This window comes from Nicotiana sylvestris, chromosome 7 (genome assembly GCF_000393655.2).
Source record: "Nicotiana sylvestris chromosome 7, ASM39365v2, whole genome shotgun sequence".
Classification (NCBI taxonomy): Eukaryota; Viridiplantae; Streptophyta; class Magnoliopsida; order Solanales; family Solanaceae; genus Nicotiana; species Nicotiana sylvestris.
In genome coordinates, this window is record NC_091063.1 from 151610190 (window position 1) to 151682278 (window position 72089).

Here is a 72089-nt window from a genome sequence, read left to right on the forward strand (position 1 = left end):
ATTCTTTGTCGACTTTTGGTTCCATAAAAAAAGCCGCACCGCAATACAGTTAGCTTCTTCTCTCTTTCTCTGAATTGAAATCTTTTCTTTTGCTTGCAGTCCCCAAATATCAGAATGTAGGGTTAACTCCTCGTTAGGAAATAGTTATGAACTTAAGTCCATTAATCCGACACCTACTCAAATTGAGTATCTACTCGTATTTTACTTTTCGCACCCAACGTGATGCTCATAGAAATTATGCTTACGGTCGCCGAAAAGGTATCCCTTATCAGTGTTCCAACTTCGAGGGTCAAACGTTTTCATTAACCTTTTAAATATTTTAATTAATCACTCCCTAGCTCCGTTATGTTCTAGTTTATGTGCAGTTAGCTTCTTCTCTCTTTCTCTCCATTGAAAATTTCTCTTGTTTACCGTCGCCGAAAACAAGAAAGCAAAGTTAACAATTAATATACTTATATAGCTTAAAGTCGACGTTTTCGGTATAGTAGCGTACTTTTTTTCTTTTCACGCCCGAGGTGTAGGGAAAAAATCAGAAATAGCTAGATTTACAACAGGTAATTGAAAAATAGCCACAGTTTCAAAAGTAATTGAAATTTAGCCATTTTTTTATGTAAAGATATTAGTTTGCTTGTCATTGGCCCTTTCCTTTATCTTTCCTCAGCTGAGGGTCTACCGGAAAAAGCCTCTCTGACTTTTCAGAAGGTAGGGATAAGCTCTGCGTATACACTACATTCCCCAGACCCCACTTGTGGGAATACACTGAGTTTGTTATTGTTGTTGTCATGTAAAGATATAATATGACAGGAAAAATTCCAGCATAATATGTTGTAATTAGAATTTTTTATATATGATATTCCAGTTTAATATGCTAGAATTTCATAATGTATTTGAGTTCCAACATAATATGCAGGAAGTTGAAATGGGGGAGCTCCATAATTCAGCATATTATGCATTTTTCGTGTTTCAGCAGAACAATGGCTATTTTTCAATAACTATGCAAATGTTGTCTATAATTTGATTACCAATCCAAAAATTGACTAGGCAGTGCTATTTTCATGAGGTCGAGGTGATTCCAATTCTGTGGTGTAAGTGCATTAATAGCCTCTTTTGTTGTTGTTTAAAATATAATCAACATAAAATATTTCAAATATAGCGACAGACTATAAAGTCCCAAATTTTGGCGGACTTCGTGGCCGACTTTACGCCTGCCCTCGTGCCCGAGGTAGAGAAAGAACTCTTGCTAAAAACAGGCACATCATCAGGGGTATGGACCTTATTCACCGACGGTGCCTCAAACATGAAAGGGCCCGGGCTCGACATCTTTCTGAAACCGCCTACGGCGCGGCATGATTAGGCAATCTATAAAAACTTTGAAATTTACTAACAACGAGGCCGAGTATGAGGCTATGATTGCAGGTCTCGAGCTGGCCAAGAGCCTAGGAGCAGAATTCATCGAAGCAAAATGCAACTCCCTTCTGGTAGTCAACCAAGTAAATAGGAGCTTCGAGGTTCGAGAAGACAGGATGAAAAGATACTTAGACAAACTTCAGGTCATATTGCATTGCTTCAAAGAATGGACTCTGGTCTACATTCCTCGAGATCAGAACAGTGAGGCTGATGTACTTGCGAACCTGGGGTCGTCCGTCGAAGAAGATGACATAGGGGGCTGTTGCACAGTTATCCAAGCAGGTGATTAAAGAAGGCCACGCTGAGATCAACTCAACAAGTCTAACATGGGATTGGAGGAATAAATACATCGACTATTTTGAGAAACGGGAAGCTGCCCACAGACCCAAAAGAATCGAGGGACCTTCGAGCCAAAACAGCTCGATTTTCACTCGACGAGAATGGAACACTATATAGAAGGACCTTCGACGGACCTCTAGTAGTATGCTTGGGACCGGGGGACACCGATTATGTACTTTGAGAAATCCACGAGGGCACTTGTGGAAATCATTCTGGCGCCGATTCTTTGGTTCGAAAGGTGATTAGAGCAGGCTACTATTAGGACAGCATGGAGAAGGACACCAAAGAATTCGTTCGAAAGTGTGACAAATGCCAAAGGTTTGTGCCAATGATTCACTAACCCGGTGAACATCTACATTCAGTCTTATCACCATGGACGTTCATGAAATGGGGGATGGACATCTTCGTCCCCCTACCAACGGCGCCAGATAAAGCTAGATTTATTCTGTTTATGACTGACTATTTCTCGAAATGGGTGAAAGCATAGGCCTTCGAGAAGATAAGAGAAAAAGAAGTCATTGACTTCATCTGGAACCACATCATATGCCGATTCGGGATCCCCTCCAAGATTACATGTGATAATGGGAAGCAGTTCATAAACTTGAAAAAGAGGTTAGAAAATGCGAAGAGAAAATGGAGAGAGGTATTGCTCGAAGTACTATGGGCATACCGAACAACTTCGAAGTCAAGCACAGGAGAGACATTGTTCTCTTTGGTATACGGGTTCGAGGCTTTGATACTGGTCGTGGTCGGAGAGCCAAGCGCCAGATTTCAACATGCCACCGAGGACTTGAACAGCGAGGCCATGACTACAACCCTCAAGCTACTAGATGAAAAGCGAGAGGTTGCACTAGTCCGAATGGCCGCCCAAAAACAGAGGATTGAGAGATATTATAACAGGAGAACAAACCTCCGATACTTTGGAGTCGGGGACTTAGTCCTAAGGAAAGTCACCCTCAACATTCGAAACCCAAATGAAGAGAAGTTAGGCCCGAGCTGGGAAGGACCGTACCGCATCCTCGGAGTAGTAGGCAAAGGGTCCTACAAACTTGGCACCATGGAAGGCGAGCAACTTCCAAGCAATTGGAACATATCGATGCTCAAACGTTATTATTGCTAAGGTATAACCTTTTCCCTTTTCGCTTTATGTCTCATACTAATTTCTTACAGGTGTTCGATGGGAGATGTTGAAGCACCCTTCAACTCGGAGACCTTGGGTATTAAAGCATGTGTTGCACTTTTTTCCCTTCGATCGGGTTTTATCCCAAATGGGTTTTACTGGCAAGGTTTTTAACGAAGCAACATCTATATGCTACCTAAGGAGAACTCAACAAGTATTCAAGGCTTCTTCTCAATTAGCCACGAATACTGGGGGGACATCCCCCTCGGAGGTTATCTTTTTGAAAAAATCGAGTTACGCCTAAGGGGACCTCGATAGGAAAATATTGTATTGGTCCAAACGGTCGAATGAACCATGTCCATGTAGAACAATCGAGCCTATGAAGGCAAGAACATGTACACATATATCAAGTAATCAAAGAAGCCTTTCTGCTTGTCAAAACGTTGTGTGCCTCAAATAAGTTTACTACTTTCACGCAAAATAGCTCAAGGGCCAAAAATCCTCGAACACTCGGGGACTGTCATCGACAGTCAGCTTATCGAAGCCATCAAAAACTCAATTTCGTAAGACCTCAATAAGGCAACTTCGAGCTCGTAAGACCTCAGTGAGGCAACATCAAATCTGTAAGACCTCAACGAGGCATGCCTAAACTTATAAGACCTCAATAAGGCAATACCGAGCTTATAAGACCTCAACGAGGCGTACTCAAATTTATATGACCTTAAAAAGGCATAACCCTAATATTAAGGCCAATTCTATATATTCGAACTTGTAAGACCCCTAAAAAGGCATACCCTCGATATAGACGCCAAGGTCACCGCACCCGGGGACTAAAGGCTACAACCAAACATAAAGACTACGGTCGAACTAAAAGGCTACGGCCGAATTAACGCGGCTCGAAGACGTCCGACTGCCGCCATAAAACTAAAGGCCTTCAAATACTTTGCAAATACTTCAAAAAGAACTGGTTAATCAGACTACCCTCGGCATAAGCAAAGGAGTTTCGATAATATCAACTCCTAACAATAAAAGGCTTCAAAAACAATCAGCCTTCGAGCGAACCTCCCGAGGTACTCAACTATCGTCACATATCGACTCATAATCGAGGTTCTCGTTTGAGCCGTCAAAGATTCGGACAAGCATAAAACATGTCAAGGCATAATCAAAACTTCAAAAGTCTTTAGCCAAAATGAGGGAAACTATAGCCATATTAGAGGTCGCATCGACCCAATCTAAAAAAAGCCTAAGGGCTGTCGCGCCCCCTTTTTACCCTCCGCGAAAAGAAGGTTCGGGTTTCGACATTATATGGGGGTGATAACTCATTTCCTTTTGGGAATTGGGTATTTGAAGAGTCGCCACCTAACGGATTATGGTATATTAGGGCACCCAGAGCGGTTAACTCTTGGATTGGTTTGTATTACCAGAGATTTAGGGTAAGGGCTCGAAATAACCTTGAGAGAAAGGTGTTAGGCACCCCTCTCAGTCCACAATGGTGGGTCCCAACAGAACTCATACTTATGAATTAGTCCTTTAATAAATAAGTAGTTGAAATAAATAATTGCAAATAAAGCATGTTGGACATTGTATGACTCAGATAATAAGACAAGGGATTTGAACAAGTTGTATATACAAAAAGAAAGTTTTAAGCAAAAGGAGTTTGGGAAATGAGGGGTCCTAGGTTGGTTAGCCTACAAGATCATCCCACATGATGCCCGGTAAACACTCCTCAATGAGGGGCTACACGTGACATTAGCGCGTAGTCATCATATCCCGTTCTACCCAAGTCCCTTCCCTTGGTCATAGCCTAAAGCATTCTAGTGACTTTGACAATGTCCTATGCATGCACTACCCGTCCCTTCCTTGTGGCCCTGGAGGTATTTTAGGACCTCTAAATCTGGGCAGTTCTAGACAACCCCTAAGGTGTTTTAAAAGGAGAAAATTCTAGGCGACGTGCAAGAACACATAGGACTTAAAAAATAAATGCAGGAAGAAGCACTTAAGAGGCCCAAGTTTATCTCTACAAGTAATGCACATAAGCAACATGTCTCAACACGAACAAGATCAGTTTTATTAGAGAAAAGTCTTAAACAGGATATCTAAGTGGATGTCAATGCACAGAAATATGCAACTTTGTTTTTTATAAACTTGACAGTAAGGTCCTAATCAGTTTGCTTACTGATTTTAAACCTCTTAAATCTGAACAGCTTTAAGTAGCAAAAATACAGTTTCAGAGTTACAGAATTAAAAATCGCCATATAGGCTCGCCTAAACGCAGAACAGTGATGTCCTAAAAACATGATAACTACGTTGATATAGTAAAACAATGAGCAATTTTCAAAACAGACTCTTGAGGTCCTATAGGCATGCTTTCTAGCAATGGTGAATGAAGGCAATGTTTAAAAGATCGATTAAAGAAGTGGACAATTGATTAAGCAAATTTCAAATGAAATAACACGAATTAGACTGACTTGTGTAACTAAATTAATTTTAATCGATAGGCAGAATTACTAATTTTATTCCCTATAAGCATGATATCTAGTTGTTAAGAGTTGATGTGATAAACTTATAGGCATGATTTCTAGTGGAAACAAATGTAAATGCTCGTTGTAACAGAAACTGAACCGAATCACATTCTAAGGCATGATATCTAATTATAAAGTCATTTAGGTCTTATAGACATGATTTCTATTATTGGAACCATTTAAACCCTATAGACATGGTCACTAGTATGGTAAAGCAGACATAGCAAGTATATTAACAAAATCCTATAGGCATGGTTTCTACCCATATTACCCCATAGGTGTATAACTACTCATCCCTTTTCATTAATCACCCCAATATTCATTTACAAATAGTTATTACAGACCAGCTGAATAAATTACATAAATAGATTTAAAAAAAGTTACACTATAGGGAGCCTGAAGCAGGCCCAAATGACTTTCTCAAGCCTCCAATAGCCTCGAATGCCAAATTCCATAGACAATATCATTGTCTAGGTGCGTCAGAGTTTCCTAAGGATCTCAAGGATCCCGAGCAGTGTTCACACCTAGACTTTATAACCAAAACTGAGTAAGTGCAGTGAGAAAGAGCCAGCTCCAGTGCATCAGAGTACAGAGGGATCTCATAGGAATCCCAAGGCAGTCATAAACTGGAGGGGCAGAACTTAAGGACGTAAGAGTGGAGTGAGAGTCCTTGACATGATTTTGAAAAGGTTTTAATAGGAAAGTAGTATTTGAAAAGACTCATTAGTTTTATAAATAGGAAAGTTTTTCAGTAAAACAGTTTTAACAAGAGTTGTGTAATCAAACAAACAGTAGATCAAACATATAGTCAAGACAGATTCAGCAACACTCAAACAACAGTCCTTCACACAGGGGTGATGGGAATTGGGGACACATAGAGCACATAGTATATAGGAGCATAGCAGTTTTGTGGGGGTTTATAGGATTAGGGGATAGCTAGTGGTACCTGTAAGCACGTGATTTTTGCTTCACGAACAATCACTCCAAAAGAAATCAAAATAATTGCAAATGGCCTCGCCGTACAAATTTTCAATTTTTACGTGACATGTGCTGGTAGTCCTTTGTGTTTCTATCCATTTTTCATTGAATCTTATCAAACAAAAATACAAAATAAGTATGTCGTGTATAATCGGGCCGTAATTCGGTTTTTAAAAAAAGAAAATTCACAAAAATATGCAGCTTTTATTCTAGGCTGTGATTTAACCATTTTTAAAATTTTAGTATGTGTGTGATAATTGTTTAGGTGTTGATTAATGGGTGTTTTAAATTCATTTTAATTTAGTTGTATTTTAAAATCAGAAAAAAAAGAGAAAAGAAAAAAAAAAAAGTCGGATTGGGACCCAAAATGAGGCCCAAAGCCAATGCAAGACCCAGTCCAAGCCAGGCCTGCCCAGGCACATCCCGAAACGACGCCGCATAAGGCGTCTGATCTGAGCCGTTCAATCACACTCATCCAATGGTCCACATCCGCACCCGTAACCCGACCTGTTTAGCCGGTTCAACCCAACCCCTCACTTAAACCCAAACGACCCCGTTTCTATACCAAACGACCCCGTCTCACCCCCCACCATCGGATCCAAGCCGTTGAGATCATCTGATCTAACGACCCAGATCCAATCCCCTATTCCGTATATAAGCCCTCTATCATACCCCACGCCCCCTATCCAAACCCCCCTTCACTCGTCTTCTTCACCAAACCCTGAACCCCGAAACCCTAGCAGCCGCCATGGCTTCCCTTTCACCAGAACCCGGTGGCAAGGATGTCGGTGACCACCCCCTTAACACCCCTGATGCACCTCACCACCCCAAACCCGAATCTGCTACCCCCTAGCCTCGAATCACCTTCCTTCATCTCGAATCTCGATTTGAAGATTCGAGACAAAACTCTGACCTACACCAAACCTCACCATATTCGTACCAGACACTCCCCTGACCTCCCTTGTGACCAAACCAAGCTTGGTTTGGTCCGAATCTACCCACAACTTCTAGAACCTCAAATCTGAAGATCCAAACCCTAGAACACCAGAACCTGGGGAATCTGACTTGTTTCATAGAGGGTTTGGGGTCTAATAGACTTCAATCAGGGTGTTCTCGGTTGAGAACACCCCGATTAAAGTCTGTCCGGCTTCAAAAGGCCAAATCTGATTCGGACCTGGGTCGACTTTTCTTAAAAAATTTTAGTAAGTTTTTCTTTTCTTTTTTATGTTTCATTTTGCGTGCTGATTAAGTTTGTTAGCAGGTTTCTGTTGTGATTGTTTGGTAATGCCTGATATTTTTTCTGTCAAAGTTCTTCCATCTCTGTCAAAGACCTTTTATTTGGTCGTTTGTTCTTCTGTGTATGTGAATACATCTGGTGATATACATGCTCGTCAATTAGATTAATCGTCCAATAGTTAATTCATATAGGTTCCCAGTAATTGAACAAAAGTTGTCTGAAGCCATTCAGGACCCTGTACGTATTGTTTATATGAACGACTGATTATTACCTGTTACGATTAATATAGTTCGAGTCGATGTATGTCGTCAATTAGTTTCAGCCATTAAAATGGTAACAACTTGATTCATGCTGTTTGTTTCTGCTGTGATCGTATTTGAATTCCATTAGGAACTGAGTGTGTTGCCTGAGATTTGTTCAAATTGAATCAAAAAAAACATTTGAGGGTGTGTTATAGTTGCAGTTCAGGCTGTGGTTTTTAAATGGATAACATGTTCTCTTGGTTTAGATTGTGGGCAGCATGTGTATGGTTAGCTGTTAAGGAATTAAAATAATTGGACAGCATGTGCTGTCAGATTATATTCTTGTTGCCCATGCTTTGGCTAAATAAATAAGAGATTAGGACACTTTAACAACAAAATAGAGAGGGGCTGTCAGGGATCTCATGGGAGGTCTGGTTATTTAAAATAGCTGAGTGGAAAAACAGCAGGGAGGGGGAATTCTGAGTTGTCCAGCAGACTGTAAAGTGCTGAGGGTAGGCTATAAAAGGCAGACCTTCCATTAGAAGAAAAAAAGAATTTTTGGAGCCTGGAGAGAAGGTTTTCTAAAAAAAAACTGAAAGAAAGAAACAAAAATAAATCTCAGAACATTGTAAAAAGATTGTCTGAAAACAGCATAAGAATTTAAGCTGGCCAAGCTGTCTTGGCCAATTGCTGTTGGTTATTTGCCGAACTGTGTGTGATTGTTAAAACTGTTGGTGCTGTTACATTCAATATTCTGGGCTTCCCGCTGTTGTTTTCTACTCTGTTTCTGGGATTTGACTGTTTGATGCTCGATCATCTGTGGGCTGCATTGTTGTTGCTGTGTTATGACTAAGTTGTTGTTGCTATTAGTTGCCTGCTGCTGATACTCTTTCTCTTCCTCTTCTTATTGTCCTAATATCCAGGTACACATTCTAAATTCACTAATGTAATGATGAGTTTGGAGCTGAATAAGGGCATATAGAGTTTTGTTAGTCTAAACATCAATACAGTTACTTGTATTCTGCTGTTGGTAGTTTAGAATATTTGTGTGTTCAACAGGTAGATACTGGCTTTTAAACCATGTAATAAAACAGTGTTCATTTCATAAGGAATTTAGTCTGGTAATCTATGGTTGTATATAAATCAGGAAGGAGCTAGTCGGATAGTAACGATTATCGGCCAACAGTGGTTTCCCATAGGGTCTGTTGAATTGGAAATGCATTAAGCACATTAGCTTCATCTTAACTCATCAGTTGGTAATGCAAAATTCGAATGCACTAAGCAATTTGGGTTAAAGCAAAAAGAAAAAAAAATCGTGTAGTCAAACATGTAGTAATATCACATTAAGTTAGATAGGTTCGTTTCAAATGCCTCGTTTTTTTTTCAAGCATCAAGCATGAAACGAGTAAGTAACTGAACCCCGTCCGTATGATGAACAAGGCCGAATATATCTAACCTCCTCACATAAAATAATCTGCTTCGATATCATTGTACGTTAATCTCGTGTTTCAATTTTCCTTGAATAATAGAATATAGAACAAAAACAACATTTCTTTGTACAAACTCCGTTGCAATTCTCCATTTGTATCAACCGTAAATTAATAATTAATAAGCTACGTTTTTTAGCATGTAAATAATTAAGAAAGTTTTCTTTTATTTTTAGAGACAAACCTAATAGAAGAAATGTAGTCACTGTAGGTTTATCCTTTTAAATAAAATGAGACGAGCCTCGCCAAATAAAATGCACAGATTGCGGGGCCCTCACAAAAAAATGTGTGCTTTAATTACTTAGAATTCGGGACGTGCCGTTTAGCGAATTTTACGGCCTTCCCCAAAATAACAAGACGCTAGTTGTTTTAGGCACGCCTTTAATAATCTATCTTCTTAAACTTGGGTGTGCATTTCATGCGATCCAAATCCAAATCCCAAAACGTCGAATAAAATATGTTCCGGATTGTGGGTGCATTTCATGTGACGCAGTCCAAAGACATGTTTTAAGCGATGTTCACATTCTTAATAATAATAATTATGAAAGCGGTAAAAAGTTAAAATTTGCACATAAGTTCATATTTGTATAAAATCAGATAATCAAGCCGAATATAACAGTTGAGCGACCGTGCTAGAACCACGGAACTCGGGAATGCCTAACACCTTCTCCCGGGTTAACAGAATTCCTTATCCGGATTTCTGGTACGCAAACTGTAATATGGAGTCATTCTTTTCCTCGATTCGGGATTAAAATTGGTGACTTGGGACACCCTAAATCTCCCAAGTGGCGACTCTGAAATAAACAAATAAATCCCGTTTCGATTGTCCTTTAATTGGAAAAAACTCCCTTGTACCCTATCGGGTACGGAAAAAGGAGGTGTGACAGTACCAACACAGTATGAATTTCAGAACCAATCATAGAATCAGACATTTAAAGTAACAGATCAGTTTGCAAAGTAAACGCATATCAAAACTGGATAACAAGTAGACAAACATTCAAAACAGGGTTGAGACAGACTACCAGGGGAGTAGAACATGTTCTGAAATTCCCTAAGAGGGTTAGACTAGCATGCTAGATGAAGAAGTAATGTAAACATGACAATTACACGTTAAACAACAGAACCATAGATAGAAACAAATTATAAAAAATTATAAACTGAAGCAGTAGAAGAAACATATTGGTTTTGGGACTTGAATTGAAATCAGAACATACCAGTGAAGAGATAGTAAACACAAAGTGAAGAATAGGATAGCACAATAACTAGCCTTGGCTTGCAGCCGGCTAGCAAGTAACCAAAGAGAGAGAGAGCAGAAAAGTTTTGAGTGTGAGAGAGTTTGAACTAATGTGTTCATGTGTCTTGACTGTTAATGATAGAGTATATATATAGTAGTTCAAAACTAGGTAAAATAAGGTAAGAATCAGAATTGTATAGTAATTATGGAACTCAGAACCAATTAGAGCAAAATCAGTACAAGTACTCCCTTAATTAAGGGAATTAGTTCAAACGGTAAGAACATGTGGCAAATAAGGAAAGAAATCAATGTGTAACTATAGCATAACAGACAAGGAAATAATTCAAATATAGTAGGCACAGAGCAAACAATTAGGGCTAGGTTCAGAAAATTCTAATTAAGGAGATAGTCGGTAAGAATCAAGTAACAATGCAGACAAGGTAAGGGAAAGTTAGTTTAGGCAAGCAAATCAATCATATTGAGTAGGAAGGTAAGAATTGAAGGTTTAATCAAAGAGAAAGTCATGAAAAGAGTTAGCGTTTAGCATATAAATAAAGTAAGACATGGATAGTCAAGAGTCGACATACGACTCTAGCAAGCATGAAAGTTAAACAATACTGATTCAATGAGAAAGAGGCTAGTCTTGAACAGTCAAGATGAACACAAGCACATAGAATCAGTGTAAGTTTAGGCTAAGAAACTCAGTAGAAACATATCAAGGCAAGATAGTCACGAGAAATCACAGAAACTCATAACAAGAACCGGTCAGTCATGCTAATACACAAAACCAAATGAAGAACCCTAAAAAATTAGGGCTTTCAGCATAGACAAGTTAATATGTAGTAAACTCATAGCATCAGTCAAAATATGTAAGAAATAGAAGTTTAAACACAAAGAATCAGTTAGACAAGGTTTTAGAAAGAAGTTCTGAAAACCCTTGTTTTAGAAGAAGACGAAAAACACTTGAAATCACATGAATCTTGTAAAGAACCTCAAGGATGGTATAAAACATTCAAGAAACAACTCAAATCGTCGTGTAGAGAGAAAAAATTAGGGTTTCGGAAGAAACCCATATAGAGATGAAGAAACCTGTCTGAAAACCCAAGGATCATAGCAAATATAAAATGATTTCGCTTGGAATCACACTGGAATAGCCAGGAACAGGCAGGAGATGAACCCTAGATGCAAGTCGGCATGGCCCTGGGCCCTTAAGGACCTTAGAGAAGACAAGAATGGTATGAGATAAGCCATGGGAGGCTTAAGAAACGATGAGAGGTCACCGGAGATGACCGGAGATAGGAGGTCGGCGTTTGAAAACTAGGGTTAGGTTGAGAGTGTTTTGAGAGCAGAGAGGATTTTAGGGCGGCAGGTGCATAGAAATGATTAGGGTTGGGGGTCATTTGGAATTAAAAAGGTAAGTTTTAACGAGGGCCGCTGATCTTTTAGATCAACGGCCATGATCTGATGGGGTTTTGGATCGGGTATGTGTATTTAAGGCCCAGGTCGGGTAATTTGATCAAAAATTGGGATGGGGTATTGGGTTGAGTTGAGGTTGAAATTGAAATACAATTTGGCTAAGTTTTAAATAGCCAATTCGACCCTATATAATTTATAATAAATAATAAATGATTTCTAAAAAATAATTTCATGTACTAAAATGATTTAAAATAATTTTTTACTACTTTAAAAATATAAAGACCATTTTATGCATTAATAACATAATTGTACATTAATAGGGCTAATATTGCAATTATATGCAAATTGGCTTTTTTAAAAATATAAATACAATTATAAAAATGTACTAAAAATACTTAAGCAATATTTTGGCACAAATATATAATTTAGATGGCTAAATCACCACAGAAATAATTTGAAGGATAATTATTGGAGATTTTATGATAAAAAGGGAGGAAATAAATCAATTTGAAGCCTTTAAAATTATAGAAAATTTATAAAAATGCTTATGCATGCTTATATATGAATATATGCTATTTTGAAAGTATATTTATGTATTAAAAATATATATAAAAAAATTGAGTATCAACAAGGGCCAATGCGTAACAACCTAAGGGCCAACCTAAAGAGCCTAAGGGCCAATGCGTAAGAGCCTAAGGGCCAGCCTAAAGAGCCTAAGGGCCGATCTAAAAAGCCTAGGGGCGAATGTGTTAAAAACTTGAGGGTCGATAGCCCCGAGTCGAAATTTGACTCGAGGATCAAACCCCGAACGGTCAATTGTTATTGATCATTCATCGAGCATGAAAACCTAAGGGGTTTATATTATAAGTCTGACATATCGGACAGGTTATCGACAAGCATCAAAGTTTATTCCAAAAAGGCGAAGGGAAGACAAGAAATGACGAGAGCAACGATCCTTATATATATAATAAAGGTTCACAAAGACATATTTGCAAGGATCACGCCTGGAGCCCTTACACAAAAAAGGAACAAATAAAAACCTAATCTACCGCCGGGGTCACTTGACCAAACGGAGCTCCCTCAGAATTTGTGCCTTCAACAACTTGGACCTCGACCCCCCGAACATTAACAGCCTCCTCCCCCTCGGGGACTTCACCTTCATCTTCATCATCCTCCGAGCCGCTGGTCGAACCATTGGCTGAAACATCATCGGAAGAAAGCAGAGTTGTCGATTCTTCCTTTGTGGCCTTCACCATCTCGATCTCAACAGACAAATTGATGCCCCCTGCATATACATCCTCGAGAGCCTGCCTCCGAGATCTTAATCGGGCATGCTCCAGGGCTCGGTTCAGTTCAAGCTTGGCCTCTTTAGATACCTTCTTGGCTAGAGCATTTGCAGCAGTAGCATCTTCTCGGTACGAGGATATGAGTGCATCATCTTCGGACTTGGCTACAGATAGTACGGTGACCGATTCATCATGGAGATCCTTATACTTACTACTATCTGCCCTTGCATCCTGAAGATGATGCTCAACCGAGGTCAACTTCCCCTGGAGGGTATCTCTCTCGGAGGCTATCTCGTCCACACGCTGCTTGAGTCTGAGAATCTCAATATCCCTGGCTCGGAGTCCCTCCCTCATCAGGACATCTTTCTTCTCAAGCTGCAAAAATCAACCCAAAGGTGATAAATGCTAAAGTCGGAGAAGCACGAAAATAAAAACATACGAAGACTGTATTACCTGCTCAGCAAGATCAGTCCGCTCTCGAGACACCGTCTCCAAACGAGCCTGAAGGTCATGAAGTTCTTCCTTATTTTTGGTAAAAAGAGCTCTAAGCTCGTTAGCCTCTGATGAGAGCCTCCTACACTCTTCCTCATAGTGGGTCAACTCAGCTTAGGACTTAACAAAGGCCTGATTGTAAAACACTATAGCCTGAAAGCGTAAAAGAACAAAATCATGAAGATGAGGATCGGAGCTTAGAGCATAGTCGACGAAAGATTACCTATTTGCAGAGCTTCTCGGCTTCCTCGAAAATGAGCGAGGCGTTAAGCTCGGGGTTTTCTTCGTCCCTAGTGAAGAATCCTTCAAACACGTCATTCTCCCTGAGGGACGCCACCGCATCGGAAGTCTCTCTATTATGGGCATCCCGTATCTCCCTCGGAGAGAATGTCGGACCCGGCGGAGAATCACTCACATCAATTACTCTGGCTGGATCGATCGGGGCCTTCTCTTGCCTCCGGGGTGCCTCAGAACTGGGTTCCCCTAACTCATCTACCGAATGCATGTCGGCTCGGGAAATGTTTTGGCTGTCGACTGGCTTACGGACATCATCTGACCCACCCTCGAGATCCTCTTCGGCCCAAGGTGGGACAACATCAGCAACTTCTGGTTTAGAAGCCTTCGGCTCAACAGCCATCGGCTCAGCAAGGTCTGAAGCAGTCACGCTTCCTCTTCCCCCGGGTGCTAGCGGGGAGTCATCTTTCTCTTCGCCCCCAACTCGAGGGCTCTCTGCTACTTCCGACGTTAAGGCCGCTGAATCAACCTTAGGCTTTTGAGCTTTAGCCTTCTTCAGTTTCGGGGACTTAGTCGGTAATTTTCTCTTTCGCTTCTTCTCCTTGGTAGGTTTTGGGTTATCTGCCTCCCCGGAGGGGGTTTCCCTCATCAAAGAGGTCTCTCCCATGCCTGCACAAACACAAAATGTAGGTACAGAAAATGAGAATATAGTCAAGGATTATCTCATTTAAAGAGCTCAAGTACAATAGGAGAAAAACCTCACCATGATTTTTAGCTCCCCATCGGGCCTTGGCCAGATCGTACCACACGCGCTTAACATATGGGCAAGTCGAATAGAGCTGACGAACCCAGCCCGAGAGATCCTTAACCGCGCCAGGTTACCACATAACAGCTGCATCATCGAAGGGAGTTAGTTCAAGGGGAAGATGGTCCAAAGGAAAGAGAAAATATTTAATTAACATATTCGCATACGATTGATATTTCATTCCTCGGGGAATGGCATCCTTTCAACAGGAATTAGATCTGAGGTCCTAACTCGGACAAAGTGGCACATCCACCCTCTGTACTTGTCTTCGTCGGTGCAAGCAAAGAGAACCTTCGAGGCCCGACGTTGACGCTTAATTAGACTGCCTCGATAAAGTCGGGGGCTGTACATCCTAATCAGATGGTCAAAGGTAAAAGGCATCTCCTCGACCATGTTTGCAAAGTGCCTAATCATGTAAACAATGCGCTAGAATGATGGATGGATTTGGCCGAGTGTCACCCAATATTGTCTGTAGAAATCGAGAATCACGGGGTCTATCGACGGCGAGGATGGTTCTACCGGACCTAGGGTAAAAGGATATGTGTATACACTAAGAAACCGACTTTATGTGTCGTTATATCTGCCTCCCGAGAAGGAATCTCAACTTGCATCACCTCTCCCCAGCGGCAATCAGCTTTCACCTTCCCAATGTCGATTATCAGGCTAATATATCGGGACATGGGTTTGTACTACCCCAATTTCGAAGAAGGCTTGTCAACCTTGAAATCGGAGGATGTTTCACAGGGTCCGAGGATGAACTCCTCAAAACGAGGAGGTACTATGGCCTTGCCCTTAGACAAGCATGAAGATGAAGAAACTTTATCATCTTGGGGAATGGTTCTAGAGGTCTTCGCCATTGTTGCTGAAAGATTTTAGAGGAAAAGAGAAAAACTGGATGAGAGACGAACACGAGAAAGAAGTAAGAAGAGTTGTTGAAAGTTTGGAGATATGATGAAGAGTAAGGAGTGAAAGATTGGAGTATTTATAGGGGCCAGTAGTGCGCGTTAGGGAAAGCCAAAGGACGGCCAACCATCGTAATCAATTTGAGGCTTTTCAAGAGCCGTGCGAATGTGACTTTTGAATATCCCTTTTTGTCACATCAATCGCTTACATGACACAACTGACGTAATGATAGAGGCATTGAAGAGTTGAAGAATTCAAATCGTTCCTCGTTATTTCATTCCAAGAAATGCGGGGACTATATGTATACGGTCAAAATCAGGAAAGGCCGATTTTAAGGCTTTTATGGCATTTCAAGCCTGGCCTCGATGGGCTCGAAGCAAAGTCTAAGGCTCGTCCCCGAAGCACTCGCCTCGAGAGTGTATATCGAAGACTCATCACAGTGTACCTCGAAGCAGCATGAAAATCGACGACCGTCATGGAAAGGCGGAAAATTCCCGAGGGCACGTGATTATACTGACAGAGTTTGCGAGAAATAGTACAAATCCGTACTAGGCAATTATACAGCTGTACCAATAGCATTTCCTCGTCATTATTAGACATGTACTATGTTGGTATTCCCCCCTCCTATATAACGGGGACCCTTGTCATTTTGTAACATATGAATATTCAATACAATAGAACATTCTCTGCTTTTCTTGCCTAAACGTGCTCAACAATCATTCTACATATCTATTGCTTGTTCATTTATTGTTCACTTATTGTTCTTCATTTATTTCCCATTATTAACCGCAAAAGGCTATCTTCGAGGCCTTCGATATCATTATTTCTTCATCAGTTGTTCATTGCTAACTGCCCTAACTAGACTTCAAGGCCCCCTGTTCCAGCCAGCTCGAGGCCCAGTCTTGCGACAGTATTGGTTTGCATATTTTATTCTCTCTACTTACACTTAACATTTATTGCCTAACAATTAGTATTGAAATAAATCACATATTTTTAGAGCCACAAAATCAAATATAATAGTTAATACCATTTTCAAGGCAAACACAACTAAAACCCACTCTTCTTCCTCCTCTTCTCTTCTCGACATACTTCTTCACCAAAGAGCAAAGAAAACACTGAAAAAAGATTGCTGGACAATACTTGTATAAAGTTCTCAATAGTACCATAAATTTGAAAAGAATGAAAACTGCAATGAAATTATGTTTATGAACTCAGAGAAACATTAAGGCTACAAAGGCAAATTTTACATTCAGAAAACAGAAAATTCACTGCTCGAAATTGAAAAAATGAGCAAAAGCCTACAACAATTGTACTTTAGGATAAAGTTTGAATATTATAGTTCAAATGTCACGAAAACTCCAAGAAAACATCCTTGATTTTTTTTTTTTTAATTATATAGTTATCCAAATAAAGAAGTTGTCCCTTTGAAAGTCTACCCACAAAAAAGGAAAATCAACTCAAGGCGACTTGTGGTGATTGTATCTACTGAAATTGTGAGAAATATTATCTTCTTCCCAATGAAAAAAACAAATTAAAAAAATGATTCTGAGGAAAAAGTTGATGACTAGCTTCTCACAACAGTTTTTTGAAAATAAATGTGTTTGGATAACGATAATTAGAAAACAAAAAAATAAGATGCAACATAAAACTCTGCAAAACTACCGCCACATGACTAAATCCTCCTCTATTGTGTAAGTATTCTAACAACATTTCAGAAACGTCATACATAGACTAACACGGTTTATGCTTTAGCAATATAAGGAAAATTAAACTAAATTAAAGAAACTAATTATAGTGGTCATTTTTAATAGATTTGTTTTGTTTGGGCTTGTGTCGTAATAAGAAATAAATTTCAAGAGGTGGTGTAGTTTCTATTCAATGACGCCAATACGGAGCTTAATTATTTTTTTCAAGTTGATTGACAACAATCTCAAGTCAAAAGATAATAAAAATACTTTTTTTTTAGAGGAAATCATTGTTACAGTTTTATCATAATTACAACTCCATATATCTTTACTTATGATGCTCTCTAACACCTTTCTTTGAGTTGTACGTAAAATAATTTTATTACTTTCAAATCCAATAATCATGTTACCTTTTTGTTTTCATTATGTGAAAACACTTTTATTGACTTTGTATTTACTTGTGATTTACTGCATCGAATAGAAAGAAAGGCAATTGAGGGCAAAGAGATGTTAAAATTTCGCTTTTACTAATATCTCCCCTAGTTTAGATCTAATATTTTTTTAATGTTAAGTTCTGATAATGAAATTTTCTCCTATCAAGTGGAAGTTATTCCTATTCCTTTTCGGAAATTTAGGAAAATCATACTAATAAACTTTATTAAACATGTAGATAATTCATTTTCATTTCTAGACCTTTCCGTTCAATTATTTCAAAAAAGAAAAAAAAAAAAAAGGAGGTTAAACTTCGTGGCACAAACTATGACAGCTATATTAAGCTAATACAATTATTGCCTACATAACTACCAACATATTTTTGTAGCCAGAATTATTGTACTAAAAATAAAGCTATTTCAAAAGCGTTAAAAACATTTTTGTAATGCACGATCCTTCCAAATTCTCCATATCCTAGGCACATCACACAAAACAAAAGTTATTAATCCAATAAATGATTGATGATTGGCAAGAAATATGAGAAATTTAAATTAATAAAAATACAGGGGACACCCAAAAAGTCCACAAATGCAAAGACATTGGAACCTTCATGCCAAAGTGAGGGGCATAGACGTGAGGAGATGTAATAATAAGTATTAACATTTCATTAACCGTTTCTTTTCCCTCTTTACAATCCAGCCAATTTCCAAAAAGACAATCACAAAAGTTTTTCTTACCTTATTTTTCTCTCTTCCACTTCTCTGTCTCTGTCTCTCCTTCCTCTGCCATTCCCCTAGGGAACAAACAAGAACAGAACATTAGGGAAAAGAAAAAATGAAGAAAAAAGACAACCCAAGTTTCTCTAATCATGCAGTAATTCATTTGATATTCCATTGATTTTCTTCTTGGCAATGTGCTATAATGGACCGGAGGACCCTAACGATGAACTGGGATGGTCTTGGAGAAGATGATGATGATGACAACTTCTTTGAGTCCCGTGACCGGCTTTCAACAGCCATTCCCTTTGACTTGGCATCCTCAGGATCAGACGACGATGATGAATTTGAGGACAGTCGCCTCTCCTTTGTCTCGACCCTTTCCTCGGCCTCCATCAAGAAATTCAAAGGGATTGAGATTGAGGCAGTTTCTGATTCTTTCACCAGCATGGAGGACTATGGCATGTGGATGGCTGAACCTGGTGATATCAAGGAACGTCGAAGGCGTCTCCTGCAAGGCATGGGGTTATCAAGCAATAAGGACCTACTCAAGCTCAAAAGCGCCAAGATTGTACGAGCCATTTCAAGAAAAGTTGAGACCAGCCAAGATTCCAAACCACCAAAGGCTGAATATTCTCCTGCAAAAGAATTAAATCAAGAACAACAGCCATCAGCTTCACAGCCAATTGTGCTGGTCAGGTCGAGATCAGACGGAGACATACAATATTTTTCCGTAAATACCAAGAAAAGGAAAGAGGAGCTAATTGGTGACATCTCTAAACAGCGTCTCACTAGGACATTTTCAGGTGTTTTGGCACCGAGCTTAGGAATATGCCAATTAGCTGGTTCTGTTAGAATGTCACGCAAAAAAAACACAAGTGGAATGTCAATGCAAAATGGCAGTGATACGACATCCACATTCTCGAATAGGAATCCTGACGTGGGCTTTGCTTCATTCTTCTTGATAAAGAATTTGGACACTGGAAAGGAGTTCATTGTCAAAGAGTCCAACGAACATGGAATGTGGAATAAGCTCAGTGATCTTCAGACAGGAAAGCAGCTTACCATGGATGAATTTGAGAAATATGTGGGATATTCTCCTGTTGTAAAGGAACTGATGCGCCGGGTAAATGGTTCAAGAAATCATGATGATGAGAGGAAATTAAACGCAAATTCATATTTGAGTAAGAGCTTCAGAAATAGCAAGAGAAGAGGAGTTGCTCTTTTGAAGAACATAAAAGGAGTAGCACATAGCATGAGCGGAAAAATTATTGATAAAGAACGTGAGCAAACTGCACTTGAGGAACAGCAGAAACCAAACAAGGACTCCTCCAAATGGATTAAAGTCCGCCAGCATGGAAAGTCCTACAAGGAACTCACAGCTATGCACTTGTGTCAGGAAATCCATGCTCATGAGGGCTCAATATGGACCATAAGGTTCAGCTCGGACGCACGCTACCTAGCAACTGCAGGAGAAGATACATTAATTCATATATGGGAAGTGCAAGAATGTGAAGTTATGAATGACTTACACTCTGTTGTTGGTGCTGCAAGTATCTCACCTACTCATCCAATGGCTGGCTCTCTCAGTACCTCCCCTGTTCATCCCATTGCAAGGACCAATTCAGACCGGCCTCCTCTGCCGGAGATGGGACATATGGCATCAGAAAGAAGGAAGAAGGGGAAGGTCTCCCATAAGAAAAAGGGAAACTCGATTCCGGAGTACGTCAATGTACCAGAAACTGTTTTTGCTCTTTCAGAGAAACCAGTATGCACTCTTAAAGGTCACCAGGATGATGTCTTGGACCTGTCTTGGTCAAGATCTCAGGTCAGTTTCCTGCACTTTCATTTCAGTTAACTAAATATGACACAAATTTGTAGCAGGGAGAAAATGAAACAACAGAAATATCAAACTTGATACTCCATTTGAACCCCCACCCCCCACCCCCAAATAAGTTATAGTTACTGCAAACAAATCAAGTACTCCCTCTATCCCAATTTATGTGACACTCTTTCCTTTTTGGTTAGTCCCATTTAGTAACAATTTAACCATAAAATGCTCACTTTACCCTCAATGAGATGATTTAAAGCCACACAAACTTTTATGGCTCATTTTAGACCACAAATTTCAAAAGACTACCTGTTTTTCTTAAACTCCGTGCCCAATCAAACACCATTACATAAATTGGGACAGTGGGAGTACTATCTACTACTCCATGCATCCCAATTTATGTGACAGTCTTTCCTTTTTAGTCGGTCTCAAAAAGAATAACATCTTTCTATATTTAGTAATAATTTAACTTTATAATGCCTACTCTGCCCTTAATGAGATGATTTATAGCCATATAAATATCTATGACTTATTTTAGACCACAAATTTCAAAAGTCTTTTTTTCTTTCTTAAACTCCGTGCCCAGTTAAACACCATCATATAAATTGGGATGGAGGTAGTATCACTTTTAAAACATACATACTAACATGCAATATCAAACTTGGATGCAGCTACTTCTTTCATCTTCGATAGACAAGACTGTTCGGCTATGGGATGTTGAAACTCAGAGTTGCTTAAAAATGTTCGCGCATAACGACTATGGTGAGATGCCAAATTACATTGTAGCTAGTTAATAGAAGACTTTAAATAATGATTTCTTCCCATCACTTGCATCTATTGAGTTTATGGTTTGGCAGTTACTTGCATACAGGTCAATCCAATGGATGATGACTACTTCATCAGCGGTTCTCTGGACGCAAAGGTTCGGCTTTGGAATATACCTGATCGGAAAGTTGTAGATTGGACTGATCTTCATGAAATGGTCACTGCTACTTGCTTCACCCCAGATGGCCAGGTAGTACTTGTAATTGTATTGGAGCATTCACATTTAACTTCTCGCTAATAGTTCTTCAATATGACATGAATTTCTGCTGTTGCGTGTTTCTCCTTCTTGGGTAGTTGTTTGTATCAGTAAAGAACATCATCAAGCCAAATCAGCTAACAACATACAGACACCCCCCCCCCCCACACACACACACAAGCACTATGGCCGTAGGGAATTAAGAGGAAAAAAAACCCACCAACCCCCCCCCCCCACACACACACACACACACACAAAAAAAAAAAAAAAAAAAAAAAGCAAGAGCACAAAGTATGATCTCGAGTATTTTTATGATTCTCAAGGGAGAATGTGAAGAAGTATCACTGATATTCCATTTTTGCTTTCATGAAGGGTGCTTTAATAGGCTCACATAAAGGCAGCTGTCGCGTGTACACTACCACCGGTAAGTAATGCATCACTTTCCATCTTCTATTGATGTGATAATTACCAGAGGAATACAGCTGCTGATTTCCAATATGCGTTTATTCCTCAGAATGCAAACTGGAACAAAAAGACAACATCGACATTCAACCCAAGAAAAATTCTCAGCTGAAGAAGGTCACTGGTTTACAGGTATTTCTCTTTTCTAGAGTTACTACTGTTTATGTATACAGTCTTCTTTTCCTCAACACCTATGAAAGTTGAACTTGTTTACTTCCAGTTTGCCCCATGGAACCCAGCAGAAGTGCTTATAACTTCAGCTGATTCTCGTATCAGAATTTTTGATGGGTCAGAGATGATCTATAAGTTTAGAGGTATTTTTCTCTGATATACTCTTTTGGAGAGTTCAAACAACATTCATGTGTTCTCTAAACCTAAATTCTATTGTGTGGTAGCATCAGGTTTCCGAAATACAAGCAGCCAAATTGCAGCTTCCTTCAGTTCAGATGGGAAGTATGTTATAAGTGCAAGTGAAGACTCTCATGTCTACATCTGGAAGAGAGAAGAACCTAAGACCCCCACTGGTAAACGTAGAACTTCAATCTCTGTTCAAGCTCACGAGCGCTTTCCATGTAAAGATGTTTCAGTAGCCATCCCATGGCCAGGTAGGGTAAAGAATGAACCACCACTTGTAGAGATGCACTCAAAAAGGCATTCAAAACGTTTCCTCCCGCCCCCATATCCCACTGTTGGCTCTCCTACAAAAGAAAACCCCGATGTGGCAAATAGTAAAAGGCATTTGCCACCTCTACCCATAAAAGTTAATGCATCGGAGAGAGTGCAAAGTAGTCAGGAAGAGGAAGACTTAGCTCAACTTTCTCGGACAGATTCTGGTATTGGTCCCAGTGAGTCATTTGTATCAGGTTCTTCATCAACTAGGTTTGGTGATTCACCTTCTATATCTGCATCCAGCAGTTCACGATCACACTCTTGGTCCTCCTCCTGGTCTCAAGATGGTAGTAACAGCAACGGCAGCAATGTTGTCCAAGCAACAGCATGGGGCATGGTAATTGTGACAGCAAGTTTGGGAGGTGAGATCAGAGTCTATCAAAATTTTGGTCTACCTCTGAAAGCTGGTCGTCAAACCAATCTCTTTAGAGACCTGACATAAATTGTTGTCGAGGGAACAAAGTGATACCTATATTCTGCTCTTGAGCTTTAAATTTTTCTATAAGTTGTTTACGACCTAGTCGAGCTCAAGTTACACAGAACAAGGCAGAAGCCATCGGCTTCACATTGTTGATAAGTTTCATTTTAGTACCTTTTACAGTAGAAAGACCAAGCAGAGATCACAGTGTTCAATGTTCCAACCAGTTGAGCATTTTAACTTGCAATGTGCAATAGCATGCATTTTACCTAGCATTATGCAAAACTTGTTTTTTTAACAAGTGTCTCACTGGTTAGCCGTTTCAAGTTTACTTAGTTTGGGAACAGATCAATAAACAATCAACCAACTATATCTCAATCCCGTATTAGTTGGGGTCAACAATATGAATCAGTAGACTATTTTTAGCTGGTCCTCGATCTACTACACCAGCATCCATTATCAGCTTGGGACCAAATATACTTTGCGAAACTCACATAGCACAGTTAAAAAGAATCTTATAGCATCGCCTGGAAAGGACGATACTAAGCTATCCTTCGGTTTTTTATCAAAACACAAGACAATGCCCTCATGAAATCCAAGGTTAAACTGTTTGAAGAATGCAGAAAAGAATTCTTTTGGTATGTGCATTTAGGTTATTTGCGAAAGCATACTTTTATTTATTTAATTATATCTCAACACGCCCTTCACGTGCTGGCCCGGTTCTTTTTAATTGGACAAACACATGGAAATTCTAATTGATAACGGGTGTTGATAAGACTTAAACCATGAATCTCTGCCTACTCTGATACCATGTTTGAAGTCTATGACCATTTTATCTAAAAGCTTAAGAAAAATGGAGACCATTTACCTAAAGCAACATAACTAGAGATGTTTAGTGATAACTGAATCAAGGATAATTTTATAACGATGATTGAAGCCAAGTTTATCCATAAACAAGCAGACGTGAAGAAATGTAAGTGAAAATACTCATCAAAATATGTAGAAGCTAATGCGATAACCCAGAAATTAGCTGCGCAAAGAAAAGGGCTTTACCCATTTTACAGACTGATTGGCTCTGTTAGGTTTCTGCTAATTTTGCTTCTGTTGTCGCTCCCAAAATTAAAATGAATGGTGCAATGGCTTCACTCTGCTCGTTTACTACTTTTGCCCTCTATGGAAGAGTAGCGATGGACAGTGAATACAGATTCTTCAGTTATTAAGAGGAGAAATTTCAACAACTATCTCTTAATTTCAAATAGGTTTTTCTTCTTCTTTATGTTAATCTCAAATAGTTTTAGGCAGTATATCATCTTATATCTATTCAGACATATTTAATTGAAGTTAACAAAAAATATTTGATGTTGATGTTGAGAAAGAATATTTAAGTATTTGGACATGAATTTCAATTTGTTGAAGATTTGTGAGAGAAAATTATTATTTTGCCTAAAATACTCCTCGAAAAATAGCCTTTTGCTCTATTGCAAGTATCTTTATGCTACTTATTTGTTATTTGTAAGTACTTATGGCAAATATAAAACTTTAGTACTCACTATTTCAATTTAAATGTTACACTTCCTTTATTAGTTCATTTCAAAAATAATAATATATTTAAATATTTAAAAATATTTTAATTTTAAACTTTTTATTTTATTCATTTTACTGTAATGAGAAATTTTTATAGTAACACAAAACTTTTGTCCCGTAAACTTTTTGGAGCGTAATAACTAATTAAAACGAAGGGAGTATTATTTAAAACTAAACGGACTATAAATTTTTTAATTGTGATCAGATTTTCTTTTTTATTATCAACTTATTAAACCTCCTAATTCAGAGGTCTAAGATCCACTAGGCATGTAAAAGTGCTCGTCTAAAAAAGTTCAGGAATAATTAGTCAATTAAAAAGCTTTTTACAGTTGAAAAACATGAAAATTTTGTTTTTCTCGAAACAAGTCTATAAGCTTTTGAAAAATGTAATATTAAAGGCCTAATAAAGGGGGGAAAGCCACGCATTCTTTTTCCACGGCCTATGGGACAATCTTACGACGTCGTATGACCGATTTCAAATTTGAATTCTTACACAGCGCGGCATGGTTCCAGAACTCACCTCTCAATCTGCCAGAAGAAATAGCAGCTTAGAACAAACGAAGCTCCATACCTATAAATTTCCGAAAATCGATTATATTTTTCTCTTTTCTCAACTTTTAAAAATACAGAAATGAACTCTCCTATGAATTACGCTATTGACGATAAGGACCTAGACGACGCCGCATTATGGGCAGTGATCGACTCTGCCGCCGCCGCCGCCGCCTCACTTTCCTCCTCCACCACCACCACTATCTCCAAATACCGCAAAACTCTACCTTACAACCACTCTCCAATTCGGCCCCTTCACATTCCAAATCCTTCTCCACAGTCTAATCCTAGAAACTTCCAGAATCATCACCGTGACGGTGAGGTACTAAATCACCGGCCGCAAAAAATCTCCAGGTCAAACACTAACTGTGTTTCGGAACTGAACGAGATGAGTCCGAAACCGATGGCGGTAGTAAAGCACGTGCAGCGCACGCCGAACGTGACTAATTATTCGTCGCCGCCAGTGACGAGGAAGTCCCCGGTTCTGGTTCCGGTATCGCAGTATGATCAAAACTATAACAGTCCGATTGGATCGGAAAGTTCTCCGGATAGAGATGGCATCATGAGGCATAGCTTGGCCGGTCAGTTTCCATCTGTTTCTCTGTTCAAGGAGTATCAAAATGCGGCTATGGCGGTAAAATTCATCTATTTTCATTTTATTTTTATCATATTTGTTCAATTTCGTGTAAATTTCATGGAATCGATACTGCGTATATCAGTAGTTCAGCAAATTGTCTAGATATGTTAATTTAGCTAGAGAGTTATGGCATGATAAATGATGTCATTGATCTGAAATTTAACAAGAATTTGCTATATTATCTGTTGTTATGGTGAGTATAATTTATTAATTCATATGTAAAATTTTATAGTGCACAATAGCCACTTTCCGAATGTAGATGTAATAGTAACTTTGCTTTCTGTTCATTGAGCTATTTCAATGTACTTGAAGAGAAAGCTTTGTAAGTTTTTCTATTCTCTTGTATGATCATTGTCTTCACCTATTTTGCATTTATGATAGTAGTAAGGTGTATGCTATTCTTAGATTTACAAGGTTTTGTTTGCCTTTTCCCATAATTTCATTTTCTTGGTGAGAGACTTGTCTCATCTCCTCACTGAACATTATGCTTCTTTTGGCATCAGAAGAAATGTCATTCTTGTTCTCTATAGTCTTGTGATTTCAAATTATCTCTAATGGTTAATCGAAGTACGTCAGCCACTTAAACAACATTGATATTTGATTATAAATGAAAGAAATCTGAATCAAGAGAAACTTTGGAGCAAAAGATAGTAGAGTATTAACAGGAATTGGTAGTGCATAATGGCTTCTTTCTCAATGTAGTTGTATGTAGTAACTTTACTTAGCTTTCTGTTCATTGATCTATTCCAATGCGCTCTAAGAGAAAGCTCTTATGTGTTTCTGTCTTCTTGTCATGATATTTGCCTTCCAAAATTTCTTTAGCATATTAACAAGATATATGCATTTGCAGATAATTAGGTTTCTTCCCCATTTTTCCATAATTTGATTTTCTTGGCAATAGACTTGTCTCATCTCCTCATTGAACATTATGCTTCTTTTGGCATCAGAAGAAATGTTATCTTTTGTTTAATGGAAGTATTTCAGCTTCTTAAAGAGGATTGGAATTGGATAGCAATTGAAGAAAAACTGAATCAAGAGAAACAATACGGTAGTAGAGAAGTACAAGGAATTGATGAGCACAACATTTTGTACTAAATTGGATCAGCAGATCATTGTGCGAAAAATCTTCGAATTCCAAGGAAAACACTTCCTAAAGTCTGTGCAACGTCTGCACCTTTACTAAAATAGACTGATACAAGCCACCTTCAAGATAAATAAAACTACACTGCCTGTTAGTTTCTGTTAACATCTATAGTCAGCAATAACTACTGATGTTTTGTCATGAAGTTTTGTATATGCATGAATATGATTTCAACAGGGCTTAAGCAATTAAACGTTTCACAGATTCTGGAGAAAGGTGATTACACTATGATTTCTGGAAATCCCTTCATAAAAAAAGCTGGTAAGTTATCAAGCTTGGGTCATTGGTTTCTTCTACTCTCAGCTAAATTTAACTGCATAAACAGCATCATACTTGTGCAGGTTGGAGGAAGATATCCTTTTACTTCAATCTGTCATATGAAATTAAAGACAAGAGCATCGAATTTGATGAGAACCGTAATGTCCTACGTGCTGAATTTATAGTTCGGGCGTACATGCAGTATGTTCTTTTGACTTTCTCACTATTCCTATTGAAACATGTTGCTTTGCTAGATTCTTTTCAGCTTGTTTTATTTTTCCCTTTCTTTGGTTTGTTCGTAGGGGTGGTAGGTTCTCAGATGGATGGGGTTCATGTGAGAGGCGGGAGAAGAAGTTTCTAAAACCAAATCATGACATTCCCAGCACAGCAGAAACCAGAGCCAAAAATAAAGCATGCCAGGTACATAAATCTCCTATCCTAGGTACCCTATAATGATAAGTTGTTTGTCCTCGTTTAATTCATTTTATTAGTTCTTGGTCTTGCTTACTGCTTATTGTGTTGGTGGAGCATTTATATAATGATTATAGGCTTTACTGTTATCAATTGCCTGCAACTCCATCTTGCAATTTTTTCGGATGAATTCGTTGTTCTTTGTGAGTAGGATCTCTGGTGTTGTTTCATCCGTATAAAGGTTCATAGATAAGCTGGCAAAATAAAACTGCTTTGAGGCTTATTTCAGTTTTTTGGGCTCTCGTGAGGCTATCAAGCCTAGCAGTGTCACTTTGAGTCGTGATCTAGCCTGAACTTTGTAGTAGACTAGATATGCGCAGAGCCTAAACCTATTGCTGTTTGTGTCTTTCCCAGCTTCCCCTGGCCTTTGTCACAAATAGAGTTCTACAATGTTATACTGCTTTAAGTCACTTGATTTTAATTTGCTAACTGAGCACTAATTCTAGAGTCAGATGGTCTCCACTGTCCGGCTCTATTTCTCTCTAGTTCATCCAAACTATGAAATTCTTGCAACACCTTAATTCTATTTCAATACCAAGTTTCTATAGAACTAAGCATGCCTCGTGAGTTTGACAAAAGATAGTGTGAAATCCCTATAGGATCACCCTTTCCGTTCCGGTAAGAAAGTAGAACATGAAGAAGAATATAGAAGCTTTTATCAGTGTTCTTTCCCCAATCATACAGACATTGTGCATATTTAAAAGTTCATGGTCGGTGGCATACTTTCTCCATCCTTGTTCTTGTTTTTACCAGTCATCTCTATTTGTATCATTCACTTTCTGCTGTTTGGACAATTTATTCCTTTTACTAATAATCATCCGTTCTCTACTATTGTAAATTAGTCTGTTAAGCAACTCAATGGGTTTAAAAATTTACAGGACTTGCTTGGAATTGGAGAATATCGTCCTGGTGTGAACCAGAGTACTAATCGCTAGAACAATCAAACAGTAACGTCCTCCATACCTGAGTCATTTGTAGTTCCATTAACCTAAGACAGAATACTCATTATATCAAGTCTCCTCCTAACAGAAGTTTCACTCAACCCCAAACCTGATATTAGGTAATATGAAAAGCCATGGAAACAAGTATAGAAAGAAGTCGTATCATGTATGCACTGTAGTACACGCCTAGTGTGCTTGTAACATCTAAAGCCAATCCTGTACTTTGGCTTGTTATATTTTTTTCCACTTTTTCTCTCCTTTGTGTACTCGGTGTGGGATAATACTGGTTATGTTGTTGTTTATCTCCTTAGTGTGACACCAACTTTCAATCTTGGTGACCCCGTGTGTGATAATACACCAGGCAGCGGCATGGGCTGATAATATGAAATGACTTTTCTGTTTGATAATATCAAGCTAAGTTTGATAATATGAAATGACATTTCTGTTTGGCATTTTATACCATAAATTGACAGTTAGCTTGTCTTCATCATGTACTAGCAGATGAGCTTGCCATACCTTTTGACCCAAAATGTCACTTTTTGTTTCTTTCGTGGCAATGTGAAAATGGGCAAAAGGCCTAATAGCACTGCAAGTAGAATATTTTTTAAATCTGACACACCGACACTAGCTCAGTAGCTCTGGTTAAATTAGATGTATATTTCGAGTATTGTGTATATTATTGAGATAGTGATACTTCTATTAATGATCTCCGTTGACATCGCCGTTCTTGAAGAGTGTGATCTATGATCCACAATAGCTTCGTAAAAAATGAAAAGTCTGTCAAGGAATTTTAGATACACGTGTATGTGTATATACTTCTTTTGTATTTTCTTCTAATTAAATTACTTAACCATGTAAATTGATATGATTTAAGTATGAACATCGAGTGTGGTAAATTTTTACTGTTTCAGTCTGGGCTAGTTAGTCCCATTTTTATCGGCATTCTGTTATATTCATACGATTGAGTATATTAGTTCATTAAATTCTCAATTTGGATGTGGATGTCTTGACTTTCTTAGAGTTAATTCATTACTTATTATTTACCTTTGTACTTTCTAAACTATTGTCTTCTGATATACAGACTAAGGTCTTAAGGTAGTGCTAATGGCAAGTGTAAATGTAGGTTAGAACGTTCTAATCATTTGCCATTCTAAGTATTAGTACAGTCATTTCAATCACAAATAGGAATGGCAATGGGGCGGCGCGGGTTTGGCAAAACCCACAAATATTTTAACCCGCCCTGCCCCGCATAACCATTTTTTTCTGTTTTCAACCAGTCCCGCCCCGCCCCACTTAGACCCGCCCCGCCCTGCCCCATTTTTTTTCTTTCTAAACAAACTAGTTTGAAATTTTATACTACTAAAAGTTTAGATTGATAGTTCAGTAGAAATGTTTGAACAATAAAATATGATAAATAGCTATTTGTATATTGGTGGATAGAGTGATTAAACGTTGAACTAAAGACATAAAAGTAGTTTTTGCAGTTTATTATTTAAATTTAATGGCATATTAATTTATAGATCTAATCACTCTTATCCCAAGATTATTCATAATTCTGCCCCTAATTGATACTAGATAATTATCTCTACTGGAATATAAGGAAATTTCAGTTGAATTAGCAGTAAAAAGGAATACTTGTAGAAGAATAATAGTTTTGTTATGAAACAATAAAAGAAGAAAGAAGAGTATTGCAGAGAAAAGTAGGGAGAGAGAACTCTTATTAATTTTGGGATGAATTACAATGGAATAGAACCCCTTTATTTATAGGGGAAGAGTGACTTAGCCATCAAGTAACAAACCCTAAGATCTCTCTAAATATAGACATTCACCATAAATAAAATCTTATTTTATAACATTCCCCCTTGAATGTCTATTCAACGGATAATGTGTCTCGTTAAAACCTTAATTAAAATAAAACCCAATGAGAAAAAAATTCTCGAGAAGGAAAAAAGATACACATATCTAACTATACGCTTTTTGGTTGCCTCGTTAAAAACATTGCAAGGAAAACCCAGTGGGACAAAACTTTGTAAGGGAAAAAGAGTACAACGCGTATTAACTCCCCCCTGATGAGAGCATTAATTCACATCTTTAAGCATGTGCATTCCAATCTTGTGCACCATCTTCAAACGATCTTTGGTAGAGACTTGATAAACAAATTAGCCATATTAACTTGAATGAATATATTGCATCTTGAAATCATCATTCTTGATAGAGATGTAATGTCTTCATAAACTGTTGTAGAATGTCCTTTTCAATATATCCATAGAGGTATTCTCGCTATCACATTATCATGCTTACATTTGTACACAAATTGCACTGAGGAAGTGGTACTTCAAGATCAAAAATTGTATATGCTTTAAGCAGTTTAAATCCTTTGGGGATTGTCATATAAGTATAGTCAAATAAGCCATTTAAAGAGACTTTAGATGCATATCAAGTTTTCATGTCATGCTAGACATATAAGATATCGAAAACTGATTGCACATACCATTGACTATATACTTTCAAGTGTTTGAACTGCAGGTCCAAATACTTGTCTTTCATATGAAACCAATTCTCTTCGAATTGCGTCTCTTCTATTTGGCCAAAAATTTTGTGTTTATATTCGTTAAACTTAAGATCCTCATCTATACTTAGCGCTATGATAGATGTCATCGACGAACATTTTATATCGATTCCAACATTTTTTCATAAAGACATAACATAAAGATCTCTTCATTCATATATTCAGGTACCTGAATCTCTCATGAGATTTTATGAAGTGTTATGTCATGTGATCTTCTAGATCACTTGCCTCCTTATTATGATCACTTTGATCATTTGCTCATCCTCTTTATCAAGAAGTTCTATTTGAAACCGATTTGTCTATACGCTTTAAACGTACCATAGACTTTGTCCTTCTAGGACTTAATATGAGCATTTGTAATGAGAATATAGTTACTTTCTTTGGGTCAGCAAATGCGTCTAGCATACTTTGCAATATATTGCAGATGGATTATCTTTTTATGAACTTCAAGTTCATATTATTATTCGAGGATCTAGATATACAAATGATAATTCATTTCACGTAACTTTTTCTCAATTGTTTATCATGTCTCCCCCTCATGTTAGAAAAACTAACTTGCTTCCTCAATTTTGAAAGTCCATCTTTGTGTGTCATGGTGTTAATCAAAATATACACCGCACATCAATAATAATAAGATGAAATTATTTGGTTCCTGACCCTGAACCACTTGTGAGGAGAGAAAATAATATACTTTCGTATATAACGTTGTTCTTATAAGCAATTGTTTAGCTATTAAGTGGAGGCACTCAATAAATTATTTTGCTAAACCAACTTTGATGTAAACCAACTTATCAAGATGAATTATCTTGAATGAAAAATCTAAAAATTATGCTCTAAATCAAATTATTGAGCAAGTTACCTCGCAAATATCATGTTGCGGGTTAATAATAATCGTACATGTAACCATCTCATGGATGCATCTTATGTGGTATACATGGCAGGTGAATGGGCCAATATTCACCTTTTATATTTCCAGCATTCATGGGATTCAATCCCAGTTTTAGTTGGTCTATTAATTAATGAGAACAAACCATATAAGAGAATTCGTAAAGAACCTTCTAGTTCTTTAATATTTACCCATGTGGATTCTCTTTTATTTTTGCACATCATACTTAAATTAATATGGCTAAACCAATTATGCCAACTGAATAAATTATCAATATTGATAAACTTCAGATTTACACATGACATGTGCATTATCAATAAACATCCACTTTATTGTGGCATTCTTTCATTTATGTAGTACAAATTGAAGAATAAAGCGGGTAGCTTTTCACATACATATTATCCCGCTACAAGTTGTAGTAATAGAAGATATTTAATCTTTCCTTTATTTATAGTCTCAATATAATCAACCACTTTCGCGTATACTTTAGAAACTGAATAAGTTTATTTGAGACTTACTACAACACAATACCTTATTGGTAATCAATTGTGTTTCTCCAAAATAGTATAGTTGGCTCTTGCAAAGTTCTCAATTAATTTTGTAGTACCACATATTCATAAACATTCATATGGTAAATATTTCTTTGAAGAAGGAAGTTATACCATTATGGTAATTGTCAATATTATATGCAAGATCTGTTCCTTGCATCACTGTTGTCCTTTAATAATCACATTACCAGATTATTTTGCCGTACAATAAGTACATGACCAGTGATCCTTCATGCCATAATGATGACATTATTTTCTTATTTCATCTCAAATCTTCCTCTAGAGGTAAGTGTGGTATATTCACTATCACTAGCACGTTCATATTCTTCCAATAATAAATATGTATTCATAAATCACATGTTGTCACATTCACATCATGAATGGACCATAATCATCTATATGTGCTTTACAAAATCTCATGTCAAATCGATGACAAATATTATTTTCATAAAGTGAAGGATTATTTTGAGAATCCTTATTATTCTCATTACCACAATGATGACGATTATAATTTCGTCTATTGCCACGTCCACATCCACTGATACATTCATAGTAATAATTTTGTCTTCTTTCAGACTTATCACATACTGCTATCACATTCTCTAAAGGGAATGAGAATGGAGCAAATTCAATGGGACGGGTTTTCAATTCTTTGCCCACAATCATACATAAATTTGATCATGGCAAGACATAGAAATTTTACCACTTTGGGTGGTTATAATTTCTTTCAAACTCCATTAGAGTTGCAATTAAAATTTATCGTCTTTGCTTGTTTTTAAAATCAAATTATAGAATGTCAAGAATTTGAAAGAGAAAAGTAAAATACTTACCTTAAATTCAGAATTTAATCATGAAGGAAGTTCATGGAACAATTGACAATCATTATGCTCAATCTCAAAGCTTCTACTCAATTGGTTAGAGTCTCGTGCTGATAACGTGTTATGGAACAATAAAAGAAGAAGAGTATTACAGAGAAAAGTAGGGAGAGAGAACTCTTATTGATTTTGGGATGAATTACAATAGAATACAACCCCTTTATTTATAGGGGAAGAGTGACTTAGCCATCAAGTAACAAACCCTAAGATCTCTCTAAATATATAGACATTCACCATAAATAAAATCTTATTTATAACAAGTTTTTCATTTTAAGAAAACTAAGTTACTTATGGTGACAGTGCTTAACTGATCATATATATATCCCTTATTACTATTTTCTGAAAGTTAAGTATTCGTGCTTTCCAAAGTTAATCATTATCATTGTTAAAAATAAATTAATGAAAATAAAATAAGTACAGGATACAAAAACAAGAATGTTTTTCTTGGAGAACAACAGGGAGAAATTCAAAAATAGCTAAATTTATAAGTGGTCATTCAAAAATAGCTATAGTTTCAAAAGTAATCGAAATTTAGCCATTTTTCATGAAAGATAAATCTGAACGAAATCACTATTTAAAATCCGGAAAAATACTCCAGCATAATATACTGGAGTTTGGAGCACCGGTGCTCTAGTCTCCAGTATATTATACTGGAGCTAGCGAAGTATACCGGTCTAGCTTAATATGCTGGAAGTTCATACACAGGTGCACCGAACTCCAGTATATTATGCTGGACCGGTCTCTGTTGCAGCAAAATAGTGGCTATTTTTTATTGACTTGGAAAATGCTAGCTATTTTTGAATGACCAGTCCGAAAATTGGCTAGACCGTGCTATTTTAACAGAACAACAACGATCCAGTAAAATCTCACGAGTGAGGTCTGGTATACCGAAATTAAACTGCTAGTGAGTATGAATGTAAAATTTAGTGGAAATGATCACTTTGTTTTAGAAAATAACAAAATTCAAAGCCAACCCGCATTAAAGCCGCTACCCGCCCCGCATTAATTTTTTTTAAAATGTTTTAACTCGCCCCGCCCTTGCCCTGCACTCACATAAGAGTAAACCCGTCCCGCCCCGCATCAAACAAAACTCGTCATGTACCCGTCCCGCCCTATTGCCATCCCTATCCACAAAGTATGATCTCGCTAAAAAGAGGCAATTCATTCTGTTTAAAGCTAAATGTTTTTAGTAAAAAAAATTAATAATGGTACTGATGTTCCCCAATACTTCCCATTCCCGTTTTTTTTTTTTTCCTTACTCTTTTCATATGATTGACAAATATTTTCTTGGATGCTTTACTTTGACCTCATATTATGCAAAAATCTTGTTCAAACCACAAGCTCTTATTTCTTTCCGTTTATCTGTGGCCCTTAAACTCACTTTTAATATAATGAATACAAATTTTAATTCTCACTTTAAAAACTGTGTCAACTTTGACCATGTGCGTTTAGCAAAGCATAGTTAGTCTTAAATTGGGATAAAAAAAGGGACTTATACTATCTTCGATCCACAATAAGTGACCAATTTGCCTTTTTATTTTGGTTCAAAATAAGTGTCCATTTATATAACCAAGAAAAAATTCAATTTATTTTTATAAAATTACCCTTATGTACGTATCCCTAAAAAATCTTTTACTCCTTACATTAACTATACTGCAATATTTAATTAAGGGTAGTTTAGTCACAGTAACTATTTTTGTTTAGAATTTAATATTTTCTTAATGGGTGTGGCCAAGACAAATTGATCACTTATTGTGGATCGGAGGGAGTACCTTGACAGCAAATATAATTTTGTAATTATGATGACACTATATGGTTTAATAATGATTGTTGGATTCAACCAAAGAAGTTTCTCAACAATGGAAAGGGAATGCAACTATGTGGGATTTATAATATTAAACCGTAGCTACATTGCAGCCATCAAACAGTGTGATAAGATGGGTAAATTAAAGCTCTCATTCCTAAGCCCTAGAAGTGAAGAAACTTTTGGTAGAGAGTTTCCCCTGTAATAAGCCTTATGCTATGCCAATTAAACTTAGTCGGGTCAGCGTGTTTTTAGATACCGAGTGGTTAAAACCTATATTGCACTAACCATCACTATTAGAAAAATAGAAATTAGCGACTCACAAATTTTGTAGCTAAAGAAAAATTAGCGACATATTAGCGATAGATTATCAAAAAATTCCGTTAGCTAGGAGCAATTTAACGGCAAATTAAAGACGAAATTCGTAGCTGATTCTTTTTTTTTTTTTTGGTAGTGCGTGGCCCTCAGACCCATAAGACATGGTGTAAAGGTTGAAGACCAAGGTGCTTTTCTTTCGAAGATATATACTGTACTGTACTACACTACTACCATTAGTTCAGTTCCAGCATATTCTAATAATTCTTGTCCTTTTACTTTTCTTTTCTTGTCCAGAGAAAGAGAGGATGTAAACCGGTGGAGATGACAGTTTAGTTTTCCCTCAAATGACCTCACTCTCACTGTCCCCTTCTCACCAATTTTAGTCTTTAAAGCCATCAGTCTCTTCAAAATGGGACTCCTTAACATTTTCTGCTTTTATGTTTGAGCTCATCTGGTTTATTTATTGATTATGGTATTATCTTGTGGATTTGATTCTTGTGCTTTTTGCTATTACCTTTTTATTTTGGAAGTTAAATAATTTTGGTTCTGCAGGAAGAAGGGTGGCCACTTGGGCTGCAGCCATTGAATGTGAGAGGTGGGCAAGTCAGAAACCGTGGATTTAATGGATCACTTTCCTTCAATACTTTGATCACTGGTTCTCCTTCCTCTTCCACTGATTCTTCTTCTGATCTTGATACTGAGGTCTGTATTTTTTTCATATACATAAAATTAGCTCCTTTTTATGAATAATGTTCTCTACATCCAAAATTAGAAAATAGTAGATATGCAAATACTACTGTTGAAGAGATTGGTTGGTTGAGGATACAATAAGTGGCGGAGCCAGGATATTTTCCAAGAAACTCCAAGGGGATTCAACATGCATGTACTACATATACATAAAAAATATAAGTCGAATTTTATATATATAGTATAATTTTTGGCTAATGAGGTATGGATGAATCCTGTAATGCTCCCTTGCTTCACCCCTAAACACATCAATAATGGAGCAAAGAGGAAGATATGTAAATGTTCCATTGCCTGTTTTTCTTTTCTTTTATTTAATCATCCAAATATCAGGAATTTACTAGTCTAATTAATCTGGATTATATTCTCGTCGAATAGGACTATTAAAATATAAAAGGAAAAAGCATTTACTATTAAATATTTATCTATTTGTGAGGTTCAAACTTAAACTTTTTAACTAAGGATAGAAAGATCTTATTCAAGGGAAGCAGCTATTAATGCTTGTATTAGAATATAATTATTTATATTATATCAAAATATGACTCTTCTCCGATCCTACGTGAACTTGATCGTGCTTTATTTTTTTAAAAGAAAAATCTCATTCATTCATTGCACTTTTGGTGTGTTCGATTTTTCTTTTATGCATGTAGCATCTTCATGTTATACTATATATTGCTATAATGTCTTTTTCTTAGTATATCACTATGGGGTCAATGTCTTATCAAAAAGTGGGAGGGGGAAGCACTTTACTCTTTACACATGGCCTTTCAATTATTATGTTTCCCAGTCTGACTCAGGTTCAAATAAAAAATATATTTCTAATAATTTAAACAAAAAAATCTCTTTCTTTTTATCTTTCTTTTCTTTAATATATATAGATGAATTTTATAATCAAGTAATGGACTGACCCTAAAGTCAATATTCTAAATTGACTAAATCTTTGCATGTTTGGTTTGAACGATGGTTCACCGGAAATAGCGTCTTTATAGGTACAAAGTAGGGGTAAAGTTGTGTACTCTCTATCCTTCTCAACAGAGGCGGAGCCAAAATTTCAACTCTATGGATTCTGAATTTTAGAACAACAATATCAAGTTCCAATAACTTGATTCTAAACTTAATATTTTTTCGTATTTAATAAATTTTTTAATACAAATATACTGTTTGAACAAAAGCTAATGGACTCGATCCATAATCAGGCTTTTAGCTAGCCCCTGCTTCTTAGGTCCCACTTATGGGATTATACTGGATATGTTATTATTGTTGTTGAATAAAACTTTCTTTTCTTTGGTTGTTGCAGTCTACTGCTTCTTTCTTCCATGACAAGAGCATAACTCTAGGAAGTCTCATAGGAATTACCAGCATTTTAGAGCTTTCAAGAAGATCAACAAGAAGAAGAACTGTAGTAGTTGAACCCATATTAAGGGACAAGAAGAAGAGTACTAACAACAAATCAAGAACTTGGTTATTCTCTCTTTGCTCAAAGCTAAGTACTGATGCAGTGAACATAAATACAAACAACTCTACCCCATCTTTAGGCCATTTTCTTGAAGCAGAAAGAAGAGCTTCTGCTTCCAATAATGCTTATGGACCTGATGATTTCAATCATTTATCAGATTCAAATATGAATAATTCATTGTTCATTGGTGGCCAAATTGCTCCTCCTGGCGAGTCAAGAAAAGGGTTATTTGAGCAAGATGAAAATGGTCATGGAAGTCCTTTGATTTTCTCATGCTTATGTGGGAACTTGGTTCATTAATTGACTGATTCCAATCATTTTTTTAAAATGTTGTGAAATTTTATTATCATATTTTTTGTTGTCTCCTTGAAAAGGAACATTTGGTTTAATGGGTAGAGGATTGCTTATTTGATTCACGAGGGGGTGAGCACTAAATTAATTTTCATTCAACATCTTGCGGTCCAACATTAGAGATCACATTTCCAAGTTTCAGCATTGTAATGCTTGTATACTTTTTTTATTCAGATTACCACGTAACATAGAAGGATTTTTTATATTATTCCCTTAGTTCAAAATTAGCCCCGTTTTAACCAAATCAATTTAGTCCAAGGTAAGTGCCATTTTAGAAAAGCAAGAATTCGTTAATTACTTTTTTTTAGATCTACATTAGCTCCAAATAACTGATATATATATATATATATATATATATATATATATATATATATATATATATATATATATATATATATATATATATATATATATATCGATTTTCTTAATTGGTAGACAAATTTTAAACGAAAAATAAAAAGGACTAGAGGGGGTAAGAAGCATCACAAAAGGATGTATCTACTCTATTTTAGTACTTTAATTGACTAAAAACCTAATAAGTAACAGTATATGATTTTCATATTAGATGGAGTATTACTTTATTGACAATCATACATAAAACTTGACTTTTGAATTGTAGCTCGTTTACTGCTCTAGCAAAATATTAATTTCAATATGAGTAAGACGTTTAATTGTCGGCAATATACAAATATTGCAAAAATTTGTGTACTTATTTGCGTATCTGCGCTTAATACATTGAAATTTCGTTGACAGTAAAACAAAATTGTTGAACCGTAAATTTTTTTGAAGTATTTCATGAAGTAAATATTGTTCTTATATTTATAGGTTTATAGTAAATTAAATTTATTTAACGTTATTTACCCTGATAACAATTAACTTTGTACGCGGTTTTAAGGATATGTGGATAGATTCAATACAAGTAATTAAGAATATTAGATAAACGAATTAAAGATGAAATCAATAACCAAACAAGTTGTGACGTTAAGTTCGGGCTTGGATTTTAGTTTAACAACAGTTTTACCCTCGACCGGGCCCTCGATTCGAAACCAAATGTATATGGAGAACTATGAATAAAATAAGAACCTTTCAATGGCTAGAAAGCAGAGAAATAAGTTTATAATTCCTTGATATGCGTGTTACAATATGTCTATTGAATAAGAAACCTCTCATTTATAATAGGAGAGTTTTACCCCTAGTATAATTCTAAAAAAGGTAAAAATTCTTCTTGTACATCATCACTTATACGCTACCGGCATCGGGCGAGATCCGCACTGTGATATCCGATTGGGTGCGGATATCACGGCCCTCTGTTAGTCGTGTGCAACCGTTTGTAATGTTTTCCGAGGTCTTCGAACTCGTTCCGGGATCGAGGGGTGTTGTCTTGTCGGGCCCGATGGTGAGCACCCTGTTCCGGCCCCGAACTAAAGAATTCTCAGATTCGGTCTCTATCTCGTTCATTCTTACTTTGTCTAATTCACCGAGAACTCGGGGTGTGTGTTGATCCCAAGTTCACCCGTATACAGATAGTCCCCTCGTTTCTCATAGAGTAAGTTTGCCGAAACGATGGGAAATGATAGATGTACCCCGATTCCTTCCTTCGTACGTTACAACCAAGATGACGAAGAAGCCAAAACGTCCCATCAGTCGTATCGTTCTGACTTCGGACACGTGTCAACCATCAGCTGGTCACCTTCGAATGTGAAACGTCGCGTAGCAATTACATTTTCTCCTCTAAAAGCTTCAACCTTTTATACTTCTTCCACTTTCCGATCTTATCTTTCATCTCTTTACCTTTGATCTTCAAATCTTCATAACTGTTCTCAAGTTTCTGCCCAGATCGTCATCCTACCTTCAAACCATCATATCCTTTTCTTCAAGCCTTCATATCTTTCCTTCAAATCTTCATATATTCATATCACGATGGCCAAGACTTCCAAATCAGTTCCTCAACAGGCTGCTTCTTCATCTTCTTACCCATCCACAGGTACCGAGGCAGCTGTTCCCGAAGTGGTTGCCCTCGAGATGGCTTCTCCCGAGGTGGTTTCTCCCGAAGTGGTTGCCACCGAAGCGGCCCCAGAGCCCCCCATGAAAATCTTTATTCCCAGGGGGCTGTTTAATCGCAGACAACTTCAAAGTCGAGAAGGCCTTATCCAAGCAAGACCAAGGTGAAGGGGCATCGAGATATATATGCTCTGACACCGAAGATACCCTCCCCATTGTCGCGATGACTGTAAATAGGGAGGTAAGGACATAGTAGTCCCTGGGCCTGAGGACGATATCACCACTCATGTGGAGGGGTATTTAAGTATTTAGACTAGGCCCGATAGACCCTGTTATTTTGGAATTATTCAAGAGATACGAGGTGTGCCTTGGGCAAATCCACTCGTCTCTTTGGAGGATCATGATCCTCCCCCGTTACTTTGGGAATAACACTAAGTCTCCTCGATTCACCCTCGAACACCTGCTTCGCCTATATAGTCCCCGAATTTTCCGAGGGGTACTAATAAAGCTCACTCGCCGAGCCAGCAAGGCCCCTTTTTCGAGTATTGATAAGGATTGAGACCGAGGCTGGCAGGGGCGCTTCGTTCGGGTGAAGACTGAAGATTTGATCCCTCTCGAGTTTCTGTCATTCCCCGAGAAGTGGAATGCATCTCGTAAGTGTAATCTTTCCTTAAGTGTTGAGTCTCCTTTGTTTCCTTTCTCACTATTAGTATTCGTGATTGTGCAGCTGTTGCTCGGGTTCCCAATGCTGTCCTCTGGCTCAAGCAGTGGATCGAAGGCATCTACAAGCAGATATCGTATTTTGAGTGCTCATGGCGCAAGCTTTCGAAGGACCGATGGGAGGCTCGTTCTCATTGTAAGGCTTTTCTCATAATAGTTATTATTACGCCCCGAACTTACATAACCCTAACCCTTTCTCTTTCCTTTGTAGGTTTGCCTAAGACCACCGAACTTAGGCCGCTAAAAGGGGGCGAGGATGAGTCCTTGTCCGTTGATCCCTCCGTTGCGGGACAGCTCCTGGTTGTGGCGGAGGATAAGAAGAGAAAAAGGAAATCCTCGGGCTTAGAGGGGCTCGAGGTGAAGATAAATAGAGGGCGGCCACTCGTGCTCGCAAGCCCAAGAAGAGCACCAACTCCCGTGCCGGATTCCAACTCACTTAATCGGCTTAGGGATGAGTCTGAAGAAGATGACATCTTTGTCGCTCACGGATCAACCCCTGGCAATGAGAAGGTGACGGTCGAGGGAGAGAGCTATGAGGCCGATCTCCCCCCAACTCGAGGGGCCGAAATGGAGATGGGGGCTGAGACCTTCCAAGAAGCCACTTCTGTACCGAAAGAAGCGATCGATGTGATAGACATCATGGAGACACCCTCCTACACCGAGTCTATGCTTGAAGAGCCAAGCGGGCAAAGAAAAATCAAGTGAAGGAGCACAAAGTGCAAAAGACCCTCTCCACTCCTTCTTCGAAGGCATGGATATGTCCACATTGGAAGATTTTTCTGGCTGGGCCACCTGGAGATACCGAAGAAGGATGTGCCTTCGAGAGTTGACGGGCCGGGCACGAGCCTAAGATTGGTAAAGCAGTTCCTTGCACCGAGCGCAGACCCCGAGCGTAAGAGGACGGTAGTTCTCACAGTCTCAGAGGATGCCCGGATCCTATCCGCTCCGATAGGCGTAGCCAGCTACCTTCGATGTCTGGTAACCGAGGAGGACCAGACAAAGATGAATGAAGTAGGCACATCGAGTCTCTTCAATGAGACACAACAGACATTAAACCGGGTAAGGTTCTAACACCTTCAAACTTCCCTTATGAATAACTTAAAGTTTCCCTTTGATGTTTCTTATTTAGTTCCCTTTCTTTACAGCCATCAGTGCTTCTCCACAGCTTCCTTCGATACCACTTGGAAACTAGCCAGCTCGAGTTCAACATCAAGGAGTAGGCCCAGAAAAAGGATATGTTCAAGCTCCTCAGTGATCAACAGGATGGGATTATCAAGGACCTTCAGGCTGAGCTGGACAAGGCTCAAAAGGAAGCTTCAATCCTGAGGCGGGAACATGCCGACCTGGTTGAAAAGGTAAAGGTCTTTGAAGTAAAAAACGAGTAGCTAGTCATGGTGACTAACAACACAACCTCACATGTCCAATAGAAGATCGACCTGATCGACCAACTCCAAGTTTAGATGAATGAGATCTAAGCCATGTCTGATGGGTGGAAAAGCAAAATGGACCTGCTGGCTTCGGGCAAGATTTCCTTAAAATACCTTGGCATCGGTCAACCTCTTTTTAGGTTTTGAAGTATGGCCTTTTCTGTTGAGTCCACCTATCCATTCCCACTAGGGTGGTAAGGTGTTGATAGCATCTTTTTAATCTTATGATCTTCAAAGAATTTGTTTACCGTGCTACCGATGAATTGCCTCCCATTATCGCACACGACTTCGACCAGTATCCCAAATCGACATATTATATGGTCTCAGATGAAGTCAATGACTTCTTTCTCTCGAATCTTTTCGAATGCTTGAGCCTCGACCCATTTGGAAAAATAGTCAGTCATGAATTGTATGAATTGAGCTTTACCGGGTGCCCACGGTATGGGACCAACAATGTCCATCCCCCATTTCATAAACGGCCATGGGGACATGACCAAGTGTAGTAGCTCTACTGGTTGATGGATCATCGGTGCGCGTCTCTGGAAGCCATCGCATTTTTGTACGAAGTCCTTCTCATCCTTCTCCATTTCTGTCCAATGATAGTAGCCTTGATTAATTTCCGAACCCAAGATTCGACCCCCGATTGGTTTCCACAGGTGCCTTCGTGAACTTCTCTCAAGGCGTACTCGGTATCTCCCAACCCCAAACATCTGGCTAATGGGCCGTCGAATATTCTTCTGAACATTGTCCCTTTAACCAAGCTAAATCTGGCAGCCTTAGTACGCAGGGCTCTCGATTCTTTAGGATCTGAGGGCATCTTCCGAGTTTTCAAGTAGTCTATGTACTTGTTCCTCCAATCCCAGGTCAAACTCGTTGCGTTTACTTTGGTATGGCCTCTTCTATCACTGACTTCATGAGTTGTACGACTGTTCCCGAACTGAATTCATCGTCATCAACCGATGACAGTTAGCCAGAGCATCAACCTCGCTATTTTGATCTCGGGGTACGTGTTGTAGGTTCCATTCCTTGAATTGATGCATCATTACCTGTAACTTGTCTAAATACCTTCGCATTCGTTCCTCCTTTACTTTGAACGTCCCATTGACTTGATTTACCATGAGCAGAAATCGCACCTAGCTTCAACCTCGACTCCAAGGCTTTTAGCCAATTCGAGACCTACAATCATGGCCTCATACTTGGCCTCATTGTTAGTCAATTTCACAGTTCTAATAGATTGCCTAATACGTTCCCCGTAGGAGGCATCAGCACGACGCCGAGACCCAAACCCTTTGCGTTTGAGGCATCGTCCGTAAAAAGGGTCCAAATTCCCGAGGTAGTCCCCGAAGCTAACAATAATTCTCTTTTGACTTTAGGCAGTAAGGTCGGTGTAAAGTCAGCCACGAAGGCGGCTAAAATTTGAGATTTTATGGCAGTTTGGGGCCAATACTCGATATCATACCCGCTGATCTTGACGGTCCATTTGGCCAGTCGGCCTAAGATTTCAGGCTTGTGCATGATGTTCCTCAGTGGGTAAGAGGTCATGACACAGATAGGGTGACATTGAAAGTACATTTTTAACTTTCTAGAGGCGCTTAGCAAAGCGAGCGCCAATTTTTCCAGGTGAGGATACCTTGCAAATAGAGAATTGTGTACCTTCCTCTTCCCGGACTAGGACTCCACTTACCGCCTCCTCGGAAACAACAGCAACAACAACATACCCAGTAATATAGACAAGAAGGGACATTACCAACAAGTCATCTAAAAGCAGAATAAAAACTACCAGATAGTAAGGTGATCAACAATTAAAGAAAACAACGGTTAGTCATAAGAAACTAGTACCAACAGAAAGCGAGACTGCGTGCCATTACTACTATTATGAACATGCTAGCCTACCTACTCTACTACCCTAGTCTTCGACCTTCATACCTTCCTATCAAGGGTCATGTCCTCGATCAGCTGAAGCTGCGTCATGTCTTGCCTAATCACCTCTCCCCACCTCTTCTTTGGCCTATCTCTACATCTCCGTAGGCCCTCCAATGTCAACCTCTCCCACCTCCTCACCGGGGCGTCTGTGCTCCTCCTCCTCACATGACCAAACCACCTAAGCCACGCTTCCCGCATCTTGTCCTCAATAGGGGCCATACCCACCTTGTCGCGAATAACCTTATTTCTGATCCTATCTAACCTAGTGTTCCCGCACATCCATCTCAACATCCACATCTCTGCTACCTTCATCTTCTGAACATGAGCAATCTTGACTGGCCAACATTCAGCCCCATACAATATCGTTGGTCTGACCACCGCTCTGTAGAACTTACCCTTAAGTTTTGGTGGCACCTTCTTGTCACACAAAACACGGGAAGCAAGTCTTCATTTCATCAATCCCACCCCAATACGATGTGTGACTTCTTCATCAATCTCCCCATCTCCCTAAATAATAGACCCAAGGTACTTAAAACTTCCTCTCCTAGGGATGACCTGCGAGTCCAGCCTCACCTCCCCTTCCCCTCCTCAGAAACCACCAAGTAAAGGTACAATTGTTCATCCACCTTCGGAGTGTGGATCAGGGGGATTCGAGAGGTACCGTTTGAGTTCTTCCAAAGCCTGTTGGCATTTCAGAGTCTAGAAAAAAGCTATTCTTCTTCAACAGGGAGAAGAATCGATGGCTTTTGTCTGAGGACTTTGATATGGACTGGCCCAAGGCGGTTATACGACCGATCAGCCTCTGAATGGCCTTGACATTGTCCACTACAGTGATGTCTTCTATGGCTTTTATTTTGTCAGGATTGATCTCTATTCCCCGATTAGATACCATTAACCCGAGGAACTTCCCGATTCGACCCCAAATGCGCACTTCTCGGGTTCAGCTTTATATTGTATCTTTTTAATATGTCGAAGGTTTCCTGCAAATGTTTCAAATGGACTTATGCTCGCAGGGACTTGACTAACATATCGTCAATATAAACTTTCATTGATTTTCCTATTTGTTCTTCGAACATCCAGTTTACTAGGCATTGATAGGTGGCACTGGCGTTCTTTAATCCGAATGGCATTACGTTATAACAATAGGTGCCGTATTTAATGATAAAGTAAGTTTTCTCTTGGTTGCCCGGGTCCATCCGAATTTGGTTGTATCTGGAATAGACATCGAGAAAACTGAGTTTCTCATACCTGGTCGTCGCGTCGATCATCCAATCAATGCTAGGCAAAGGAAAAGAATCCTTAGGGCATGCCTTGTTTCGATCTTTATAATCCACACACATTCTTAGTTTATTTCCTTTCTTAGGTACTACCACTACATTGGTCAACCAGTTCGGGTACTTAACTTCCCGAATGGATCCTATTTTAAGGAGTTTAGATACCTCGTCCTTGATGAATGTGTGCTTGACCTTGGACTGCGCTCTCCTTTTCTACTTAACTGGATGGAACTTTCGGTCCAAACTCAGCTTATGAGTGGTCACCTCCAGCGGGATCTCTATCATGTCAAGATGGGACCAATCGAAACAATCTACATTAGCTATAATAAATTTAATGAGTTGTTTCCTGAGCTTGGGAGTTAAACCCCGTGCCTAGGTTACCTTCCGATCGGGCAAGTATTCGATCAATATGACTTGCTACAACTCCTCAACTGTTGACTTGGTGGTGACGAATCATCGGGAGCTATGAACGACCTAGGAACTCCATAATCATCCTCCTCGCCTACTCCTTGGACTTATGGTTTGGTCGGGACCAGTATCGGTGATTGCTATTTAATTTCTTCCTTCCTGGTCGGCTCTATGTTCTTTGATGTCGAGATCACAGGCACTGGATCACCTCATCGACTGTGAACATTTCTTTTGCATCCAGCTGCTCTCTATAGACCGTCTTGACTCCTCCCAGCATAGGGAACTTTATTGCCCGGTGCAGTGTTAAGGGTACTGCCCTCATGTTGTGAACCCATGACCTTCCGAATAAGGCGTTATACCTCATATCCCCTTCGATCACATAGAATTTTGTATTTTGAATTGTCCCGAGGGTATTCACTAGCAAGGTTATTTCTCCTTTAGTATAAGTTTCACAATCCATGTTAAATCCATTCAACACCCGGACCGCCGGTACTATTTGATCCAGTAGCCCCAACTGCTCTACAACCCTCGATTTGATGATGTTGGCCAAACTGCCTTGATCAATCAACACATATTTAACTCGAGATTACTTGATAAGCACAGATATTACCAGTGCATCATTATGAGGTTGTACGATGCCTTCGGAATTCTCGTTGCTGAACGAAATGGTTCCCTCGGGGATGTATTCTCAGCTGCACTTTTCCCTCGTAATGGATACTTTAGTGCGCTTTATCATTGGTCCATGTGGGACATTGACCCCTCCAATGATCATGTTGATGATATGCTGAGGTTCTTCTTGTTCGGTCTGTTTGTTGGAGTCCTTGTTCTTGAAGTGGTTTTTGGCTCGATCACTCAGAAATTCTTGGAGATGCCCGTTATTGAACAACCAGGCAACTTCTTCTCTCAATTGTCGGTAGTCCTCGGTCATGTGGCCATGAGTGCCATGATACTTACACATCAGGCTAGGATCTTTCTAGTTAGGCTTGGATTGCAATGGTCGAGGCCACTTGGTCTCCTTGATGCGTCCAATGGCTGATACGATGCTTGTTGTATCAATGTTGAAGTATACTCTAACAATCTTGGAGCTTCCCTTCCCCCGAGCGGCCTGTCGAAACCATTTTTTCTCATCAGGCCTCGATTATTGGGCCCTTGATCGCTTATCGTTTTGTTCCTTGTAGAGTTGAGCCCAGACCTATTTCCCCTACGATCTACACTGTATGGTTAGTACTGATCTCGCACCAGCCTTGATTTATGATCGACTATTCTCTTAGGCCTGTCGTTGGTTTTGATGGGATAAACGGACCCAGAAGGGGCTCCGATTTGATCGTCCTCGACTCTGATTTTTGATCGATACTTGTTGTGGACGTCGGCCCAAGTTACCACTGGGTACTGTACCAAGTTTTGCTTCAGCTGCTGCGAAGCCAAAGAGCTTCGGGAGTTAAGTCCCTGAGTGAATCTTGAACGGCCCAATCGTCCGCAACCAAAGGTAAGTCCATCCGTTCCATTTGAAATCTTGACACGAACTCCCTGAGCATCTCGTTGTCCCTTTGTTTAACCTTGAAAAGATCTGATTTTCTGGTCTCGACCTTGATGGCCCCGGCATGAGCCTTTATAAAGGCATCTGCAAGTATAGAGAATAAATCAATGGAATTCGGGGGTAAGTTGTGGTACGATATCATTGTTCCTTTTGACATGGTTTCCCTGAACTTCTTTAATAACACTGACTTAATCTCGTCGTCTTCAAAGTCGTTACCTATGATGGCGTATGTGTAGGAGGTCACATGCTCGTTCAGATCCGTAATCCCGTTATATTTTGGAAATTCAGGCATACGAAACATCTTCGGGATTGGCTTTGGTGCCGCGCTTGGAGGAAAAGGCTTTTGGACAAATTTTTTGGGGTTCGAGCCTTTCAATATCGGGGGTGCTCCTGGGATTTGATCGACCCGGAATTATATGTCTGCACCTTCTTGTCGTTAGCCTCAATTTTCCTTTCACATGACTCCACCCATTTCATTAATGGTTCAAGCATTTCATTACTTCGAGACTGACACCGGGCTCCATTCTACCCAGTCTTTCGGTGATCTGCTCATTTCTTTGGGTGATTTTCCGGGATGGTTCGGACTCAACTTTGCTGGGGGCGCGACTTTGATTTTGCAGCTACGCTATCGCTGCCTTTTGAGCCTGCAACATTTTGAAAATCACTCGTAGGCTAACTCCATTGCCTTCGTCTTTGGGCGCTCCTTGAGCCGCTGGTCGGGCTCCTCCGCAAATGCTATTCTCGAGGTCGATAGGAAGGTTGGCATCGATGGCCACATGCGAGTTAGCATCGACTGGATCTACAACTGGGACTCCGTTGGGATCAGTAGAGGGCACCTCATTACTAAGCACCAAATTGTTGTTTTCGCCATGACGGCCAGATTGTGATTCGGCGTTCAAGTGAGCAGATTGAGAATTTGACATTTTTAAACTGACCTAAAATTGATACATTAAAGAATAAGTATAAAATAGAGTGTGTTATGGAGATTTGTATCAAACCACCACTATTATCCTTAGCCCCACGGTAGGCGCCAAACTGTTTACCATTAAAACGGATAATAATTAAATTACTACGCGGTTTTAAGGATGTGTGGATAGATTTAATGCAAGTAATCAAAAATATTAGATAAACGAATTAAAGATGAAATCAATAATCAAACCAATTGTGACGTTAAGTTCGGGCTCGGATTTTAGCTTAACAGCGGTTTTACCCTCGATCGGGCCCTCGATTTCAAGCCAAATGTATATGGAGAATTATGAATAAAATAAGAACCTTTCAATGGTTAGAAAGCAGATAAATAAGTTTATATTACCTTGATATGCGTGTTACAAATTACAATATGTCTATTGAATAAGGAACCTCCTCTTTATATAGTAGGGAAGTTTTACCCCTGTACAATTCTAAAAAAGGTAAAAATCCTTCTTGTATATCAATCACTGATACGCTACTGGCATCGGGCGAGATCTGCGCCGTGATATCCGATTAGGTGCGGATATCACAACCCTATATTAGTCGTGTGCAACCGTTTGTAATGTTTTCCGAGGTCTTCGAACTCGTTCCTAATTCGGGGGATGTTGTCTTGTCGTGCCCGGTGGCGAGCACCCCTTTCCGGCCTCGAACCAAAGAGTTCTCAGATTCGATTCTCTATCTCGTATATTTGTACTTCGTCTAATTCACTGAGAACTCGGGGTACGTGCTGACCCCGAATTCACCCGTATACAAATTAACGTATAAATAAATTTTGGTCAACAAAGGTTAAATAGTGTATATCACCACTCTTAAGTCTTAAGCAAATCGATAGAGAGCTGCTATCTATTTCTATATGATTTCATTATATGAGTGAGATTTTAAGGTTGCGTCACAATTTTTAAAGAATTATGGTGCATATATCAAAAGTGTTGCATTTTTGTGGAGTAAAGTGAACTGCTTACATTCTTATATATGTATTTTTTTTATAGCATGATTTTCGGACCAGCTTGCACACGTTTCGACTAAGAGATCCCGAGTAGATATGGATCAAAATTGAATGAAATATGTAATATCTAGTTGTCTTTGTGACAAAAGAAAAAAAAATTAACAGCACTTAGAGAAAAATACATCGAGAGCTCTTACTAGTATTAAGTTCATGATTGAGCTTTTATAGCCTGCGTAGTTGTTGTTGCACCCTCGGATTTTTTTCAGCTTTCGCAATTGTCGCGTCGTTGGTTGCTTTTTCCGCCTTTGTATTGTATCCTTGTTCCTTTTGGCAAAATGGCTAAACTAGGCTTTCAATGTACATGTTTGCATCCCAAAAGGCGTGACATTTGGTAATCTCTTGATATTTGATGGAGTCATCTTTCATGAAAGTTGATCCAAACTCAAACAAAATTTCACCATTATATATTTGACATTCAAAAGAGTTGAGAAAACCGATTCCCGCATTTTGAGGACGATTGATGGTATACATCTTTGTTCAAGATTCTTTAACATCATATTCCTTTATAATCAGCACATCTGTGAGAGTGTTTCGACTATTACTTAACACAAAAAAATCACTTCCCAACCCTCCCACGCACAACATTAAACCGAAATCTCCTTCTCCATAGTAGGGTATCTCCACCTTTCCCCATTTTCCATCTACCGCTTTGCATAAATGGTGTACTGTAATATGCATTTGGACAACAAGTCCAAAATGACCATTCAAAAAGTCATAGATAATATGGATATTCATATTTCCATCAGTTAACCTATTTTTTATTCGTATTAAATATAGATGAGTCGAATATTTTATTCATTTTTACCTAAGTTGTTTTTGACCCGCCCATATTTGACCGGACCCGCTCGTTTGTCGCCCCTAGACTTAGTCTCCATGAAATCGAACATTTGGTTTAATGATAGGTGATTGTTTATTTGATTCACGGGGGTGATGAAATCTTGATTCTTGAGCATTTGTTATTGCCATCATTGGAAGCACTAGCAAATTAATTTTCGCTATTCAACATCTTGGTTCTTGTATTACTTGTTTCCCGTTTAACATTGAAGAAGATCACATTTCCAAGTTCCAACATTGTAATGCATGTGTACTTTTATGGTTCAGACTACTTCGAAACACAGAAGGATTTTCCATCAAGAAACATCACAAAAGAATGTATCCACACTATTTTACTCCACTTTTATTGGCTAAAAACCTAACAAAGATATTCTTTTCATACAAATATTGATTGATCATCACTAGTTCTAAAAAGGGTAAGCGGTCGCCATAAATATAATTCGGTCTAAGAGTTCGGAGCGGAATCTCACATAAAACTAAGGTTTAGCTACAATTATTCATTATCACTAAGAAGACAATCTCGAATAATTCCTAAGTTATAAATATTAAGATTCTTATGTTTAACTAATTAACTAACAAATTAAAGTAATAAATTAACAACTAGAGATACTAAGGGTTGGAGAAAAGATTAAGGAGACCTAGAGTTATAGTTTTCCTAATTGTCAGAATCTTTCCCGCTACGTCTCCTATAATATCTCCTAAGTATTCTCTACTAATCGTGAGCAATTCAGATGCTGTAATTCTCTTTCGAGCAACTACCACAATTTACTAGACATATTCTCTCGAACTATGCTAGTTGGTACTACTTTACCGTTCATTAAGATCACACCAAGGTTTCGGTATTCCTAATCCCGCCTTTAAACCCTCCGTATTGATTTTCGCATACATTGGGAGTGATGTTGTTCAACAACTACCTAAATATGTACCCTCCCTCAAGCAATATACACTAAATAGGCACAGTCAATTGATGGTCATTCAATCAACAGCAATAAACACGTAGATTTAACAAGTAGAGAAATCCAACTACTCAATTGTAAAAAAACATAACAAGAATTTATCCTACAAGAGGTTTCATCAAAACCCTAGATAACAAATTAGCTATTCATAATAGTATGCGAAACTAAACTACTAGAATTCATAACCAATAATGGAAAACCGGAAGAAAGAGGAAAAAACGTGAAGTTGAATCCTTCTCCTTGATTCAAGTGTGTTCTTGCCTCCCCAAAGTCTTCTCCCCTTCAAAAAGTGGCTACTCTCATACTTATATGGTTTAGGATTGAGTTGGGGCGAATTTGGCTTCTCCTAATTTGGATTGGAGAAGCTGATTTTAATCTGCTCCGATCCCGGTCTGGCAAAGCGAACCTCGCTTCGCTGTCCAAAATTTCTCTTCAACTTTTTTTTGCCAATTTTTCTCCTATTTGATCTTTTTTCGCGCAAGTTCGTTCCTACACATAAAAAACACGTGATGTGCATATTTTCACTTCAAAAACAGTGTAAACTCACGCAACTCACACAAAAAAATAATACACAAACACGCTCAAACCATGCACTTTTCACCCTCTGTCAATTGACAATCACATATGATGAACTTTATATTTGACTTTTTAAATTGATTTCACTTACTATTCTGGAAAAGTATTAATTTTAATAGGAATAAAACGTTCCTTTTTTACTATTCTACTTGTGTGTGCACGCATATAAAATAATAAAATAAAATTTCGTTCATAGTATTATTCTAGAATTATGCTTTTAGCCGAGATTCTATTGAAAATAGCTTTTTTATATCCATAAGATAGGGGTAAGGTGCATATACACACTACCCTCCCTAGACCCTACTCTATGGGATTATACTAGGTATGTTGCCGTTGGTTAGTACTAGTATTATTCTAGAATTATTCAAGTGAAATTTTAGGTCAAGTTCTTATCCGCTCAAGATCAAGTTTGAATTGCAAATCTTTTAATATACAACAAGAAAATAAACATTATACAAGAAAAAATAACTCAGATAATTTGCTCAACTCGATTGCACAAGTAGGTAATCCACACCATGCTTCTGTTGGGAAATTGTAGGTGATGATTGAGACATTTTTATGGATTTGTCAGTATCTTATATCTGGAATTTATACACTAGATTCATATAAACTGTCCTTGTAATTAACTAGAGTTCCTCTCCAAAAACACACATTAGTCTAACAAATCTTAAAATCAGAAAATACAGTGTCTCAACTGTAACATTTCTGCTTATACTTGACCAAATCACATGGGGGTTGCATACTAGAGGCTCATTCACAACAAAGAAAAAGAAGAACAAATAATAAGTCCAACAACATTTCTCTTAAAGATGGAATACTACAAAATGTTCTTCATACAACTCTTGGAGATTTGGCAAGTTGTATGCAGACTAACTGCCAATAGGCAGCAGCTCCATAATCTAACCCCTATAAATTGTAAAGGGATAGTTGAGCTGCTATTGAAACAGCTCAAAAGTACCCCCCCTCCCAGGACCTCTATAGATATAGATATACATATATATGTAAGGTATATTGGAAACAAGACTCCTCGACAGCTAGATTCAGACTGACGATTGACCAGAGGATATCAATGAAGAGACGACTAGTTATTATCGTCCCATTGGAATTGATTCTTAAGGCTTGGCAAACACTTCAATGCATTCTGCACCAATTTTGCCTGAATGGCGACCACCCAACTTCCCGAATGAGGCTAAGGGTGACAAAACTCTCAAGCTGCTGCTACTGCTGCTGCTGCTGCTGCTGCTGCTGCTGCTGCCACCTTCAGTAAGGCTGAAAGATGTTCTTGATTTTCTTGGCCGTGAGGGACTCAATTCCTCTTCGTAACTGTCTACTTTATTCTGGACCACGACTAAATGAGTGATATCACTCCGGCAAAAGGGGCATACTGGAACCTTCTCACTATTATTACTTGCAGGGTTGGGCTTATTGTGACAACATAAGGCTAGAGTGCAATGAGCACACATCTGATGGCCACACTTTTGAATCTCAATTGTGCAGGACTGCTCGAAACATATGCAACATAGCTCAAAATCACTGCCCTGTTGGAAACAAAAGCACGATTTGTAAAAAGCAGATTCATAGGAAAAGGTCTAACATAAATGTGTTAAAATCTTCATTTTCTTCATTTGCTGATTAGTAGAAAGAGTTGTATAGACCAGATGAGTCCTTGATGAAACATAACAGCCAACCATCAATTCAAATGTTATGCAAAATTATGGTTTTCCTCTCTGTCTCTACAAAATGGAAATGTCATATGGATTAACAAACAAGAGCAGTATAATAGAAATGGTTTGTTAACATTTGTCCAACTACCACAGCGCATATTTTCTACTACCACATTACCCAAAAAGAAAATGAAATGACGATAATCTCCTCTGCGATGTCTACACATTTTAACAAGATACGTCATCGTTCTAGGAAGGATTGCGTCCAAGCAACAGTGTCATAACCCTATATGTACATCCATTTATTTATTCTCCACGGGAAAATTCTAGGCATACCTTCTTGGGCAAAATGATATATCAAACATAATATTTTACATGACCAGGCAAACAATTGCAGCAGCTGATGCAGAATAATTTAATTGATAATTTCTTATGTTTTATAGGGCTTGAGACTTATTACCTCAAAGTCATCACTCTCAAGGCCAGAATCACAATGTAAAGGCGATGTATGTGAGACAGCTGTCTTTTTCAATATCAACTTCTCTCTATCTTTGTTGGCCTCAATAAGAGCGTTTTCTAGTAAAGCTTTTGCCTCGGCGTCAAGCTCAGTAATAAACTTCAAGGGCGATGGCCAGGTCAAAGGCTCTGGAGATGATGGATTTAAGAGAGCACCACATGCTTCATGCTTGTACTTCAAAGCAACTAAGTAAGGTATTCGCCTGTAGAGATCCCATTTACAACTGATTAATTCCATATTCGAAAAAGGATTACTTGCAAAGAGTTGAATAAATACCACAAATAGAACCGGAAGGACTTGGAATAATAAAATGACAGTTACGAGAAAGGGGTAAAGAAAGTAAGGCTTCAACTGCGACATACTTTGACAATCTAGAAGTTACCAATGGTCTCCGCATATGTAACTCAAACCCAATTTCTCCTTTGACGCTTTTCATCATGCTTTTAGCTTGAACCTCATAATTTTTCAGAGAAAGATTCAATGTGTAAATTGGATGTTCTTAAGGGAACTACTTTGTGGTGACTTTATATTCTGGTTTGTTGCCTAACTGTCATTATTATTATTATTCAAAAAGGAGCATGACAATACAGACACAGAATGAAAAAGTCCACAAAGGAATTTACTTTTTGATGACTTCATATTCTAAAAGTGTCAACCTTCATAAATAGAATGATAGAGATCAAGAATGTAAAATAATCAAGAAGTAACTAAGATACTTTCTGCACATGGTTAGTGCAGAAGCCCACATTACTTGAAAAGGTATGCAATGGTTAGTTCACAAAACCACATAACTTAAAGAAAGTGCATATGGACTCACCCAGAAGAATCTCTCCGAAGTCGATCTGCACCCCAAGCAAGTAACTCCCGTACACAGTCCAAAGAACCTCCTCGAGCTGCCAAATGCAATGGTGTACTTCCTGGTCGGCTGCAAAATCTTAATGTCAATTTGACTTTCAACATATGGCACTAAAGTTACAAAACCACTCTGGCTACGTTTTATTACCCGTAGCTACCACTAGAAACACAGACAAGAGCATCGTTGCTCAGAAGAATCCGGACACATCCTGGTCTACCATGACGGGCTGCCAAGTGCAATGGAGTTGCACCACTTCCATCTCTTATGTTCACAAATCTCGCAAATCCCCTGCACTCCAATCCAAGCAAAAGAGTAAACATATAGCCCTTCAATAATAAAGTGGTAATACTCGAATACAAGAAGCCCTTTGTAAGGCATCACAAAATGACAAAAAGGGGGACTTTGAAGGGTAGATGAAAAAGAAGTTTAGTCTTTTGAAGTAAATGTCACTAAACTAGACTTGGAATTTACCAAGATTGAGCAACAGGAGCCGAATGAGCGGATGCAAGGATCGATTGCAGGCAGTCAGAATGGCCATGGTAAGCAGCATAATGCAAACAGGTTCTTCCATGTAGTGAATCAAACGTTAAAATCTAAAACATACGACCAATAAAGACCAATTAACTACCCATCTCAATCAGTCAAAGAGACTATCATGAAAAAAATTATGCAAAGAATCACTTACATTAGCACCTCGCTGAATTAATCTCTCCACGCAGGACACATTTCCATGCATAGCAGCTAACATCAATGGGGTCTGAAATATTTCCACAATGAAACAAATCAAAAAAACAAATTCAACAATTATCTATGCCTATTGTTCAAAAAAGGACATTTTTGCAAACAAGTGAACATCACAAAATGAAACTTCTTGACAAATAGAGTATATAAAATTGGCAAAATACACCAGAAACACACAAATCACAACAACAACTACAACTGCCACTTACCTGTTTATGGCGATTCAAAATGTCTGGATTAACCCCACGATCCAAGAGAACAGATAGCACCTATCCATTATCAAAACCAAGAATCAAAATGGCAAAAAACCCAAAATGACTTATCAAGGATCAAGAACCATTAACATTTATGATTTAACACCCCACGGTAAAAAAAAAAATTAACAAGAAAGTAAAGGTTACATTTTTTCAAGAAAAAAAAAAGAACCCAAAATGACTCATCAAGAATCACGAACCATTAACATTTGACACCCACCTTAAAAAAAAAGAACAAGAAAGTAAAGATCACAGTTTTTTCTACAACTGTAGTGTTCGGGCCAACTTGTGTGTACCTCAACTAATTTCAGGCGAACATGCTACCTCACACCAGCACCGGTACCGGATAACTAATAAAGATTGCATTTTTTTTCCAAGAAAATGAAAAACCAACCTCGATCTGTGCATTAGCAGCAGCAACATGAAGTGCAGAGAGCTTCCCACGAACACTGGTAATATGAAGCACATTTGGGTCTTCATTAATCATAGCTTCAACTTTTTCAAGCTCACCATTTTGGACTGCACTGAACAGTCCATGTTCATGGGGTTGCTGTACACAGCTCAACTTCTGCCCCATCACCTCCCTACTAGCATTGAGGTGAAGTGCCCCGCGAGTGGATATCACGCGCCACCCACCACGGCGGAGGGGGCACTGTGGGTGTGTGGTGGGAGTAAAATATTAGCGCTAGGCGCTGAGTTATGGTAGTGCAAGAGGGAGATAAAGGTTAAAAAAGGAGTAGAGAAGTAACCTCGGAGTTTGTTCCTGCCCGGTAAGAGATCGGGTAGGTGCCCGTTGCTGTTTGGTGGATTATCGGGCAGCTGTCAGTTTTTTTTGACCTTTTTAACTTTGTGGACTTCGCTTTTACTGGACTGAATAGTATCAAGAATATTCCGCTTCAATTTTTGAAAGAAAATATGACACCCTCTAAAAATTGATAAAGGAAAATATAGCACATTTTACTAGCCTTTGGTCATAAATTCTCAAATTTATTTTGAAAAATCTAATCCGGGTAAAGTTTGGTTTGAAAATGAAAATATGTTTGGACATAAGTTTTTAAAACATGTTTTACTTTTTATTTTGAAAAAACATGAAACATGACTTATACCCACAAGTTCTAAAAACTATTACAAATATCTAACAGTACCTTTATCAATAACATTATCTCAAACCATAGTCTTGAACATAAATAAATTTGATACAAAAGTATTATTTTTATAATAAACTACATAATACACTATCAGATGATCGAGAAGACGAAACAACATTATTATAAAATAATAAATGGTGAGCTCTTTTATAAAATACAAAAGTTTGGGGCAATTTTTAAAAGATGTAATAGTGATATTCTGGGCCAAAATCAGGTTTTGGGCTGGTAATGAGATTTGGGTTTTAGGTTTTAGGAATTTGCCAAAATGTAGAGAAAATCTATGGCCAAACATGTATTTGCTAAAAAAAACCCAAATATATTTTGATAAAATCTATTGCCAAAGGGGTCCGTACCACCCTTTACAAATTTACCTAGAGTAACACAATATACGTAAACAATAACAACAATCCAATCCAATAAAATCCTACAAGTGAGATCTGGGTAGGGTAAAGTGTATGCACAACTTACTCCCACCCCAGAGGAGTAGAGAGGTTATTTTCGAAAGAACATCGGCTCATGAAGACAAAAGGAGACAGTAGATCCGGAACAACAACAGAAACCAGAACAATAACATCAACATCGTAAGAGATAAAAAATAGATGGAAAAGCAATAATAATAACTAGTAATTGTGACACATTACTATGTAAAAAAGAAAAATAATGTGAACGCAACATAAGCCACTAGCATTCCAAGACAAAACACTATCAGACTAGCCTTACCCCTAGTACAAAGTAGAAGAATGCTCGACTACCTCCTAAACTTCAAACCCAATGCTCAACCTCCTGTCACACCTCCTTTTTGCGCGCCCGGCCCCGAAGGGTTAAATGCGCGGGTGGAGTTTTTCCAATTTAAGTGACAATATTCGAAATGAGATTATTTATTTAATTCAGAGTCGCCACTTGGGAAAGGTTTGGCTTTTGGTGTCCCAAGTCACCGGTTTATCTTGAATCCCAAATCAAGGAAATTTTCGACTTTTCCAAATGAAGTCTGCGAACCAGAAATTCTAAGTAAGGAATTCTGTTGACCCGAGGGAAGGTGTTAGGCACCCTCGAATCCCGTGGTTCTAGCACGGTCGCTTAAATTGTTATAATGGCTAAATATCTGATTTAAATACATGTTATGACTTACGTGCTTTTATTAAGTTTAAACCGCTTTTATTATTATCATTTATTTTTATAGAATTGCAACGTCGTGAAAATGCATCTCGAACCACGTCACAATCAATGCACCCGTAGTTGTTAACACATTTCGACTCCGTTGAGATTTGAATTTGGGTCACATAAATGCGCACCCGAATTTAAGAATGTAATTTAATTAAGTCGCGCCTAAAGAGTCTAACGCGTTATTATCTTTGGGGAAGGCAGTGGAATTCACTAAACAGCCTATCCTGAATTCTAGATATTTATTGTGGTTAATCATTGAGGGCCCCGCAATTTGCATTTTTTATTTAGCGAGGCTCGTCTCATTATTTTAGAAGAGGGTATCCTAAAGTGACTACATTTCTATTATTTTGTTTCCAGAAGATAGAAGAAAGAAAAATGTATGCTAATTGAAGTATATGCTTTGGCCTAAACCGGACTCCTATCAATTTCTGATTAATTACTTATAAAGTGAAAAGACGTCATACCTTACGAAAATGCTTTGGTTGAACAAAGAAATTACATATGAGATTGATGAAATGCAATACTTAATCCGAACAACATCCTTAAGTTGAATCTAAATCAAATTGCTTAAACAGGATTAATAGAGTTCCTTATTAAAAGATGTTACTGATGATGTTCAAAACTAGTCCTATAAACTGCCTAAAGAAATCGAAACTGGATGATTCAAAACTGTATTATATTTGGCTAGATTTAACAGCCATTTGCCCCTACCTATTCAAACATGTTGAAAGAATGAGTTTAAGTTTAACAATTGTATAAATAGTGTCACATTCCATGGATCGTATTTACATCCTGTATGCTAACTAAACGAATCAAATACCGCAGTTTCAGATTAACATAAACTTTACTTAAGTACAAACTTGCTAATGTATTCTCTATTAGCTATAAACTAAAATTTACACAACTTGACAATAGTTATAAAATTTGTAAGCGAAGCAACAGATGATTATAATCCCTTCAGATCTTTCGATTCAATCTTTCATTGCGACATCAGTTACATCAGACAAATTCGAAATGTGTACCTGAGGAGATGCTCACAATGAAATAAGCAGGGGAGTCAGTTGAGCAGCAATGTAAACGAAACACCAGCAGTAATAGATGAACAACAGCAGGACAAATTCCAATGCAAAATGCAATTATAGACAAAGAAAGAGGCAGCAAAATGACAGCAACAAGCAGGGGAGTAGAATCAGAATTCAGACAAACCAATTCCAAGAGAATCAATCAATGCAAACCAACCGATAAACTCAGCTGACACTTGAAAGAAAACAGAACTGACTGAACAGGTTGAACAAACTAGGAATCGAACAAAACAGCAGGAAGAAGAAAACAGTTTCTGCTTTCTGTATATCCCTCTCCCTATCTCCTTTCTTTCCAAAATCCAAATGTCAATCTTCAGTTTTGAAACTATACTTGAGTTATCAAAAGAAAACTTATCCAGTTTTCTGTTTTTCAGAACTCAACTCTCAATATTCAATCTCAGTTTTTTATGTGTATATCCCTCTTTCTGTATGTGTGTATGTCTTTCTCAGAACTTTAATTCTCCTTCTTCTTAGTTCTCTCTGTTCTCTTATCTCTCTCTTATGTCTGTCCCCTTAAACTGATGGAAGTTCTTCCTTTTATAAGCCTAAAGTCTGCCCTTAACAGCCTGTTCATCAATCACCCAAACACCCTCCCATGTGCTCTCTTATTTTCAGATTCCACTTACTATTTAAATAAGAACAAACTCCCCATGATATTCCCTGGCAGACTTACCTTTTAAGTGAGGTTTAATATTTCTAAACTAAAGCAGGATGATGGGCAGCAGAATATATCTGACAGCATATGCTGTCAAACTATTTTTAAATCAAAAAGCCCTTTATGCAGGAACCAGGCTGTGCACAAATGCACCTGTGAGGCACAAATGCACATGTTGTGCACAAGTGCACATGCCCTCCAATTCAGAACTGTAACTAAACAAAACATTCCTTTTGCATTTCTGATTCAAATTAACAACTATAAGTAAACAAACTTAGTTCCTAATTGATTCAAGCAAATGCTTAGCAGAAGTAAGTCGATTTGTTATTGTTCGGACAACTGAAACTAATTGACGACATATGTCGACTCGACTATACTAGTTATAACACATACAATCGAAACCAAAATCAGACATTTAACAGTGTAGGACACATGATTCGAATTGTGCTGACTAAACAAAGTGGTATTCGAGGAATCAATCAGTCAGTTCAAATTTGAAAATCAGCTAATTGCACAACACTTACATACACATTATCAGAACAAATAGAAAGACTCAATCAAACAACAGAGGTTCAGGCAAAGTGGACAGGGCACAGTTGATAAAATTCAGGGACACAAACAAAACATGAACAGACCTTTAAAACAATCAGATGAACCAAAACAAATAAAGAAAAGAAAGAACTCACCTTAAACCCCGAAAAATCAAAAGACCCTAGCTTGGACTCGAACAGACCTTTCTTAAGGCTAAACGGACTCTAATCGAAGTGTTTCTCAGATGAGAAACACTTCGATTAAGGTCCATTAGACCTTAATCTCTTCGGTTTGAACCAGATACGGACCAGTGACGAGGAACCCTAAGGTTCCAAAAATTAGATCCGGGATTCATGCTTCCCTGGTCAGATTCGGACCAAACCAAGCATGGTTTGGTCACGAGGGGGGTCTGGGGAGTGTCTGGTGTGAAACTGGGGTCAAACGGTGTAAGTCAGGTTCCGACTCGAATCTTCAAATGAAGATTCGAGAAGGTGGGAAGGGATTCGAGCTAGGTGGTTAACAGATCCAGGTTCAGGGTGGCAAGAGGGTTCTATGGTGTTAAGGGGAAGGTCACCGGCGTTCATGCCGCCGGGTTTCTGGTGAAGGGAGATGGGGGCGGCTAAGGTTTGAAGGGGAAGGGTCTGTGAAGACGAAGGCCGGGGTATTGGATAGGGGGCAGGGTATGGTTGGAAGATTATATATGGGATGGGTGGGTTGATCTCGGCCGTTGGATGAGGCAAGATGGAAGGCCCAGATCTTTCATCTGATGGGGAAACGGTGTCGTTTCATCCTAAAGGGGTTTGGGTCGGTCCGGGTTGAAACAGGTAGGGTTCCTCAGTGGGTTATGGGGAATTGATCTTGGTCGTTGATCAATTTGAGATCAACGGCCCAGATCAGACTGGATTAACACGGCGTCGTTTGGACGCTCTGGGTGTTAGCTGGTGTGGACCGGGTTTCACAGGGGTTTTGGGCTGAGTTTGTTTGGGCCAATTTGTTTAAAATTGGCCCAAGTCCGAAAAGATTTTTTTTTATTATTTTATTTTCTTCTTTATTTTAAAAACAAAACCTAAGTAAATCAAATTAAAATTAAATAAACACTTAATACAATTATTTGCACACACCTTAAAATATTTTAAAACAGGTAAAATCAAGCAAAAACAAAATCACGGACAAATATGCCTATTTATGATTTTCTATTTAACAACCGGATTACGGTTCAAATTATGCATGACACATACATTTTTTGTATTTTGTTTTAATAAAATAAAATGGGCAAAAATCGTAAATAATTAACAAAGTGCCATGTAAAAATCCAAAAATTGTACAGCAGGACCAATTGTTATTATTTTTTATTTCTTTTGGAGCGATTGTCGCGCGAAACAAAAATCACGTGCTCACAGCTGCCCCTCTTTGTTCGGAAACACGAAGAGTTTTCGTGCAAAGATAAAGTGAGCGTGTATGAGCGATTTTTGCCTATGGACTACTCCGTGTGAAGCATGTTTTTGAAAGATCTGACCGAATCTTGCTTCAAAGATTTCCTACATATCCTGGGCTAAACAGGAATCAGGTCAATGTAGTTCGGGAAAATTTTGGTAGCTGGGACTACCATGGGATTGCAATGCTTGCTGTTACTGCTGTTGCTGTTGTCACTGCTGCGTCACTGACCGCCTTATTACAACCAAAGGAAAATTGGAACTGAACTAACTACTTATATGCATGTCAACTGCGAGTTACAAGATTCCTATCTATGATTCTTTTGCGACTTGATCTTGGGTCTTAGCTGATTGTGCTTGGAGACTTTGATCCGAATCTTGATACTTGCGAGTTGCGGCGACTTGTTCAATCTTTGGGATACTGAGTAAAATGCGTCTGGCAGAGTTCAGGACCTTAGTCAAATGTTGGAGTCGATCCGCCTTCCATTCACTCTGATATCTCGGGATATCTTCTTTTTGTCTTTTTCTTCTTTGATTCTGAGTTGAGACTCATCTCGTGGGTCATTTCGATTCGTGTGGCTCGAGGTTAGACCTGTGGGAGAAAAACAAACGAACGAAATTTTCTGCCCCAGTTTCACTAGGAAAATTTCGTGAATTATTCGCCATGAAGTTCATAAAATTGATGAAGGAAGATAAAAATGCTCAGTTCAGGGTTGGAGCCCTAATACCGACTAGCTGGGGAGAAGTTCGGTTTTAGAGTCGAAACTCTGATACTGACCAACTGGGGGAAAGTTCAGTTTAGGGTTTTAAAAACCCTGATGCTGATTAAGAGAAAAAGTTCAGTTTAGGGTTTAAGACCCTAATGCTGACTAAAGGAAAATTCAGTTTAGGGTTTAAAACCCTAATGCTGACCAAAGGGAAAATTCAGCTTAAGGTTTAAAACCCTAATGTTGATTGCATGGAAAAGCTCAGTTTAGGGTTGAAAACCCTAATGCTGGCTGAATGGAAAAAGTTCAGTTTAGGGTTTAAAACCCTAATGCTGACTAAAGGAAAAATTCAGTTTAGGGTTTAAAACCCTAATGCTGATTGCATGGAAAAGCTCAGTTTAGGGTTTAAAACCCTAATGTTGGCTGAATGGAAAAAAATTCAGTTTAGGGTTTAAAACCCTAATGCTGACTAAAGGAAAAATTCAGTTTAGGGTTTAAAACCCTAATGCTGATTGCATGGAAAAGCTCAGTTTAGGGTTTAAAACCCTAATGCTGGCTGAATGAAAAAAAAAAAAAAATTCAGTTTAGGGTTTAAAACCCTAATGCTGATTGAAGGAAAAAGTTCTCGGGTTATGCCGAAAAGATTCATCGAGTTATGCCGAGAGGATTCATCGGGTTATGCCGGGAAGATTCATCGGGTTATGCCGGGAGGATTTATCGGGTTATGCCGGGAGGATTCATCGGGTTATGCCGGGGAGATTCATCGGGTTATGCCGGGAAGATTCATCGGGTTATGCCGAAAAGATTCATTGGGTTATGCCGGGAAATTCATCGGGTTATGCTGGGAAGATTCATCGGGTTATGCCGGGAAATTTATCGGGTTATGCCGGGAAGATTCATCGGGTTATGCCGAAAAGATTCATTGGGTTATGCCGGGAAATTCATCGGGTTATGCCTGAAAGATTCATCGGGTTATGCCGGGAAATTCATCGGGTTATGCCGGGAGGCTTCATCGGGTTATACCGGGAAGGTTTATCGGGTTATACCGAAAAATTCATCGGGTTATGCCGAAAAGATTCATCGGGTTATGCCGGGAAGATTTATCGGATTATGCCGAAAAGATTCATCGGGCTATGCCGAGGGGATTCATCGGGTTATGCCGGGAGGATTCATCGGGTTATACCGGGAAGGTTTATCGGATTATACCGAAAAGATTTATCGGGCTATGCCGGGGGGATTCATCGGGTTATGCCGGGAGGATTCATCGGGTTATACCGGGAGGGTTTATCGGGTTATGCTGAAAAATTCATCGGGTTATGCCGAAAAGATTCATCGGGTTATGCCGGGAGGATTCATCGGGTTATGCCGAAAAGGAAAAGAGTCCTCGGGTTATGCCGGGAATTTGGATAGAAAAAGCTCCTTGGGTTATGCCAGGGAGATCCGGGGTTGATACCGGGATAGTTGAGGAACGAGGTCCTATGCTACCATGATTTGTTTTTCTTTTGAGATGTTCATTTTTTATTCCTTGTCTTCTTTCCTTCCTTTGGTTCTCCCCTTTCTTTTTTTTTCTTTTTCTATTTTTATTTATCAGAAATGCACGAAAGAATTATGGGGAAACTTACCATTGGTCGTTTTCCCGCTGCAAGGCTGTTTCAATGCTTGTGTGCTCCATTTCTTTTGGGCTACACCAGCTTCATGCATGGCTGCTTCGGGTCGCACCTGTCTCAATTTCCTACACAAAGAAAACATTATCAGTTTGAAAATGGCGGTTGGTTTTGGGGGCCTTGACCGTTCCAATTGCTTTGTCTTAGCCTAATTCTTATTGAGAAACTCTGTCATTGATTAGATTTACATGCAAAACCCTTTGGACTACTCAGACTTGCGTTTCCAGATTTTGTGATGATTTGCCTTATAAGGCTTTGGTTTTTCCGTCCCGTTCTGCTTGGGGATTTTGGTGGGGATTTTATCAGGGAGACTCTGTGGGTATTTGTACAAGGGATACCTTGTGGGGATTTGTCGGTTTTGGAAGCAAATCAACTACCATGGCCAGTCGGGATGGAACTGACGCGCCACTAAGGTCGTACATTTTATTTGACTCTTGCCAAACGGAGCCCTGTAAAACCGGTCCTGCCACCTTTCTTTGCGATTATTACGGAATTAAGAGTTAGATCAAAAAGAACTCAAAGAAAACTATGTAAAGGAGAACATATGAGTTTAAAGAGAAACGCCCCTTTCGGGGAGAAAAGAAGGACTTATCTGGAGTGTATGTCAGTTTCAAACTGACATGACATGCCTTTTGGACTGGATGCCCGACCTCCGAGAACTTGCATTTCCTCATGAATCAAAACAGATTTTTTTTTCAAAACCCGGGAACCTTGCCAGGACTTTCTGAGGTGGAATCATCTTTTTGGCCGACAACGCCCTTTGCGGGTTTTCGCTAGTCGACCTCTCTCATTTCTCTTCTTACTGTCGCCTGCTAGTACTCTTTGCGAGTTTTTACTAAACAAGCTCTCTCATTTTCAATTTCTCTTCTCGCGTCGCCTCACGGTGCCCAAAGGTTTTCACCGACAAGACTCTCTCATCTTTATTCTCCTCATTTTGTTGTATCGGACCCAAATAATTCCATCTTCCTATTTTGAAATGCTTTGCTGATTGATCAGAAGGACTTGAAAAAGGTTTGGGGTGAAAAGAATTTGGATTGAACTACAACTTTGGAACCTTTTGGGTGGGATTATTGCTGAATCGTTATAACTTCTGCCCCAGTTTCACTTTTGGGGGACTTTGGATTTTTGTTTTGGTGTGATTGAACCCCTAAGGAGAGGTTGCCTACGTATCCTTTCGGAATCAAGTCAGACGTAGTTCATAAAATTCTTTTGTTTTTGAATTTTTTTTTTTGATTTGGTTTTTTGTATATATATTTCCTCATTCTTCCAATTCTTTCTTCTTCTTTTTTTTTTCATTTCATTTTTTTTTTCAATAATATTTTCAGATTCCAAAGAGGGTAATCAAAGAAGAGTAACCAGCTCAAATGGGTTTGCAAAGGGTTAATAGTGTTTGGGTAGCGAGAATGAAAGCCTTCGTCATCTCAAACTGTGCAAAGATATCGCCAGAGTGATTTAGACATATCACTGCACCTGCTTTCCAAGCAAGGCTGACGTTGTTTCTTTCGACGTCGCCCAGATACAAATGCTCCATTTGGTAACGTTTTTCGATGACGTATGGACCCTTCTTTCTTGGTACAATTGCTCGTGACAAACCGCAGTTATTAAGGTTATCATTCTGTACGGGTCTAAACCCATTTACTGCTCTCAAACTCTGCTTTAGTGACGGACATTTTCCAAACCATGAACCAATTTTCTTTAGTTGTTCCTACTTTTCAAATTCTTTATATCTCAAATTTTTGACTCATTATTTGAAATCTGATCGGAGTTCTCGTAATCCGGGCATGAAGTCCGTAAACATGTCATGTTATTTAAAGCTGCATTTATCAGAATTGAAGAGAACACAAAAGAAAACATAGAAGAAGAAAGTGAGTAATGAAACATGATTTCATTTCTTGGCATTTTGGGGAAGATAAGGAAAAAGGTTGACATTCAGGAAATTAAAAACATGAAAAATGAAGAAAAACATCTGAGTCACCCTCTGGGGTAATTCGTGATGCAGAGAAGGTGGCAAGACAGGTTCATTAGGACTTCCGTTTGATCAAGAATGGCGTAGCCTTCTAGTTTTGAAACTTGGTGCTTGGTCCCATGTACGATACTTCAACGGTGCTAGTGCCCTCTCCTGGCTGGACCATGTGTATTTCGCATAGCTTTTCCCTTGTTGCCTCACATATTTTCTCACTCTCGTCGAGCGGGGACACCTTATCATCTCCCTCTTTGTTGTATTTTGGCTCCTGTGGTATGCGTCCGACAAACACTGGCTCGTTCGGCCGAGGTTGTTTGATCGTCCCCCATACCATAGAGGCCTGCTTGAATACATCACTTATTCCTTTTTCTTGCTCCGGAGTTACCCTGGGTCCTTTTCCTGTATCACCAATAGCAATTATGGCTTTAAGTGCCGGATCAACTTCCTCGTCTTCACAAATCATCCCAACTATCGGCTCGTTGTTGTGGGCGGGCAGCGGATTATTGGTCACATTTGGGATATCCTCGTCTCTCAACACAATCTTCCCTTGGTCTAATAGATTCTCTACAGCTTGTTTCAATGTCCAACAGTCGTTGGTGTCGTGTCCTTCTACCCCTGAATGGTATGCACATCTAACACCCCGCTGATATGATGGTGATCCCGGGTTCTGCCCGTTTGGTGGTATGGGCTGCAACAAATTCATTTGGACAAGCTTAGGGAATAGGGTGGAATAGGGTTCACCGATTGGTGTGTAGTTTGGGTCTCCTGGGTGGTTCCCGAGGACGGAAATTATCTTGAGGAGGTCGACGTTTGTAGTGGTTTCGTGAGGAGGCTGATTCCTAGGATTTGGGGCCTGCCCCCGATTGACTGGTTGTGTCCGCTGGATATAAGGCTGGGTGCTCATGACCATGTAGGGCTGAGGAGCGTAGGTCGCATTTTGGTGGGGGAAATAATGTTGCGAGGTTCTTTCCGAAGAACAAAGCCCGGGATTATGATATTCTCCCGCCTCTGATACCGCCATGGATGTTTCCTCTTTCTTCTTCCCTCTTGCTATTCCTCCAGACCCGCTTTGGACGGCTTGGGAGGTTGCCTTTATGGCTGCCTGACTCAAAATTCTTCCCGTTTTCAAACCGTTCTCCACCATCTCTCCAATCTTAATCGCTTCTGCGAAAGGCTTTCCCATGGCCGACATCATGTTTTGGAAATAGTCGGACTCTTGAGCCTGGAGAAAAGTAGTGACCATCTCTATCTCGTCCATGGAAGGTTTTACCCTTGACGCTTGCTCGCGCCATTTGATGGCGTATTCTCTGAAACTTTCCGAGGGTTTCTTCTTTAAGTTTGACAAAGCATTTCTGTCTGGTGCGATGTCAATATTATATTGAAACTGCCCTACGAAGTCTCTGGCAAGATCATCCCATATATGCCAGCGAGATATGTCCTGGTCCATATACCATTCCGAAGCGACTCCCACCAAACTTTCTCCAAAATATGCCATTAGCAGTTCTTCTTTTCCGCCAGCTCCCCGCAATTGATTGCAGTATTTTTTAAGATGTGCAATGGGGTCACCGTGCCCATCGTATTTCTCGAACTTTGGGGTCTTGAAACCTGCTGGCAGGTGCACGTGAGGGAACATGCATAGGTCGGCGTAAGAGACGCTCTTCTGTCCGCTCAATCCTTGCATATTTTTCAAACTTTGTTCAAGGCTTCTCATTCTCTTGGCAATCTCATTTTGTTCTGCAATTCTGGGGTTCTGATCCTGCCCGGGTGCAAGCTCGCACTGAGGCGGTAGAGGATTAGTGCTGGTAGCGAACCTAGTTGGTTCCATTGAGAACGATGGTGCTTGGAATGTAAAAGAGGATGAGTCAAAGCTTGGCTTGTACGTGGTAGGCTGTGCCGTAATCGGGCAAGGCGATGCAGTAAAGATGTTCATGCTTGCATCAGTGGATGACATTCGGGGATGAGGCTCAGAAGGCGATCCAGCAGAGAAGGCTGAGGTGGCTGGGTACCCGAATGGGGTAGCAGGATAATTTATGGGGACATTAGAAGTCCCACTTGACCTGGAGAATAATTCAGGGAATCCGGGGACGACACTTGGCGGCTCTTTCCCATTATTCCAATCGTCCAGCATTTCCAACATGCGGAGCCGTAGGATTCTATTTTCCTCCGCAGTTGCGGATTCAGGTGTGAGGACGGCTGAGATCGAGCTCTCCTCGGAAACAGGGATTGTTTGCAATGGAATTTCTGAAGACATTTCCACACTTCCTTTTGACCTGGTGAAGTAAGTGTGAGTACTGCTTCTGGTCCTAAAAACAGGTAGTTGAACACTTCCCCTTGACCTTGTGAAGTATGAGTGCGAGGCCAGACTTTCACCAAACCAACCGTCTTTTCAAAACCCTGGATACTCAACGACAAACGCACGGTTAATTTGCAGCGAATAACAGGTAGTTAATCTCACGTTGGTCATGATGCACCTATACAGTTAAGTGGATTACTACATGTTTGCTACGAGAGCATGCGTCATTCCGGCATTTTTCCTCTTTATTAGTTTTTCCCCTTTTTCTTTTTCTTCTCTTTTTTTTTTTTTGTTTTTCTTTTATGTTTTTTTTTATTTTGCAGTAAAAGAAATGCGACCGGATCCGATGAGGATTGCCTACGTATCACGATGCCTACGTGAATCAGATCATTACGTAGTTCGAAACTAACAAGTATAAAAATAAAGAAGCAAGTGCTCATTTAGCATAGGGCTTAAAAGATTTGACTATTCTTTGTTTATTTACTTATTCAATTTTTTTTTTGGAATTTTTGAAAGAAATACTTTAAAAGAAGAAAGAAAATTTTGTTTATTTTGATTTTTGTTTTATTTTTTAAAGAAAGACTTCTAAAAAAAATTTATTTGCTTTTGACTTGAATTCTGGAAATTTATTAAAAAAGAAAATATATTTGGTTGATTTTTTTTTTCGTTTGTTTTACCTTTTCTACGGAAGAGAGAATGTATATGATGTTGCCCCTTAAATTTTGAAAGAGGGACTTTTAAGAAAATGATGTGGAATTCTGAGTTTTATTTATTTACAAAAGCACTTCCAAAGAAAAATCCTAATATTTTGAAATTCAATTTTTCAAATATTTTTTTTAAAAAAAAACATTTTACAAAAGAGAGACTAAAAAGCAAAGAGTATTTTTTTTTGGATTTTTTATTGCTGATTTTTAATTCTTATTACATTATTTCACATGAAAGACTTGAGAAAGAAGGAGACTATTTTTATTTGAGTTTAAAGAAAACTTCTATATTATTTTTTGTTTCTTTTTTTTTTTTATATTTTCTAAGGAAAAATTTATAAAGAAAGAACTAAAGGGAAATATATTTTTTTTGGATTTTTGAAAATTGGGTCCGGAACCGATGAGGTTGGCCTACGTATCTCACATCCGGTGAGAATCAGACCCGCGTAGTTCGGTCAAATTAACCGAATTATTTTAGAACAAAATTCTTTCCTTTTATTTTTCAACAAACAACTTCCCAAAATAAAAGACTATTTTTCTATCTTTTTGTTTTTCTTTTTCTTAGTAAATAAAACATTTTCCCCTTTTATTATCGCAAAATTTCGGCAGAGTTTTGACAGTAATTGGGCATTGCTATTTTTCAAAGTAGAAAATTATCCTTATACACTGTTATTTTTTATTATTTTTTTTTATGTTTATATTTTCAAATACTCCAAAGTCAGGCAGCATGCATGTTCGAGACAAATAAATGCACGGAAACAAATAGGATGCAACAGGATGGTCTTTTCATTTCAGGTTGCTAGTCCTAGACGGACCCAACCCCTGTGTTGAGTCCCCTAAGTCAAATGCAACATGATGCAAATAAGCGTTCCTACTAGGGATCCGGCATGAAGTCAAGTTATTCTAGGTTCGTAACCTGGGTATTTGTTCTAGACTGTGTACCCGAGCGGACAACTCGAGTCGAGGAGGGGGCTACGTACCGGGGACCCGCGAGATCGTCCGGCTTTGTAACTTGTCCGACCTCTTTCTTATTTCAGGTATTGACACTAACAGAATAGGGAGTCTCGACCAGCGAGCTTCTCCCCGGAGGTAAGAAAAGAAGGGTTTCGGCACAGTTTATATACAGTTCAGATAATATCAAAGCGGTAAAAGACAACATTTAGCACGTTATGCAAAAACATGTAATAAAGATCAGATAATAAAGCCAAATATAACAATTATTCTAAGCTCGAATTCTTGAACCCTGAACCAGTGGTTCTGGGTTAATTAATCCCCAGCAGAGTCGCCAGAGCTGTCACACCTCCTTTTTGCGCGCCCGGCCCCGAAGGGTTAAATGCGCGGGTGGAGTTTTTCCAATTTAAGTGACAATATTCGAAATGGGATTATTTATTTAATTCAGAGTCGCCACTTGGGAAAGGTTTGGCTTTTGGTGTCCCAAGTCACCGGTTTATCTTGAATCCCAAATCGAGGAAATTTTCGACTTTTCCAAATGAAGTCTGCGAACCAGAAATTCTAAGTAAGGAATTCTGTTGACCCGAGGGAAGGTGTTAGGCACCCTCGAATCCCGTGGTTCTAGCACGGTCGCTTAAATTGTTATAATGGCTAAATATCTGATTTAAATACATGTTATGACTTACGTGCTTTTATTAAGTTTAAACCGCTTTTATTATTATCATTTATTTTTATAGAATTGCAACGTCGTGAAAATGCATCTCGAACCACGTCACAATCAATGCACCCGTAGTTGTTAACACATTTCGACTCCGTTGAGATTTGAATTTGGGTCACATAAATGCGCACCCGAATTTAAGAATGTAATTTAATTAAGTCGCGCCTAAAGAGTCTAACGCGTTATTATCTTTGGGGAAGGCAGTGGAATTCACTAAACAGCCTATCCTGAATTCTAGATATTTATTGTGGTTAATCATTGAGGGCCCCGCAATTTGCATTTTTTATTTAGCGAGGCTCGTCTCATTATTTTAGAAGAGGGTATCCTAAAGTGACTACATTTCTATTATTTTGTTTCCAGAAGATAGAAGAAAGAAAAATGTATGCTAATTGAAGTATATGCTTTGGCCTAAACCGGACTCCTATCAATTTCTGATTAATTACTTATAAAGTGAAAAGACGTCATACCTTACGAAAATGCTTTGGTTGAACAAAGAAATTACATATGAGATTGATGAAATGCAATACTTAATCCGAACAACATCCTTAAGTTGAATCTAAATCAAATTGCTTAAACAGGATTAATAGAGTTCCTTATTAAAAGATGTTACTGATGATGTTCAAAACTAGTCCTATAAACTGCCTAAAGAAATCGAAACTGGATGATTCAAAACTGTATTATATTTGGCTAGATTTAACAGCCATTTGCCCCTACCTATTCAAACATGTTGAAAGAATGAGTTTAAGTTTAACAATTGTATAAATAGTGTCACATTCCATGGATCGTATTTACATCCTGTATGCTAACTAAACGAATCAAATACCGCAGTTTCAGATTAACATAAACTTTACTTAAGTACAAACTTGCTAATGTATTCTCTATTAGCTATAAACTAAAATTTACACAACTTGACAATAGTTATAAAATTTGTAAGCGAAGCAACAGATGATTATAATCCCTTCAGATCTTTCGATTCAATCTTTCATTGCGACATCAGTTACATCAGACAAATTCGAAATGTGTACCTGAGGAGATGCTCACAATGAAATAAGCAGGGGAGTCAGTTGAGCAGCAATGTAAACGAAACACCAGCAGTAATAGATGAACAACAGCAGGACAAATTCCAATGCAAAATGCAATTATAGACAAAGAAAGAGGCAGCAAAATGACAGCAACAAGCAGGGGAGTAGAATCAGAATTCAGACAAACCAATTCCAAGAGAATCAATCAATGCAAACCAACCGATAAACTCAGCTGACACTTGAAAGAAAACAGAACTGACTGAACAGGTTGAACAAACTAGGAATCGAACAAAACAGCAGGAAGAAGAAAACAGTTTCTGCTT

The 72089-nt window shown here is 38.7% G+C and overlaps 4 protein-coding genes across 4 annotated transcripts; 3 read left to right on the forward strand and 1 right to left on the reverse strand.

Annotated features, from left to right (window-relative positions):
- The first annotated feature begins 18398 nt into the window (after positions 1-18398).
- Positions 18399-24156, forward strand: LOC104249086 (uncharacterized). Its single transcript, XM_009805465.2, has 8 exons — positions 18399-20363; positions 21038-21128; positions 21224-21381; positions 21760-21811; positions 21902-21981; positions 22070-22163; positions 22245-22855; positions 24019-24156. The coding sequence occupies exons 1-8, from the start codon at positions 18741-18743 to the stop codon at positions 24154-24156; spliced, it is 2847 nt and encodes a 948-aa protein (XP_009803767.2). The 5' UTR covers positions 18399-18740.
- Positions 24157-24996: 840 nt separating this feature from the next.
- Positions 24997-28819, forward strand: LOC104249087 (uncharacterized). The gene is made up of 5 exons (XM_009805467.2): positions 24997-25703; positions 27051-27108; positions 27189-27306; positions 27408-27525; positions 28455-28819. Exons 1-5 carry the CDS (start codon positions 25152-25154, stop codon positions 28509-28511), a joined length of 903 nt encoding a protein of 300 aa, XP_009803769.1. The 5' UTR covers positions 24997-25151; the 3' UTR covers positions 28512-28819.
- Positions 28820-35704: 6885 nt separating this feature from the next.
- Positions 35705-38276, forward strand: LOC104249088 (uncharacterized protein At3g17950). Its single transcript, XM_009805470.2, has 3 exons — positions 35705-35989; positions 36070-36219; positions 37559-38276. Exons 1-3 carry the CDS (start codon positions 35987-35989, stop codon positions 38015-38017), a joined length of 612 nt encoding a protein of 203 aa, XP_009803772.1. The 5' UTR covers positions 35705-35986; the 3' UTR covers positions 38018-38276.
- Positions 38277-52299: 14023 nt separating this feature from the next.
- On the reverse strand, positions 52300-56445 carry LOC104249089 (putative E3 ubiquitin-protein ligase XBAT31). The gene is made up of 8 exons (XM_009805471.2): positions 56126-56445; positions 55687-55746; positions 55422-55493; positions 55208-55329; positions 54884-55024; positions 54698-54805; positions 53824-54082; positions 52300-53237 (listed from the first exon to the last, which is right to left on the reverse strand). Exons 1-8 carry the CDS (start codon positions 56306-56308, stop codon positions 52812-52814), a joined length of 1371 nt encoding a protein of 456 aa, XP_009803773.1. The 5' UTR covers positions 56309-56445; the 3' UTR covers positions 52300-52811.
- Positions 56446-72089: the final 15644 nt, after the last annotated feature.

Bases quoted from the DNA above. Each gene is read 5' to 3' on its own strand.
- LOC104249086 (XM_009805465.2), top strand. From the start codon at position 18,741: ATGGACCGGAGGACCCTAACGATGAACTGGGATGGTCTTGGAGAAGAT. The intron at 22,164-22,244 runs GTATTTTTCTCT...ATTGTGTGGTAG, and splicing joins GATGATCTATAAGTTTAGAG to CATCAGGTTTCCGAAATACA. The intron at 22,856-24,018 runs GTAATTGTGACA...TGGCTCTGTTAG, and splicing joins AAGCAACAGCATGGGGCATG to GTTTCTGCTAATTTTGCTTC.
- LOC104249087 (XM_009805467.2), top strand. From the start codon at position 25,152: ATGAACTCTCCTATGAATTACGCTATTGACGATAAGGACCTAGACGAC. The intron at 27,307-27,407 runs GTATGTTCTTTT...GTTTGTTCGTAG, and splicing joins ATAGTTCGGGCGTACATGCA to GGGTGGTAGGTTCTCAGATG. The intron at 27,526-28,454 runs GTACATAAATCT...AAAAATTTACAG, and splicing joins CCAAAAATAAAGCATGCCAG to GACTTGCTTGGAATTGGAGA.
- LOC104249088 (XM_009805470.2), top strand. The intron at 36,220-37,558 runs GTCTGTATTTTT...TGGTTGTTGCAG, and splicing joins CTTCTGATCTTGATACTGAG to TCTACTGCTTCTTTCTTCCA.
- LOC104249089 (XM_009805471.2), bottom strand. From the start codon at position 56,308: ATGGGGCAGAAGTTGAGCTGTGTACAGCAACCCCATGAACATGGACTG. The intron at 55,494-55,686 runs GTAAGTGGCAGT...GAAATATTTCAG, and splicing joins TTTTGAATCGCCATAAACAG to ACCCCATTGATGTTAGCTGC. The intron at 55,025-55,207 runs GTAAATTCCAAG...ATTGGAGTGCAG, and splicing joins GCTCCTGTTGCTCAATCTTG to GGGATTTGCGAGATTTGTGA.